This window comes from Siphateles boraxobius, unplaced genomic scaffold (genome assembly GCF_051911475.1).
Source record: "Siphateles boraxobius isolate OS27281-9 unplaced genomic scaffold, OSU_SipBor_1 22, whole genome shotgun sequence".
Taxonomy (NCBI): domain Eukaryota; kingdom Metazoa; phylum Chordata; class Actinopteri; order Cypriniformes; family Leuciscidae; genus Siphateles; species Siphateles boraxobius.
Window position 1 is genome coordinate 15,863,776 of NW_027508833.1, and position 61,157 is coordinate 15,924,932.

Consider the following 61,157-nt stretch of genomic DNA (forward strand, 5'->3'; position numbering starts at 1 on the left):
CTGTATATACTGCCATGAAGGATACCCGATTTAATGCAATCTCATCAATCAAGTTGAACGAAGTGACTAATTAAAAATAAGCCAATGCAAGTCTAATAAACTGCAAATAAATTTGGGAAAACACAGATTTTGACACATATGTTGTTTTCCTCACAGAGAATACTGTTTTTTTGGGGAAATAAAAGTGTTTTGGAGAAGGATTTCCATCTGAAGACAGATGATTGGGTGTTTGGTACGTTGATGCTTGGGATGTGAACGAGTCAACCCAGCCTTCATGACTGCAGGATATTTCATCCAGATAGGCGCAAAATTTAATGAAGCAATCAAGGAAGGAGCAAAGCGCATGTTTGACCGTTCCTTTGCCCCACTGCCCAAATAAAGACTGCAGACATAAATGCAGATGGTTTAAATTTGCAGTGAAAGAAATGTGTTGGACGGCTCGAAGATGGTGAAAGGGCTTTCTCAACAGGACGTAGGGTAATTAAAACCCATGAGGCCGAGCGGCCCTGGGCTACTAGAGAAAAACCTCTCCTGTTTCGGCATGTGTTCCAATCTGATCTCCAATGCTTGTTTAATACTGAAGCAATATTATACTGCTGTCAGCTAAACCTGACATACAGACATCGCATGTGCTGGAAATCAGATGGAATGACAGCTTTTTTCACACATATTTGATAGTTTGATAGATGGTGACCATTTGGTTTTCATTAAATATTATCTTAACCGTCTCATATTGTATCCAGTTGTTGGATCTCAGCAGATGTTCGGTTGTAACCACGCCAAGTTATTTATGCCATATGAATATGTTACCAACTGCAGAGTTATTCAAGGTAAGGTGTGTAAATGAATATTAATTAATATTAATCTTTATCTTGCTGGGGGAAAAAACCCAACAGCAACCACAAAAACCTTAAATCAACTTAACCTGTTTTAATGTGATTTACTTTTAACCTGGCAAGGCTGGTGTTCGGCTGGTTTAGCTATATGATCGCCCAGCCTGACAAGTGGCCAAAACACATCAAGACAGTCATCTTGACAGAACAACAGGGTTTAGGCTGGTTCAAAACAAAATAAACTCTACAGAACATGTAACATATCCATGCCATTGAAGATAAATGGTGACTAACTCAGATAAAACAAAAATCACGTTTTCTTACAATTAAAGTTTATGGGGCAATGCACAAAAATGGTTTTGAACGGAGAGCTACACAACTATTAAAAATGCACGTGTAATATGATTTACTAAGCTGTATTTCCTCGACGCGGTAACTGTCTCACAAAAAGGGGTAGGATACAAGGACAGGAGCTTCATTAAACGTAAAAATCCAACTAGAAAAGCAGTTCCGCAGCTACAAGGATGAGTACGGTTAACTTTACAGATCACATGATTCACATTTTTGTATTGAAAATAGAAGCTATTTTCTTATTTGAATTCCATCGTAGCTAAGGGACAAGTCAAATGTCTGGGTTTTTTCACCTTGAAATATTCATCTTGCAGTATAACACGTGTGACCAAACAAAAGAGGCATCACAAGCTTAATAAAAATATATATATATATTTCTTATAAGAGAGTTCAGAAAATTCCAGGCAGGGCTAGAGATACCTGACACCTAAACATGTGCCTATTTTGTGTGATGGCTTTAATTTGATAACAGAAACAGATTAATCTTAAATATTATGTCATTTTGTGTCAGTGTCTGTACACTACCTGGCCACAAAAAAAAAGGTGACTTGACTTGACTTAATGATAAATACTAAGGTTACATATAGTGATCTCAGATAAAGCACACATTTATAGCAGGCTACTGTTTCAAAAGCTAGCAAAAATAATTTATGCAACACAAAAACGCAAAGGGCTTTATAGCAAGAATTTGACTTTAAATTAATAGAATCACCATCCAACCCTGCAAAGTTGTAGAAACAGTGGCACAGTGTTTTTTCTAGACATAGATAGCGACACTAATAGAGCAGTTTATGTCGCTTACAGTCAGTAAACATAATGGCAATAGTATTGGAAGTACCAACCCAATCTCAAGGCAATTCATACGTATTACGACGAGGTGGCTAATTCGTACGAATTCATACGACCTCGTTCGTACGAATTTGTAAGAATTGGCCGTGAGATAGCATTGGAAGTACTCACAAGCATGACAAGGGCAAGTAACAGTTTAAAATATCACAGGATTGAGCCAATATGGCAAATTCTGCTCAAGAACTGCTGAAGGAAAATCATTTTCTCTTTCACCAGTTTTTCATATGATTATTAGAGTCATTGCTTGGTGCGTGTTCATTTTCCTGGCCGCTTGGCCACGTCCTGATAGGCCAGTTCAATCTCTTTGTCTGCCGCACAGGTGTTGGTGAATTCATCACGTGCATAGGCATTTTGCAGGTACCTCCAAATTCCACTCAACTCTGATGGAATCTCAAAGTTGCGGAATTTCTTAGAAACCACCTGCATGAGTGTGGGAAGAAATATAATGATGAAACCAATCAACTGACACTGCTAGTTTATATTCCCAAAAAAATCATCCTAAAATTATTTTATTTGGGCAAGTTGTCACGTGTGCTTAAGTTGTATGTTGTAATTTTATGGAAATCATCAATTGCTGTATATCTTTGCATGTTGCTTTGTTTCATGAATTGTTTTAATTTATCCATTAAATATAATTGTATATGTAGATATGATGTGCACTGCAAAAAATATATTAATAAAAATGTTCTACTCATTACTTTTGACTTGTTTTACAATACAAATATCTAAATATTCTTAAATCAAGATACATGTACTTGTGGTGCAAAATAACTTAAGATATTAAGTCTTGTTTTCTGAGAAAGTATGAAATTTAAGTGAGTTTATGCTTATAACAAGAAAACAATGTCTGTCAATGGTATCAGAAAAATAAAATTGTTTTCCCTTTGAATTAAGTTTTTTTTTCTTACTTCATTGGCAGATAGAAAACAACTTTATTTTGCTTCTATCTTGATTCAAGAATCTTTAGATATTTTATTGAAAAACAAGTAAAAAATACAGTGTGGAAGATGACTTTTTTTAATTTAGACAGTATTTCATATTTCAGAAAGGGTATTCTTCTCAAATCAGTGTTAATAAATTAACAGGATCCCATTGTGACAACTTACCCCATACAGTATACGAGGTGTGACAACTTGCCCCACTGTATCCTTTATTCCTGGCAATAGTTTTGGGAATGTTCAAAAGACTTTTAACTTTCAAAAAATAGGATTCAGTTCAATAAAAAGGCACTCCTAGTAACATTTCGGTTATCACCAGTATTTTATCTTGCACTAAGTGATCAATTACACCAGATCTCCCAGCGGTACATCACCTTCACTATGTGCAGTTTAGGGAGGAGGTTGCAGTCTGAGAGCGTTAATTCATTGCCGTCCAAGTACTTTCGGTTGGAGAACTTCTCCCCTGTACCATCGGCATCAATCTCATCCGGGAGAGGGGAGTTAAGGAAGTTGTCCAGTTTCTTCAGAGCTTTCAGTAGCGCCTTCTCCAGACCTACACAGACAGAAGTTTGATATGTGCTTGAGCTGAATGTTTTTATCTGAAGAAATATAGTGACTTTAAGTCAAGACAATCCCTGTAAAGGCCTAGCGGAATGTGAATGAGCTTTGGATAACATGTGGGTATATATTTTTCCGCTGACAGCAGAGCATGCATAAAGAGCTGTAGATATTCCTTCATCCTGTCTAATAAGTTACAGAGCAGACATTAAACTCACTTGCGTTGGCTTCTGGCTTTGTGTTCTTGATGTAGGCTGAAAACTTTGCAAAGATGTCATTTCCTGCTATATTTGACTCCTTGTTCTTTGCAACCAGTTTTGGATACCTTTGGAAGAGAAAGAACAAAAATAACAATACTGTTCACATTACATAAACAATCAATCCATCTATCAGCATCCTGTCAACCTACTTAGGAGGTGCTAGCATCTCTTCCAAGTATTCCTCGATTTTGTTGATGTCTGTTCGCACCTCTCCATTGAAGGTAAGGAATGGCGGGGGAGTTCCAGGAGCGAGATTATGAAGATCAGCTGGTTTCCTTGAAGAATAATGAAAAACTTTAGATTTTTCTGATTTTGATAATTACATAATGTAGAAGAGAATGTCATTTCTGCATGTCAATGTCAATTAAAAAAGCAGTTTTCTTCGCAATGTTAATTCATTTCTCATTAAAACATGATATTTTGGTGTGACAAACATGTAAAGCAAAGGTTCTCGCCAAGGGCCCACAAGGGTGCCTCAACAAACTTCCAAGGGGGTCTCAAGATGACTTATAATGATTTAAAATAAGCTAAAATAACTAAATTCAAGACATTGTACTGTGCTCAATAGGTTTACACATACAGAGCACAACAATGGTCTTTCATTAAAGAGACACTACTTCTTTAAATGATAAAATAGTTTTGGTTGATACAATATGCCACTTGGGTGTGGCCAAGGTGAAACAGAAAACCCTTTGACATAAGATTTTCATTTCTAACTTACATGGTTGCTCACTAAATGTAATCAAATATTACTGTGACAGTTTCTGTTTTTGTTTGTTGCTACAGTTAACAAGGAATGAAATGGAAAGAATAAAAAAAAAATTCTTGAAAGGTGTTTAGTTTACATAATGCTGGCCCTCTTTGGCTGAATGTGTTAGATAAAGTGGGGCAGTGTGATTCGGGTAAAGTGGGTGACCTTCAACCTTCAGTACTTATACTAAAATTCATCAAATAAATTGACATTCACTGGTTATTTTATAGTTAGTATAATTTATTTTTTATAAACAGAAATGAGTGTGTAGTCAGGAAATTAAAGTCAGAGATGGAAGGAAGAAAAGAAAGAGCAGAAAGGAAGGTATAAGACATATTAAATCTGTGGAGTGAGGAAAGGATGAAAGGAGCAATATTTAGACGCAGAGTATAAAGTTTTAAAATATGGACACAATCACTTGCTCGTTATTTGCCTGGGTTTTGACTTCTCACCTGCCTGATTCTCCTCCTTGCTTTCCCGTTGGACCAGACGCTTTACAGACTGATTATCTGGTTTTTGACTATTGCATGGCCTGTGATCTATTCTCTCTTCTATTGGGTTTAGCCCAGCCCTGAGCTCTACGGCTCTTCGCTAGCTATTTTAGCTTAATTAATAAAAAATTTTATTGAGCATGTCAGATGAATCTCTGCTCTGCGGAGCGGTCTTCAGTGGGTCTTGAGCTGCCTCTCTTCCTCATCATCGGCCGTATGACTGTGCTATTTACCTCCTTCCTGGCACCTCTCCTCCTCACGGACACCTTTTCTCCTTGTCTGCTCCTGAACGGGCATTAAGAACAGGTACCCCCCGCCTCTTATGTCTACAGCCTTCGAGGTCCGGCAGGGCGCAAGGTTCTTCACGAAATTGAACTTACACAATGCTTAGAATCTTGTTTCGTTTGAGGGAGGGGGACGAGTGGAAAACAGCTTTCAGTACCCCTACGGGGCATTTTGAATATTTGGTTCTACCAATATTTAGCCTGTCCAATGCCCCGGGCCCGGCCGTCTTCCAAGCACTCGTCAATTACATACTGAGAGACATGATCAATAAATTCGTCTTTGTGTACCTGGCTGACATCTTAATTTTTTCTCGCTTATTTAAGGTGCACATCAAACATATCAGGCGAGTGCTACAGCAGCTGTTAGAGAACCAGTTGTTTGTGAAGGTTGAGAACTGTACCTTTGTACCTCAGTTGGTTCCATACTTGGGGTCCATCATCTCAGTGGAGGGGATTGGACGCTGCAACAGTAAAAGCTGTCTCTGACTGGCCGGTGCCTGGCTCTCGTAAAACGCTTAAATTCTTTCCAGTAGGCTGTCCGTGGTGGAGGTGGACGCATCAGAGTTGGGTGGCAGAGCAGTTCTTTCTAAAAAATCCCCTTATGATAATAAGTTGCATCCGTGTGCTTATTATTCACACGTCGCTCTCCCACAGAACACAATTACGTCATCAGCAACAGAGAGCTGCTGGTGGTGCGTCAGGTTTTGGAGGAGTGATGTCACTGGCTGGAGGGATCTGAAATCGTACTTACAGGGGTGGAAATCAACCTGCGGGAAATCTTTTTAGTCGGCTACTTAACTTATAACTAGCCCAATTCTGGCAACACTGCTGATGATGTGGCTCTTCCACATACTACTTGATACTATTCTGCCTTCAGGGCGAGTGTTGGGGGCCATTGACTGGGGTGTCGAGGGCTGGGTCAGGTGAGCCCTAGCCAGAGTCAAGGTGCCTGAGGGGTGTCCAGCGGGTCTGTTTTTTTGTGCCTGAGATGGTCCGCACTGCCGTTTTGCAGTGGGGTCACTACTCCAAACTAATGTGCCACCCTGGTGTGAGGAGGTCGCTGGTAGCCATCCGTCAACGTTTTTGGTTGCAGGCCATGACTGAGGACATCCATCGGTTTGTGGGTGCTTGTAAAGTTTGTGCTCAAAACAAGTCTTCCCATCAACCTACCGTTGGTCTGCTGCTACCTTCCCATTCCTTCCGGCCCCGGTCACATATTGCCCTGGATATTGTTACTAGTCTCCATCCATCCAGCAGCAATACTTTTCCTAAACGGTCCACTTAATTCCCTTTCCCAAACTCCCCTCGGCTAGGGAGACAGCCCGGGTGGTCGCCGATCACGTCTTTCGGATTCACTGCCTTCCAGAGAATGTGGTGTCTGACGGGGGGCCCAGTTCGTGTCACACTTTTGGAGGGACTTCTGTCAGCAGCTGGGTGCCTACGCCAGTCTGTCCTCAGCATTCTATCCACAGACAAATGGCCAGACCAAACGTGCAAACCAGGATCTCAAGCAGATGTCTGGCCACCCAAAACCTCTCTACCTGGAGTCAGCAGCTTACTTGGGCTAAGTATGCCCATAACTCCTTGCCGGTGTCCTCGACTGGGTTTCCCCCATTCATGTGTTGTCTCAGTTATCAACTTCCTCTGTTTCCTTCCCAGGGTGCAGAGGCTGCCGTCCCCTTGATCCAGGGATTTATCCAGCACTGTGTCATACCTGGAGGAGGACCAGGGAGGCGTTGGTCCAGTCCAAGGGGCTACTAAAAGAGCTGCCGACCGCTGCTGAAACTGTAGCACTCAGGTATATCTGTGGGCAGAAGGTGTGGCTTTCCACCAAGCGCTTAAGCTGCCACCCAGGTTCATTGGGCCATACTCCATCTTTAAGGTCATGAGTCCAGTGACAGTGCAGCTTCAGATGCCCCACCCTCTCCGTCGTGTCCACCCTGTCTTTCATGTTTCTTGTGTAAAGACAATGTTTTTTCATTGTCAGGCGGATCCTCGATTCCAGATGCCGTGGACGGGGCTTCCAGTATCTAGTAGATTGTGAGGAATACAGCCCAAAAGAGAGATGATGGGTCCTAGCTCGAGACATTCTGAACCGCTCGCTCATCACAGAATTTTATCACCATCATTCTCCTCCGACCAGGGGTGCGCCTGGTGGCGTCCCTAGGAGGTGGGAACTGTCAGGACTCGGGTTTGATCAGTCCCTTTTCTCTGGCACTACTCTTTGTTTTTGTTTTCTTTCTGTATGTGGCGCCGTTCTCAGCTGAACGCGCTCTGCAATCAGTTCACTCTATCCTGCTCATGAGTTTCTTTTTTTCTCATTGAGCTTTCTCTTTTGTGTCTCTTGTCATGTGCCCAGTTGTTCCTTTTGGATTCTTGGACTGTTTGAACTCCTTGATCAGTAGACTGCCCATCCCAGTCTCGACTTTAAGAATCAATTAGTGACTTGTACTTCTGGAATTCTCAATTAGATGATGGGCCTCATCTTGATATGCCTGATATGCTTGATATGGATGGATTATCTCGGCAAAGGAAAAGTGCTCACTAACACAGATTTAGACAGATTTGTGAACAATATTTGAGAGAAATGGGCCTTTTGTGTACATAGAAAAAAGTCTTAGATCTTTCAGTTCAGCTCATGAAAAATGGGGGCAAAAACAAAAGTGTTGCGTTTATAGTTTTGTTCAGTGTATATATTTAATAAATTAACAGCAACCCTAGGGCTGGGTATTGATACAGATGTCCCGATTTGAGTAGAATCCAATTTGCAAGATCTCAATTCCTTTCTCAATTCAGTTCAATTCAATATTATTGAATTCAATTCAATAATATTTCAAATTTATATTAGTTAGATACAGTGGTGTAACATTGTTTTAAAAGTGTGGGGGGCAGTACAATAATAATGAAAAAAAAAATTATGGTGGGGAAAATTATTTATTGAACTGAATTGAGAAACAGTTCTTTTCAGGTTTTACTAGATCTAACAGTAGTTTTCAGGTAGGCCTACAGAAATTTTATAAAGTAATCAAATCTTAGATAACGCTGCATATTCTTTATAAATTAAATATAGATTAATCCTTTTTAAAGTTACAAAAGTTATTCAGTCAAGAGCAGTGAGTCATTTTTTCTTTTGTTGTTTGATCAACTTTAAAAACACAGATGGCAGCAGGAATATAAGGTTATTGTCACTTTGAGATTAATGCACGGATCCAATATACTGATTGGGGGTGTCAACTTCTAATGATACGATGCATCGATGCTACGCGTAAAATATCGATATTAGGTACCTTTCTTTTGACACACTCCACATCCTCACGTAACGTCCGTCTACGCATTTCTGCCAAAGCGCGCATTATTGTTTACTCACCACCATACTGTCTGCCGGTGTGTCTTTGTAACGTTAATCTCCTCATCTAAAATAAACGCCTGACAAGATTGACTGAACCCTAAACACGTTTTGTCACAAAAGCCAGTATTGTTCACTGTCAAGGCATCTCGAGTTCATGGTTACAGCAGAAACCGACAAGCACCCTTGGTGTTTGTGAACACATATCGATAAGTCCGTTTTAGCGAATCAGCGCGCAATATTCAGGTCAGGTAACAAGGCTGCTGGTCACTTCGAAAAAACGCGCTAGCTGAGAGGAGTTTCTTTGACTAAAAGTGATCGAGGATGGATCATTTCAACGAACTTGGACCCGTGATATCTAAAAGCTGAAACTTTTTCATGCAACCTTGCTAAGGTAGCACGTTAGTAGTGAGGCAAAAGCTCTCTGTATTGCGTGTACGTTAATCACAACAACAAAGTTTTTTAGGCGTCTATGTCATCTGAGGAGATTAACGTTACAAAGATTAACTGAGTGTTTTATTATATATCATAGCAATTACTTGGTTTTGTTTAACTCTGAAACATGAAATGTGGAGTTATCTGCTTTTGCCAAAAAATTACTGGTGGAGTTCCCTTTCGAGAGGTCTCTCCTATTGCGTAAGTAGCTTACGCTATGGGAAAACTTCTTTTCTCGAGAATATTGAAGTCTTTATGTAAAACGCATTGCAGCTGCACAGCTGACAGCAATGAACGAAGGCAGCTCGGTCATTGGCTGTGCTGCGGCAACTTGCTCGAACCAATGACGGGGCGACTCTGAATGCGCGACCAATGAGCGCGCTTCGCGCCCGCGCGCGTCAGAGCCCGCCAAGATGGGCGTGGCCAAGAGCTATATATTGGGCGCCCCGTCATGAGAGTTCTTTAGATTTAATCTCCTTCAGCGAACACCTTCTTCGCTGGATCCTCCGGATTATTGAAGCTTCGCCGTCGAAAAGCATACCAACGGGATTTGCTACGAGGACGTCGGCACCTTCAGCCGCCTTCTAACGCGATCCTACTGAGCCATCCGGCGTACTGCTCACACAAGTATTTACATCTGTTAGCTCTGCGACACTTGTAAAAGAGCAAATTTTCCAAGGCGTTGTTTCAAATGCCTTCCTGCGCGTCGTGCAGAGACCTTCTCCCGGACGGGGATCGTCACATCATCTGCGCTCGCTGCCTGGGCCGGGACCACGCAGAAGCTGCTTTGACCAAGGGCGGATGCCCCGAATGTGACGACCTGGGTCTCTCCGCACTGCGGGCTCGCCTCGCCGCTTTCGCCGTGAGCGAGCCCATCGCCGCCATCCCTCTGTTCGAGCCGCGCACTAAGAAAAAGCGCCGCTCACAGAGGCTTCCTGAACCTGAGCTCAGTGACGTCACGCCGAGCCAGTCTCCGCGTGCTTCACCGCCGCTCTTGCCTTCCCCACCGCCGGTTCAGTTCACCCAGCCGGACCCACACCCCTCTAGCAGAGCGGTGGGCCTTGTGACTTTCGGCGCGTCCGAGGACGACGGGGGAATGGATGACAGCTTGTCAATCGACGCTGCATCGGACGACTGGCCGGGCTCCACTCTCGACCCCGCCCCGTCGACGCTAGCTAGCGCGAGCGGGGGCTCCACCATGGATAGCAAGATTATCCACGTTCTCTCTAAGGCCGTGGAAGACCTCGGGCCCGATTGGTCTTCTCCCGAAGAACCAACCCGGAGCCGACTGGATGAGTGGTTTCTGCAGGGGCGCCAGCAGGCCCCTCGGCAAAGGCCTTCTCCCTTCTTCCCGGAAGTTCACGACGAACTCACCAAGTCGTGGAAAGCCCCCCACTCTGCGCGCCTAAAGCCTTCTTTTTCTTCCTCGCTCTCCTCTGTGGACGGCGCGAAGGAAAGAGGCTACGAGGGAACACCGCCCCTCGAGGAGGCCGTGGCCAATCATCTCTGCCCGCCCTCCACCACCGGATGGAAAGCCAAAGCTTCCCACCCCTCGAAGCCCTGCCGCACTACTTCAGCTCTCGCCGGTCGCGCCTACGCCGCCGCCGGCCAAGCTGCATCAGCGCTTCACTCTATGGCGGTACTTCAAGTGTTCCAAGCCAAGCTTCTCCGCTCTATGGACGAGTCTGGCCCCGAACCCGAAGCCTTTAAGGACCTACGCAGCGCGACTGACATAGCCCTGCGAGCCACGAAGGCCACCGCCCAGTCTATCGGCCGTGCCATGGCTAATTTGACTGTTCTCGAGCGCCATCTGTGGTTGACTCTGACTGAGATGAAGGACGCGGATAAGGCGCCATTTCTCGACGCGCCTATCTCCACCAGCGGGCTGTTTGGACCGGCGGTTAAGGGTTTCGCCGAACGCTTCACTGAGGCCCAGAATGCTTCACAAGCTATGCGGCATTTCCTGCCCAAGCGCTCCAGCTCATCGCAGAGCAGACAGAGGCCGCCGCAGCCGCAGCAGGCTAGAACAGCCCCCACCGCCTCTCAGCCCGCGCCTCAGGCTGACGCTCGACGCCGCTCGCGCTCTCATAACCGCAAGCCGCCTTCTGAGCGACGGGGTCCTCGGCCCAAGATTGTGCTGAACCCCGAGCCTCGAAAGCCGTCCTAGCCACAAGAATGAAAAGAGAGAGTGCGTGTCTCGCAAAAGCCGGACCACTCTCTCTGCAAAAGCTCAAGCATTACCCAGTGCCCTTACAGGCCGCTGGATATGTTCATACAGCAGTCAATGGGCCAGTAACAGAGCTCGCTCACCTGCAAACAAATGCCGTTTTTACGGCGACGCACAGAAAACACAAAAAGAGTCTTTTTCTGCCTGTGTCACTAAGGGTTCACATGTCCACAAAGTGTGCATTCCCAGATACTGTCAAAACAGTGCCAAATTCATTCCCAGCTCAAGCTGCGCACCCCATGAATGTAGATCACGTGCCTACGGTCATGTACGCACCACTACACACAAGCACTGTTCACACAGTTATAAATTCATCCCCAGTAAAAGCGGGAAACATTATAAAAGTGACGCGTGTGCCTACCACTGTTTATGCACCCCCACTTATAAACACTGTCCTTACAGTGTCAAACACAACCCCAGCCCAGGCTGCGAGTTTTACAGACACAGCGCGCGCTGCTGTAATCACACACGCGCCCATTCACTCAGCTGCTCAGCGCGCGCCCGCGCCTCTGAGAGCTATGAGCTCAGGCGATTCGCTGGCCGGGTCCCTGCGTCACAGCGGCCCGCCCCTAGCCTGTATTCAGCCCATATCTGTACACGCAGCGGCATGGGAAAATATTCCAGATATGCCGAAATGGGTATTGAATATAGTAAAGCACGGATACTCGCTCCAGTTCGCTCGCAGACCACCACGTTTTACGACTGTGGTCGAGACGAAAGTGAGAAAAGAGTGCTCACATGTTCTACGCACCGAGGTGCGCAAACTAATAGAAAAGGGCGCTGTGGAAACTGTTCCCCCCTCTCTGAGCGAGGCAGGTTTTTACAGCCGCTATTTTCTCGTCCCGAAAAAGGATGGCGGTCTCCGCCCCATCCTAGATCTCAGACACCTGAACAAAGCACTAATGATTCGCTCGTTCAGAATGTTAACAACCAAGCATATCCTCGCGCAAGTACGCCCAGGAGATTGGTTTCTCTCAGTGGATCTGAAAGATGCTTACTTTCACATTCCAATAGCGCCTCATCACAGGCCGTTTCTGAGATTCGCTTTCGAGGGACAGTCGTACCAGTACACAGTACTTCCGTTCGGCCTGTCCCTGGCTCCCCGTACATTCACGAAATGTATGGATGCAGCACTTTCCCCCCTAAGGCGAAGGGGAGTGCGAATACTGAATTATCTCGACGATTGGCTGATTCTAGCACAATCAGAGAGTCAGTTAATAACACACAGATCTTGGATTATCAGCCATTTAGAATGCCTGGGTCTAAGAATCAATTTTGCAAAAAGCATACTATCTCCAAGCCAGAGGATTTCTTTCCTGGGAATAGTTCTAGACTCGATGCAAATGACAGCGCGTCTCTCATCAGAGCGCGCGCTCACCATCCGGCGCCTTGCAACATCATTCAGGGCGGGCACGCTCGCCCCCGTCAAGCGGTTTCAGAGGATGCTCGGTCTCATGGCCTCAGCATCGGCCGTACTCCAGCTAGGATTGTTGCATATGCGCCCTCTCCAACGCTGGCTCAAGAGCCGCGTCCCTACTCACGCGTGGCGTTCGGGCCACCTTTTAATCAGAGCGAACCACGGCTGTATAAAAGCCCTGACGCACAGCTGAGAAACGAACACGTCTTGGTCCGAACGGACAACATGACGGTAGTATCGTACATAAATCGCCAGGGTGGACTCAGGTCGAGCTCCATGCATTCAATGGCCAGGAGACTCATTTTATGGTCCCAGCACAACTTGCGCTCGCTGAGAGCAGCGCATGTGCCAGGTGCCCTGAACCAGGGGGCGGACATGCTATCCAGAGACAAAATTCTCCCAGGAGAATGGGCTCTCAACCCGCGGACGATTCACTGGTTATGGAAAACCTTTGGCAAAGCGGAGATCGACCTCTTCGCCTCCAAGGAGAACGCGCACTGCCCTCTTTTCTTCACGAAAAGCATGGATGCGCTCGCCCAGAGCTGGCCGAGCCGTCCCTTATATGCCTTTCCCCCGATCGCGATGCTACCGCAGGTCATCAGTCGGGTCAGAGAGGAGAAAAACGCAGTGCTGCTGATAGCCCCACTCTGGAAGAACCAAACATGGTTTCCAGATCTGATGCAAATGCAATCTGCACCACGGCCGATTCCACTGAGGCCAGACCTCCTCAGTCAGGCCAACGGGATGATATTTCATCCCCGCCCCGATCTGTGGGCCCTTCATGCATGGCCCCTCAACGGGTTCCCAGGAACCTCACGAGCGGAGCACTAAAAACCATCGCTGAGGCGCTGGCGCCCTCCACAAGACGCTTATATGCCCAGAAATGGAAAGTGTTCAGTGTCTGGTGTAATGCCAAGGGCCTGAACCCTGAAACATGCGAGATTACGAACGTACTCGCTTTTCTACAAGGGCTTCTGGAGGCGGGCCGCGCCCCCTCCACGCTCAAAGTATATGTGGCGGCCATCACAGCATCACACGACCCTGTAATGGAACGTCCATTGGGAAGGAACGACCTAATTATTCGTTTCCTAAGGGGCGCTAGGAGGATGAACCCTTCACGCCCCCCCTCAGTGCCGATCTGGGACCTAGCTACTGTCCTAGACGCTCTTAAAGGGCCTCCGTTCGAACCACTCCGAACCGTGCACCTTAAACAGCTCTCGCTCAAGACTGCGCTCTTGCTGGCACTCGCCTCGGTCAAGAGAGTGGGCGACCTGCACGCGCTTTCGACAAGCGCTGCCTGCCTAGAATTCGGACCTAACGACTGCAGGGTCGTCCTTAGACCGAAACATGGGTATATTCCTAAAGTGCTCACCACTCCCTTCAGAGCACAGGTTATCTCCCTAACTGCGCTATCGTCCCCAGCAGACGAACACGACGCTAATTTACTCTGCCCCGTTAGGGCTCTCAGAGTGCATTTGTAGCGTTCTGCCCTATTCAGACAGACAGAACAACTGTTTGTATGCTTTGGCGGCCGTACGAAAGGTTCCGCCGTTTCAAAGCAGAGAATCTCTCACTGGATAGTTGAAGCTATAGCGCTGGCTTATGAAGCTAAGGGACTTCAATGCCCCTGGGGAGCCAAAGCACACTCCACCAGGAGTGTGGCTTCTTCCTGGGCATGGTCGAGCGGGATACCGATCGAGGATATTTGTGACCCGTCACAGAAACCAGGGACACAAGTCGGCAGCACAACTTTCGAGCAAAATGAGAAAGAAGAGTTTTTTTTCAAAATTGGTGATTTTCAATTTTTTGGAGAATCTGTTAATTGAAATCACGAAGAAGCCTCTCCATGTTTGAGATAGCAGTATTGGTATATTTAAAAGCTTACATTTTGAGGTTGAAATCGGCTTGTTTTCGGAGATTCTAGTATGCAGTAGGGGCGTGGCGTGTCATTGTCTGTGTGTATTTCCATACTGAATAACCCGGCGCTTTTGCCCCCGCCCTCCAAGTCAACCACATGGCTACTTATTATGCTGTGCTCTGGCCAGCTCTCTCTGATATCAAAATTCAATGAAGATGGATGCCGCAAAGATTGTCGCAGACGAGATGAACCGTCTGGCAGTTACACCGAAAATGTTTTCGCCGCACTTCGTGGGCTCGGGTAACGGAACCGGAGGTATGGGCGCAGCGCGCTCGCCCTCAGTGCTTCAATACCGCGGCTCGGCTCGCTGACAGCGGTGGCTGGCTGTTTCATATGTGACGGAGAATCGAAATAGAGGATGCAGTTAAGACCTTTGCTGCTGCGATGAAGGCCTGCCGTGCGTGTTTCTGAAATGTAAGTTAAGCTTCATTTGCTCTTTAGTCGTTATTTAAGATGCTGAACCTGCTGATGATATAATGTGCTTGCGGACATTTCATTTGTGTGTGTATACGCACATAAGAAAGTGGTGTAAAGAGATTTGCAACAGTAATTTGAGGAGGTGAAATGTGATTATTTGGAAAATTGCAGAAATGACTGCTTAAAGAAAAATGCCAGCAGGCATTTGCCTCCTACATAAACTTTAATATTGTTGACATTTTGGGCACACGAGCGTTGCGTACTATTTGCGCTATATGTAGGCCTATGGCTTATTGGTCTTTGTTTGTTGTTGTTGGTTTTGCGTTATATGTATATGGCATATTGGTCTTTGTGTGTTGTTGCTGGTTTTGCGTTATACTGTATGTATATGGCATATTGGCCTTTGTGTGTTGTTGCTGGTTTTGCGTTATATGCAGGCTATATGGCATATTGGTCTTTGTGTGTTGTTGCTGGTTTTGCGTTATATGTATATGGCATATTGGTCTTTATGTGTTGTTGCTGGTTTCGCGTTATATGCAGGCTATATGGCATTATTGGTCTTTGTGTGTTGTTGCTGGTACGTTGCAAATAGAGGGGCAGCACAATTGTTTTTCGCCTAGTGCGGCAGAAGTGCACTCATTCGAAGTGTAAAAAAAGCTGTAAAGCACATGGAGGAGCTTTACAGGGGGTATGGCTTATCTAAATGAGATGTAAATGAGCCCTATTGTCACCCCCAGCAGCAGAGACAGGTGAGAACTGCACAATCTTTAGCTCGTTTTCTCCTCTTTGAGCTTTTTTAAGTGCCTACTTTAAAATGGCCACAACTTCTCCAAATATTATCAGATTTCCACATGTTACACATCGTTGGAAAGCTTGGATATTACACTCTCAGAATCTATGAATAACTCAAAATGCCCCAGAACCGACTTGTGTCCCTAGTTTCCGTGACTGGTCACATTTGTGCGGCGGCAGGCTGGGCCTCACCGTCCACATTTATCAGGTTCTACAACCTACAGGTCCCGACACTGCATTCCAATGTACTATCAGCATGATGCTAGTTGAACTACGAGTTCGTATCTAGATTATGTATGTGCTTGTGTCACACTGAGCGCCTTCTAGCCGCTCTGTATTCTTTCCCACATATAAAGCTCGCCTCTGCCGGCTAGTTGGATGATAACTTTGCTTTTTTAGCTCAGGCACCTGCCTCTGGCTATCATAAGGCGAAGTTCAGCACGCACGGCGTTTTGCATGGTGTTCCCATAGCGTAAGCTACTTACGCAATAGGAGAGACCTCTCGAAAGGGAACGACTCGGTTACTAACGTAACCTCGGTTCCCTGAGAGGAGGGAACGAGTATTGCGTAAGCTGCCGTGCTTGTGCTTGGTTAGTTCTCTTCAGTCGTTTTAACCTAAAGAACTCTCATGACGGGGCGCCCAATATATAGCTCTTGGCCACGCCCATCTTGGCGGGCTCTGACGCGCGCGGGCGCGAAGCGCGCTCATTGGTCGCGCATTCAGAGTCGGCCCGTCATTGGTTCGAGCAAGTTGCCGCAGCACAGCCAATGACCGAGCTGCCTTCGTTCATTGCTGTCAGCTGTGCAGCTGCAATGCGTTTTACATAAAGACTTCAATATTCTCGAGAAAAGGAGTTTTCCCATAGCGTAAGCTACTTACGCAATACTCGTTCCCTCCTCTCAGGGAACCGAGGTTACGTCAGTAACCGAGTCGTTATCTGCTTTTGCAAAAAAAAACAAAAAAACTTTTAATATATAAAAAACCATACTTTCAATTAACTTTAATTTTGTGAGTTACTTGTATTTTTTAAAAGTTATTATTACTTATTTAAAACAACCCAGCTGCTGTTTGATTGATATTGCTTGGAATGCACAAAAATATGAAATATGAAAATGAACAAGAACAGAGCTATTTTTTTTTTGCAAATGGACTCTTCTGTTGTTAATGTCCTAATTGGGAGAGGGTGTGCAATTTTCAAAGAGTTTAATAAAAAGTTAATGTTTTATAATTTGGTTGCATTTGTGAGTTAATAAAAATGTAACTGGTTGTGTAAACTTGGCACATAATATCTAAATATAGATAAATCAACGGATGCCCTGAATCGAAATTTTCCAGGTATTGGCAAATATCGCATCATCGGCTGAGAGAATCGATATCATATCGTATCATGATGAACTGTCCGATTTACACCCCTAATACTGATACTGTCCACAAAAGTTGTCTTTCTCAACTGTTAACATTACTAAGGACATAACAGACTATGTTTACTAGAAGAACACTCGCCAAGATGGCATTTTGATATCATTTTGTATGAATTTGTCTGTTCAAGTGCAAGAAGACGAGAAAGACAACTCAATAGGTATTTTCACGCTGTCTGAGAAGGAAGCTGCTTTCTGGGTGCATTGTTCAGATTGGTAAGGCTTAAAACATGGTGCAAATGATAATCTTTCGTGATCATGCAGCACTGGCCTAATCGGGACAGTGACGGTTCCATCTGTCTGAAACGTCTGTCACACTGAAAGGCGCACCTGCAACTGTCATGTTAAGCACTGAATGAATAACAGACTCCCCATTGTAACATCGCACAAAGTAAATAAGAGGATGACATCTTGTGGAGAAGGCTAGTAATAAGATTCACATTAATCTGACATATTATGTTCAGTGTTTGCGCAATTAAATACAGAAAAAATATCTATTCGAGGCTTTTGAGGATAGATATCGAATCGACCGCATTTTAATTGAAATAATTGAAAAATCTTTTTTATTGCCCAGCACTAAAAAAAAATATTTTAAAAAACAATTGATATTTCATTACCTTTTCAGATCGACAGTGGTGACGTTAAACACGACTCCCTTTAGCCACAGGATCATGAAAAGCCTTTGAGAGAAAGGACAGTTTCCGATACTTTCACCATCACTGCCAGCCTGAGGAACACAAACCAGACTCAATACATTCACATCATATACAGTAAGATATATGTACATAACAAAGTACATATAGTACTGTACACATAGTACTGTACCAGTATTTTTCCAGGCAGGATACATTTTTGAAAGAAAAAAAGTTTTTTTGCAAATCAGCAATATAAAAATTCTTGCAATGATTTATGTATTAAAAATGTGTCTAAAATATAAATTTTAGATGTATATATTAGGGTTATAAGTTTTTTATTATTTTTTAAATAAAATATTTCCTTTAATGAAAAAGGACCTAATTCCTCTAAGTTTAAAAAAGGTCACCACAGATAAAAATTGGAACAACCATATAACTGTCACGGTCACCAGCTAATCTCCTCCTCCTCACAACATTCCCCATCATCCTTCCTGGCCCTCACCTGCATGCACTTCCCAATCACCCACACCTACACGTCATTTGAGCATCAGCATAAAAGCACTCTCCACTCTCATTCCCATTGTCTGATCTCTTTTTTGAGTATGAACTCACTTCCCGGTTTCCCTTATCTGCTTCCCGATGTCAAGCGTTATCGTCTACCTTCCAGTGTTTCCTACGTCTCCTTCATCTTCCTGGTTCCGGTCTTCATCCCTCAACTTACCTCTCTCCGTTCCACTCTGCACGTTCCAGCAATCTCTCACCATGGCTGCCATAATCTCATTCATCACCTGTAAGAGAACAATAACCTTCGATGTATCCATCGTCATTCACCAAAAACATTCTCCATTATCATCAACCACTGGTACTCACCGTCATTGATTTCAATAAACCTGTTCATCGATTAATACCTTTTATCTTGAGTCTCTGTCCCATAACAGAAGACCAGACCAACACAGCAGCACTATGGGCATCCTCCTCTACCCTCAAGATCCCACCGACCTACTCCACAACCTCACCCAGAATCAACACCCGATCGGAACCTACATCGAGGAATTCCTCCACCTCGCGCACCAGGTGTCCTGGAAGGAGGGAGCCCTCAAACACTACTTCTGGATAGGTCTGGACGATCCACTCTTTAGGCAATTTCCAGCTTCTGCCACCACGTGTTCCTTGAGGGAATACCTCGACAACATCCTGTGGGTGAGTGGATCGGCCTTCACCGTCAAAGTAGTCCCAGATCTCCCTTCTGTTCCTGTCTCCACACTGTGTCCAATGTCTCATCCCATCGAGACCACCACCCTTCCAGTGTTTCGTCCCGCCGAGACCATCCTTCCGGGGTCTCGTTCCACCGAGACCACACTTCCAGGGTCTCGTTCCGCCAAGACCGCCCTTCCAGGGTCTCGTTCCGCCGAGACCACCATTCCAGGGCCATATCCCAGGATGGCCGCAATTCCTGATTCTCTCCACGTCAGCCCTGCCGAGCCCGAGCTTCACGTCAGACCTGCCGAAGCCTGCGCTCCACGTCAGCCCTGCCGAGCCTGAGCTTCTTCACGTCGGTCCTGCAGAGCCTAAGCTTCTATACGTCTCCACTGTGGCCGCCTGAAGGGTCGTCTCCACCACCCGAAGGGTCCTCTCCACCATGGCCACCCGAAGGGTCCTCTCCGCCGTGGCCACCCGAAGGGTCATCTCCACCGTGGCCAACTGAAAGGTCGTATCCACCACGGCCACCCAAAGGGTCCTCTCCGCCGTGGCCACCCGAAGGGTCATCTCCGCCATGGCCGCCTGAAGGGTCGCCTCCACCACGGCCACCCGAAGGGTCCTCTCCGCCGTGGCCATCCAAAGGGTCCTCTCCGCCATGGCCATCCGAAGGGTCCTCTCCGCCATGGCCACCTGGAGGGTCATCTCCACCATGGCCGCCTGAAGGGTCTTCTTCGCCACGGCCACCCGAAGGGTCATCTCCACCATGGCCATCTGAAGGGTCGTCTCTGCTACGGCCATCCAAAGGGTCCTCTCCACCGTGGCCCCCCGAAGGGTCATCTCCACCATGTTCATCTGAAGGGTCATCTCCACCACGGCCACCCAAAGGGTTCTCTCCACCGTGGCCACCCGAAGGGTCAACTCTGCCATGGCCACCCGAAGGGTCATCTCCGCCATGGCCATCTGAAGGGTCGTCTCCACCACAGCCACCCGAAGGGTTCTCTCCACCGTGGCCACCTGAAGGGTCCTCTCCACCGTGGCCACCCGAAGGGTCATCTCCACCATGGCCATCTGAAGGGTCGTCTCCACCACGGCCACCCGAAGGGTTTTCTCCACCGTGGCCACCCGAAGGGTCATCTCCGCCATGGCCACCCGAAGGGTCATCTCCACCGTGGGCACCCGAATTGTCATCTCCACCATGGTCATCTGAAGGATCGTCTCCACCACGGCCACCCAAAGGGTTCTCTCCACCGTGGCCACCCGAAGGGTCATCTCCACCATGGCCACCTGAAGGCTTGTCTCCGCCACGGCCACCCGAAGGGTCCTGTCCACCGTGGCCACCCGAAGGGTCGTCTCCGCCACTGCCGTCTGAAGGGTCGTCTCCGTCACGGCCGCCCGAACTGCCTGCTCCTTCCTGGTCACCTGCACAGCCTCTGCTCCGTCCTGGAGTCGGCATACCCTCCAGATTAAGACTCCAGGATGCCCCCCCCCCCCTCCCCTTTCTGGTTGCACCATCTACGGCGCAAGGACGCATCTACTAGGAGGGGGGAGTACTGTCATGGTCACCAGCTAATCTCCTCCTCCTCCCTACATTTCCCATCATCCTTCCTGGCCCTCACCTGCATGCACTTTCCAATCACCCGCATCTGCACGTTATTTGTTCATCAGCACAGTCAGCATAAAAGCATTCTCGCGCAGTAGAGGTTTTCTTCTCCACTCATAGTCCCTTTGTCTGGTCTCGTTTTTGAGTATGAACTCACTTCCCAGTTTCCCTTACCTGCTTCCCGATGTCAAGCGTCATTGTCTACCTTCCTGTGTTTCCTACGTCTCCTTCATCTTCCTCGTTCCGGTCTTCATCCCTCAACTTACCTCTCTCCGTTCCACTCTGCACGTTCCAGCGATCTCTCACCACGGCATCCATAATCTCATTCATTACCTGTATGAGAACAATAACATTCGGTATATCCATCGTCATTCACTAAAGACATTCTCCATTATCATCAACCACTGGTACTCACCGTCATTTATTTAAATAAACCTGTTCATCGATTAATACCTTTTGTCTTGAGTCACTGTCCCATAACAATAACAAACGTTACTGCTTATATGTAGCACTTTCTAGAACTGTTTAGAACTTTCTGGAACTTTCTAGAACTGTTTTTCTAGAAGAATCCAAATCTTGGTATACATTTGAGGGACAGTGAGAGGGGGAAGCTTTTTGAGCAAACAACTCAACTTGATACTTTTTTATATTTGTTTCGGTAGCAATTTGTAGCACAAATGTAGCACAATATAAGTGATACTATAGAACAAGGCTATCTGGACCAATAACCTAGTGAGATTTCAGCAATCACTTACAAGGAGAGAAGGTGTGCCTTTAGAAGAATCTTCTGTAACGCTTTACATTACAGTATTAAAGTACTGCGTAATTAAGACAAATTTACAGTGTAACTTCTGGTATAGTCTATAAAGTTCTTGCATGTAAGTATAAGGGAACAATATGTAAAGTTTGGGGAATAAAGGGGTAACAATACTTTTTTTTTCAAATAAAGGTTTCCGAGTCATTGATTGTGATTGTGAGATTAGATTGTGTATGTGGTTTTATTGTACTTACCCTGTACCTACATGGAACAAGTGGGTAACAAGTACCACTACATGTAACAAGAGTATCTTTCCCCAATATTTAAGTAAAAGTTGCAATAATTTTAGTTTTCAGTGCACTTTTGTTAAAAAAAAATTAGTGTTTAAATGCATATATATGTACCTTGTATTCTTTACTTACTTACAGTATAAATTATTTTTTTAATTCTCCTGTTTGTTACCCCTTTATTCCTCAAACTATTACATATTGTTCCCTTATACTTACATGCAAGTACTTTATAGGAACACTATAATTAACGAAAGATATGCTTTAAAATCACTTTAATTACGCAGTACTTTCCAGGCTGTAATCTAAAGCATTACCGAATCTTCACTAAGAAAAGTGCAGAATGCCCCTCCAAATGCACATTTTTGGAAGGTTCCAGTTTCTTGTAACAGAAATCAAAGGAAGAATGGAGTTAATAATGGATATTTTCAAGTCACAAAAATATGGAAGAATATATTGAACTGGAAAATTCAATTTATCCTTAAATAATAGGGCAAATGTGAGATTATTAAACCCCTGAAAGTCATTCACCATTCAATACATGATTTGTAATCTTCAAAACAATAGTACACAATACAAAGAACCAATGGCATTCGGTGCCAATTTTCCATATCTGAAATTAGAAGATCAAGCTATCCAATAGCGTCCTTAAACTGGGCCAGTAACCTGAGCCGGATATCAGATCGGTGCTCGAGCTGAATTATACATGGAAATTCCATTACCTGCCCCATTAGCCCACAGCAAAGGGGTTTTGGGTCATACTGTACCTGTCAACAGAACTGGGTTAGACAGCGTCCTAGCCACCTAAATTAATCTGTTTATCACTTGCTAGGATAAAATGCAAAGAGGTTAGTCTTCAAACACCCGTCTGAGTTAAACGTTCAACGCTTGATTGGCTCAGATCGAATGTCCAACTTATTGCTGATGTTACACCTGTGGTTATGCTCACACACGGAGACATTTACTGTATGTGACTGGGAAGTTTTTTTTAATCTGCCAATACTCAATCCACCCAAATTTATACCTTCCCATGGGATAAAGGATCTTCAGTGGAAGGACTAAATATAATTGATATTAAATATTAATATTAAAAGAAGATATTGGATTTCTGAGTGGCCCTTGTCCTCTTAAAAATGAAGGTTCTTTATTGACATTTTAGTTCCATGAAGGACCGTTAACATCCATAGAACATTTCCATTACACAAAAGGTTCATTATAATGAAATTGGTTCTTTAGATTATTAAAATGTTCTCTACACTTAGAAAAAAGGGTTCTTTTAGGAACGGCTCTTCTGTTAACATTTTAAAGTGTCAGTAGTTAAAGCTGGTTACCAGGGCATTTCTATGTGTTGCTATGGTGTTTAGAGTGCTTTTTTGCATGTTGCTATATGTGGTTAAAAGAATGTTCTAGGTGGTTACCTACTGGCTCAGTTTAAAAAAGCACTTCTAAATCTCTGTGATCAGTAATATTTTTGTTAATTCACTAAGCAAATAAGCAACTTGGCAAACATCACAAATAAGGACAATATTCAGCAACCCTATCAAGCAGTAAACACATGCCAGTCAAAGTTTTTCTGTCACTATTCGCTCTATTTATAACTTTGACTCATGCAATAAGACGCCACATGGAATAAATACAGTATCTGACCTTATGCGTTTATGATGGTTCTTTGATTTATAAATGCTTTTAATAATGTCTTTCTCAACATTTTAATTATTTTCACTCTTTCAGCAATTTCAGATGTTCTCTAAATGTCACCACATCTGCAAAACGTAATGCAAAACAAACCACAGTAAGCAGCAGAAGTTCCCTTCAGCCCTTCAGAGGAATTAGAGCATGAGGTGTTGATAGAAAGAACGAAATAATTCAAGAAGAGCCCAGAGTTTCTGCTTTGAAATGTTACCTGTCCCCTTTTGAGCCAAACGCCCATCTTAACCTCAACCGTTGCCAAGAAACTTGTCAGATTGCTTACAACTGGTTTTCAAAGGTAACGCTGCCATTGATTCCTGACATCTGACTATTGATTAAGTGCACAAAACACAGTAAAAGAGCTCATTAAAGGTTATCTTCATGCTTACCTTCACAAAAAGCTCAATATCAGGATCTTTGTCCTCCTCATTTGAGGTCATATCGCTTAAGCTCACTCAGATTCAGAGGCTGAAAGAGAATGGTGAATATGAAACCTCCTTTTCCTTAGATGTGAGTTTGCTTTCAGCAAAGAGTCTTGTACAGTATGTGTCCAGCAGGGTGTTGTGATGGTCTCAGCGCTGTATAGGTTGGTGGCTGTGCTGTCGTTGTTTTGATTTGGCCCCTGTGGTCAGCTGTCAGTGAGAGACGCGGTCACAGGAGGGACAAAAATAGCCTCCACGCGGCGCAGGAGCAAAAGGGAGGAGTTCAGTGTCACCTACACCATCATCTGGTCTCCAACTCACTGTAGCTCGGGTCCTTTATAGAAATATGATGAATCATATTTCACACCTTCCTTTCACAACCTGAGTCAAGAAATACTGACCTCTCGCAGCACTGGTGTGAAAATCCAAACAGGGCTTAGGAATGACTCAAGGGTCATTCTGTCAAATCAACCACATTTCAGAAACTTTTAAAATGTTTGATTTTGTTGAGTTTTTTTCTGATGAAAGACAAATATAAATAGAGATTAAAAGACAATATATTAAATGCCATGGATGAATATTGACTTGGTAATAAACTATTGTGTAGAGGGGTCAAAATATAGGCCTATTTTCATTTGTCATTTGGAACCAAATTACAGTTGGAAGAAAATGAATTTAGAAAGATGGCAGCATCACTACTTTATTCACAGAGTAATGATTCACAGAGATTGGTAGGTTTGTTGGTAAAATCTGTTGACTTTAGCAATCCTTGTTACATTGTGTATGCATGGAGACAGTTAAAAAACAAAGTTTGTATGCCTGTAACTCAAGAAGTACCTTTTTAGATTTTCTTTTGGATTCTGCATTTTTATGACCCTGTTCAATTCCAGAGAAATGTGGATCTCAGTGTGGCTCCATGAATACATTTTTAAATTGTAATGTTAATTTTAGGGACCTCTGGTTAGGGTTGCCAGGTCTGTGTAACAAAACTAGCCCAATGGCCGATCCAAAATATCCCAAAAGTAGACCAATCGCCTTATCGCAAATATCAAAACTCAAAATATGCCTCTCCAATTCCTAAAATACATATTTTACAGTGACTATTATGCGCATTGAAAACCACTAAATAGCCAAGTAGTGATCAGCCCTCCCAGCGGCCCTCCTTCACAAAATTTCACAGTTTTATCACTGGTAGAATATAAAATATTTCAATACAAGCATTTTAGTGAAATATCATTTATGGAATGTCAAACCTTTAACTCGTGGGGGTAAAAATCAACCCTTAGCAAAGTAGCCCAATTCTGTGGGAAAACCCAGTACTTTTAAGTCATACAAAATGTTTTCTCCACACAATTTTTTTTTTCAATGTCTTTGAATCAGCTGGTGTTTATGTGAAATACACTGCAATGGCATTCTTACATTTTTAACTGTGGTATAAAAGTGTCCTAATAATTTTGAAGGGGTCAGTTACCGTCTCTCAGAGCCCAGTAATGCTCATAATCAACTGGCGGTTCTTAACGGATGGTTTTCAGTGTGGCTGGGTTATGGGTAAAACATTCCAGTAAGTTCTCTCTAAATATAGAGCTGTAACCTCCATGAACACTCATTTACACATGATTACTGACCTCAGGACTCTACAGTAACAGTCACACACTAAACTGTTGCTCTGTATTCAACACCAACTAACCAGATAAGTATTTGTGGTAGCCTACATCATATTAGACTATGCAGATTATACAATTCTAACAAGATTATATATACACACTATTACACACTACATACACTGCCTGGCCAGAAATAAAAAAAGTTGCTGTTTGGATTTAAATGCTTAAGAGTCTATGATTGGATAGTCATTGCAGTGGTTATTTTGTTTCTATCATGTTATGTTTGGGAACAATGTGTGAAAATAATTCTCCATGCTCCCTCACAACCATTCTTTCACAGTTTGAGTCTGATGGTCTATGCACATTACAAAATTTGGGGTCAGTAATTTTTTTAAAAGAAATTAATAGTTTTGTTGCATTCAATTGATTAAAAGTAAAGTATTGAAAGTAAAGACATTTATAATGTTACAAAAGATTGGTATTTCAAATAAATTTCGATCCCACTATATATTAAGTGGCTTTAAGTATTATGTACGCATATTTAAAAACATGTAGAATGTACTTTTTGTCTTCATGTTGAATTGTAAAACACTTTTGCTGCTATTGAGGTGTGATACTGGTAAGGTTAGGGGCTGGTGTGGTGGTATGGGTTGGTTTAAGATGTAAGGGAAGGGTCAACAGTGTAATTACAAATGTAATTACATACATTAATTGCAGCTGTAATTACATGCAGGTATTTTTTGAAATATAAGTACAATGTAAAAATATGTGTACACAATAAGTCCACTGTATCAAATTATTAGTTTCAATGTAAGTACATAGTACTTAAAGCCACTTAATATAAAGTGGGTCCTAAATTTCTCTTCTATTCATCAAGTAATCCTAAAAAAAAAAAAAAATAGTTCCCACAAACATATGCTGTTTTCAACATTGATAATAATAAGAAATGTTTCTTGAGCATCATATTGGAATGAAACTTCAGCTTTGCATCACAGGCATAAGTTCTTGTAAAAAACAGTTCTTTTAAACCGTAATAATATTTCACAATATTACTGTTTTTACTTTATTTTTAATTAAAAAAAATCAATGTAGCCTTGATGAGCATAACAGACTTCCTTCAAAAAAATTTTTTTTTTTAAAGACCCCAAAGTTATGAATGGTATTGTTTATATATACAGTTGTATATAGTGTGATAGTGCATTACTGATAATTATTGGTGATAATCTACCAATAGGCAAGTATCAGCAAATTTAATATCGTCAATTCTGTACATAAAAACCTTGAAACATCAGCTGATTTTCTTCACAATAGTGTCATGATATACAGTGAGTACAGTAACCTGTAGTTGTACAATAACATGAAGTGACACCTCTTGTGGCTGCTTGACATCTACAAAGAACTGCTTATACCTGATCACCATAACAGTCACACTAAAAAAACAAACACTCTTTAAATATCTCAGATAGATATTTTATTTGATGTTGATGACAAATGTCTTCATTTTAGAGTGAGAAAAGGTTCCATTTAGATTTTGCTTTGCATAGATTCACAACGATTCAGAAAGCTCTGAACATACGGCCACACATATTTGACAGCCGAATACAGCACAAGCAATGTTGATTTCCATTGTTTCAGTAACTTTCCTTTTCAGTAACTAAAAGACTGATGCAAAATAATATTTTGACCATTGCTAAATGTATAGACAAAACAGCACTAATTAGTTTTATGAAATGACGAGCCTTGGATAAAAAGTCAAAAAGAAAAACTCTGTCTTGATGTAATTTTAAGACAACAGTATTAAAACCAGCATTAAAAGTCAAAATCACAAATTAAAAAGCAATACCTATTGCTATTTTCCACTTAAATGAGCAACGCCATTTAAAAAGGAACAACTAATTAGACAGGAAAAATAAAATCTCTTAAACAAACTCACTCATTTTGAAGCATGAAATAATTTTTCATTTTTGAAGCAGCAGCGGATTCCCGTTCCCTCAAATCTGAACACACAGATTATAGTGCAACAAGCAAAACTAACTTTACAGTGCATTTACACATACTACAATCTCTGAGAAAGATTCAACAACACAAAAATTATTCTATTTTACAAGAAAACATTCGATCTTCAGGTAAAAAGCCCTCTTAAACCCTACAGAAATATTCCTCAGTAGGGATTTATAAAGAAATGTGACATTGATCATTCCTTTATAGACAGAACAACACTGAGATCTAGTTGCATTATAGTTCTCATCTAAATGTGTCTCTTATGCAAAGAAAAAAAGACAAAGCAACCTCTAAAAAAATTAATAAATATTCAAATTGAGCTGGTTGTGTATTCCCTGGCATGCGAAAACAGACGTAACCTGACTTAATAAATAAAGTTTCACTACAGGCAATATCAGTACGGGCATTTTCAAGTAACCTCAGTATCTTGTTTACAAACCTTAAAAGCATAGTTCAACCAAAAATGACAATTCTGTTATCATTTACTCACCCTTATGTTGTTCCAAACCTTTATGAGTTTCTTTCTTCTGTTGAACACAAAAGAAGATATTTTAAAGAACGTTGGTGACGGGACAGTTGATGGACTCCATTGACTTCCATAGTAAATGTTTTCATACTATGGCTACCGTCAACTGTCTGATTACCAACATTCTTCAAAATATCTTCTTTTGTGTTCAACAGAAGAAAGAAACTCGTACAGATTTTGAACATCTTGAGGCGGAGCATTTTTCAGGGAACTATCCCTTTAAATACACACAAAAAAACATAGGCAGACCATAGCTAGTTCCTATTTATTATTGCTTATGTTCTGCGTTTCTTAAAAGCATGGTAAGTCTAAGGAGATCACAGAAACCATTGCATTACACCCTATGATCTACTTGCTGTAGGCTTACGATGCTTTTGGGAAGTGCAGACCAGTGAGAGACTATAAACCATGGTGTACCTCAGTAACCTGACTGGTAAGATATAATATGCATAGTTATAAAGCAACAATTAAATGCTTAAGATAATGCAAAAAAGCATTATTGGAAGTTGCACAATTTAATCATTCCGAAATCTGTGTTAAATGTGACGACAGCATGCTTGTTCGTGTTAAGGTTAGGAAATTATCTAAAAAATTCGAAATACAGTTGTTGTTTTTTTGTAAATATTGGTGTTGTCCAGAGATCTCACAATCTGGTTAAGAACGAAGCACTAAACACTTTAAAACTAAAGTATTTCTAGCTCAAAAACTGATTTTGAAGACATGTTTTGTCATGTTGTTTAGTACTAATGATGACTAATTCTTATTGTGCCTACAGTGTATTTTACAGGTTCTACAAGAGTTATATTTCTCCCTCACAGTTTCGATATGATTGTCATCTCTGCATCATTTCAGCATTTAAAGGAACAGTTCACCTGAAAATAAAAAAGGCAGTCATCATTTAATCAACCTCATTTTTTCCCAAACCTGTCAGACTTTTTCCATGTGTGGGTGAACGGTTCCTTTAACATTTTGCATGTGTACAATAACACGTGTATAGCACTTCATTCAAGTAAAGGTTCATCATCAGCGTCGTCGTCATCTATCTCCAAGCGGGCGAATGGACGTGAAGACGAGGCATCTCTGTTCTTCATCAGCTTGAATAGGCAGGTGAAGGTGGTCAGAATTATTAAAACACCAATGACGATGCCCACCGCTAATGCAAGCTCTCCGCACTGCTCGTTGACTAGCGCACAGCGGACGTGAGCAAAGCTGCCGTTGTTGGGCTTTGGAGAGATGCCAACGAGGTGGCACATGAGGGGGTAGAGATCCACGCTGTTGAAGCTCGACATCTTGTAGCCTTTACGGAACGCAGGCCCATGGGCGGCCAGGAAGGGGTGCATGCTAGGAAGCGTATTGTCATATCCATGATCACCCACTGCAAAAGACAAGAAACAGATGAAAAACATTTAAAGCGCCCCTATTATGCTTTTTCAGAAATTAACTTTTATCTAGTGTGTAATATAGCAGTTTGTGAATTTAAAAGGTCTGCAAAGTTTCAAAGCTCAGAGTACACAATCCGAAATCGCCACTATACCCTTAAATACCGGCACTATTTTAGGGGATGGCCATTTGTAGTGGTGCCCGAAACCATAGTGGACATTATCGAGTGCATTCATTCAATCCCACAACGCACCACAAAAACAACTGTACAACTGATGTACGCGCAACGTCTAGAGAATACCCATAATGCACTGTGGATCTATCCATCCAATTTCCGGTAACACTTTACAATAAGATTCATTAGTTAACATTAGTTAATGCATTAACTAACATTAACTAACAATGAGCAAAAAACATTTGTAACAGTATTTATTAATCTTTGTTAATGTTAGTTGATAACAATACAGCCGTTCATTGTTTGTTCATGTTAGTTCACAGTGCATTAACTAATGTAAACATTAATATTAACTAAGATTAATAAATTATATAGATGTATTGTTAACTAAGGTAGTTAACTAATGAACCTTATTGTAAAGTGTTACCCAATTGCCAAACCGCAATGTGGCTACAGCGTAATATCGTTCAGGTAAAAATTCCTTTGAAATTGATTATGAAAGTTAAGTTTATAGTATTAAGTTATTACAGTATTAGATAGCACAAATTATGCAAAAGCGGCAGTCCTTCCGGCGCACTCAGTGTCCGAAATCGATCACTTGTTTTCATTCCCTCCTTCAAGTGGACTATATTAGTGGAGTAATGTAGGGAACAGTGATTAAGAACACAGCCATTGTCTCTCAAAAGAAAGAACCGATCCTGAACAGCCTAAAATGAGTCGTCAGTAGTTTACGGTCTTGCTTCCTGCTCGAACCGACATAGGTTTGTAACAAATTTCCATAATGCCAGCCTATGGTCTTCAATGGCTGCCCGCGAACAATGTCTATTTTAAACCTTTACGGTGTAGTTGTAGCTGAAACTGGAAGAGTTTGTTTTGTGTTGTCGACATGTCGAGAAGACGCTGTGTTCTGCGCTGCGAAAGCAAATCCACTTTGATGCACTTCCAAAGGATGAGGACTCGCGCTCAAATTTATACGTTAAAACCGACAGCATTGTTACTTTTCATAACATTGTGTAATTTCTGTATACAAGTGCTGAGGAAGAGCTCAAATTAAGTAATGTTTTTTCTTATCCGACACATGCTGTAAGCGGTAGACCAGTCACAACAGACTGGGCCATCTGACCATGAGAGCAGAGGAGGCTCTCGGAAAGGAGGGGTTTTTAGAGACGGGATCATTGATTGAACCGTTTCAGACACTGTGAGAAAAGAGGTGATGCCCAGCATTTTTTGCATATGAAAATGTTTTTTTACCTTGGAAACCTATTGTAGGAGACCTCCAAAACAAAATTAGAAACCTTTAAAATGGCATAATAGGGTGTCAACGCAATAGCAATGCAATAAGTGATGCTTGCCTTTGCATAAACCAATAATTCATTATTTTTAACATGGACTTATTAATCAAAATAATATTTCAAGGCAAATGTAACCTTAAAAATTACTAACTGCTTTGCTCACTAAAAAAGTACTAACACTTACGTCGTGGGAGTATGCCGTGTTTGACAATCGTCCAGCCTTCATCTGCCACCAAAATGATTGGCTGAATCCTTTCGTTGTTTTTATAGTGCAGCCTGTCAGGAACATCATCCTTTAGGTACACCTTCATGTGACTGTGACAAATGGACAGGTTTTTGTATACGGTGGAATTATCTGTAAATAAATGAAAAAATAAATAAGGTGTAAAATAATAAATCCAGGTGGAATTTGTAGACTCTTTCACATTTTCTGTGGTGATTTTGAAAGGGAAAATTTGTTCGAAAGAAAGAAAGAAAGAAAGAAAGAAAGAAAGAAAGAAAGAAAGATAGAAAGATAGAAAGATAGAAAGATAGAAAGATAGATAGATAGATAGATAGATAGATAGATAGATAGATAGATAGATAGATAGATAGATAGATAGATTTTTACACAAACTTTGGAAAAATAATATTTTTGGAACTCAGACTGGGGAGTTCTGTGCAATTGTTTTGACAAGGAAATGAGATACATTTCTAGTTTCAATATTATTTGTTCTTCAGGCATTCCCCTTTAAAAGAAAAAGTATCAGCTGTGTGCAAAGTGGCCCACATTTGGTTTTTGACCACTGAAAATGTGCACAATTTTTACTCTTACAGCCACATCGAGATAACCATATATCTGGGATTGAACCATATAGGGCCTTAGATACTGTACCAAAATAAATGTTTAGGAAGCAAAATCTAAAGTTATATTAAGATATCTTTAATTCTTCTTGGGTTAAAACTTTCGGGGGGGAAAACACAAAAAGTGTCATTGTCAACATTGGCATATAATGCAACAAGGATAGCTTAAGTCAACAGTTTTTACTAATAGACCTACCAATCTCTGTGTAAAAATAAAATAATGATGTTGAATAATGATGAATAAATGTTGCCTTTCTTCAGAAAAAAATATTAACAACGTCAAAAATTTTAGCCAGGGAAGTTTTCAAAATTTGGTTGATTTGACACAAATTGACCTCCATGTGGAAGGAAGGAAGGTTTTTTGTACACTTTTGTAGACAGTGTGATGGAGTGTGTCGCTTTTCATTTCTTAAACAACCATGTAGGAAGACACATCATGGCCATATTCCAGGATAACAATGTCAAAATTGATGAAGTGTGTAGCTGACAAAGTGAAGATTCATCAGGCTCAAACTGTGAAAGAATGGTTGTGAGGGAGCACGAAGAATCATTTTCACACATGAATTGGCACCTCCAGACCTTAAATTCATTGAAAGTCTTTGGGATGTGCCGGAGGAGACTTTACAGAGTGCTGGACTCTTGCATTCTCAATACAAGATCTTGACCAAATATCTTGATGGAAAAATATCAACTAAAGTCACTTTCATTTATATAGCGCTTTTAACAATAAAGATTGTTTCAAAGCAGCTTTACAGTGATAACAGGAAATTAAAGTAACAGAGATTCACAGCAGCTCTAGAATAAAGTTATTGTCCATCTAAAGTAAGTTTTGATTGATTCACTTCCGTTGCAAAGATCTTTAGTTGTTAACTCAGGGGCCGCTAACACGACACCGTTCTAACAGAAAACCCTTAATGCAATCCGTCCGCACATTCGCATAACAACAGTTCCTGGTGGCTCGAGAATGCAAACCTTGAAAAAAGAAGAAAGAAAAAAAGTTATCTCGCAAACTTCAAAAACGCAAATCTGTAAAAAACGCTGACGGCATTTGACCACAACAAATTACTTGTCTGGCATTAAATATGTATAATACAGAATTATTTATCGCTTCCGCGTAGCCATGTGAACTGGAATTATTTTGACAACGTAATTTTCACAACATTTATTTCCATCAAGAGGTTCCATCAACATTATTTCCACTTGTTGATGTGTGAAAATGATTCTTCATGCTTCTCCCAACCATTCTTTCACAGTTTGAGTCTGATATGAATGTTGACATTGTCATCCTGGAATATGGCCATCATGATGTGTCTTCCAACATGGTTGTTTAAGAAATTAAAATCTACAAACTCAATCAATTATTCATTAGCCATAGAAGAACTGCTGCCAAACATTTAACTTGATAGAAATATAATAATCACTGCAATGATGATCCGGTCATAGACTCTTAAGAAGCATTTGCCTATTTAAATCCAAACTTATTTTTTTGACCGGCAGTGTATATTTATATACATCACAGTTCATGGTGTCAGACTTTTTTAATTAAAAAATGATTTAAATGGAGTATCAATGACAAATATTACCTTCCAAGGGAATGATGGCAGCCACAGGAGTGAGATCCACTACTGTATAGCTGCTCGGACTGATGCATTTATCCAGTTCAATAAGACGCTCTTGAGAACACTGGGTCATACCATGATCGCTAGTGATGATAACATTTATTTTCCCCCATAATCCTGTTTTGTTGAGCTGCTCCATCAGAAAACCTATGTGACTATCCACCTCCTTCAAAGCCTTGGCCATCTCAATGGTGTTCTCCGGGCCATACTTGTGGCCACTCCAGTCGGGTTCTTCCCAGTACAGAGCGGCAAACTTAACAGATCTGTCCTCCGTCATCCACTGTGTGAGGTTTCCCAGCCTTGCTTGGAAGCTCACCTTTGAGTCGTATTTAAAGCTGTATTTTAATGTGTGGTTATGAATATTCACATCTGTTCCTGGCCACATAGCAGATGCTGCCTTGTAGCCATTCTCCTCCACCGACACCCAGATGGGAATGGCTTCGTTCCACCAGAAAGGGTCACTGTCATTTTGAATAGAGAAATGCTTTTTCGACACTGGGTCATACATAATACTGGCAAGCATCCCATGGCTCTCCGCGTACAGCCCTGTGACGAGACTGTAATGATTGGGAAAGGTTTTGGTCGTGAACACATTGGTTAGCTCACGTACAAGGACACCATCGGAGAAGAACTTTTCGAGATTGGGAAATGAGTATTTGTTTAGATAGTCTGCTCGAAAGCCATCAAAAGACACCAGGAGGAGCGCCGGCGCATCACTGCCATTCTCTAGTACTGAAAGGGTTAATCCACTACAGGCAATGAGAGCGTACATATAAATGCTGATCTGCATCCTGTGGCAGGGAATGTGGAAGTCACTTTCTGCACTGTGAATATACAAAAGCAAGTTATAACAGACCGACTATCTTTTGTTTAAGTCCCATAATTACATTATTTTTTACCCACAAGCCCTCCCTCCAAGAAATGCTCTTTTCAGCAGTTTACAATACTATTTAATTTGTGACTGTTACAAACCATTGCCAACCCACCCTGAACTTTACTGACTGCATACACAGTGCATCCAACACTTGCACATAATCTAAAAAACAAACCAAAAGCATGTTAGGGTTAGTAATAGTGCATAGATACATTCACTATATATGTGGCCTTTAAATTGGACACTGTTTGGAAGACAACAAAGGACAGGTTTTGATATAATTATGTGCATTTATTAAAATTCATTATTTAAAAAAATAATATTATATATATAAATATATTTTTTTAAATGCATCTGATTTATTGATTAATCAAAGAAATAACCAACAGATTAATCGATTAACTAAATAATCATAGTTAAACCATTTATATTTTTTATTTTTTTTTACATCCAAAGTTAATTGACTAGCCTAGACTTGTGTTAAAGTCTAGGTGTCAAACCATCACACAATCTATATTGAAATATTTATTTCTGAACATGTGATTTCACTTTTCACAATTTCCAGCAGTCAAAAGAGCTTTTAATTGAAAAATCATATTTCAAGAATCAGAAATCAAGATTTCTTTCAGCTCTAAACAAACATAAGGAACTACACTTGTTAGTCAATACTGGGTTGTTCAGTGGATTTTTCACCTAACAAATGTTATGTTAATAACACTTTCCATACTTTAACTTAAAGTTCCCCTGTTGTCAATCATTTTATCCCTTAAAACTCACATTTGATCACCAAAATGACATATTTAAATGTTTTTTCCTTCACAATTTTTTGTCATGCATTAAAATAGCTTGAATGTAACTCTAAACTAAACCCACCGCGTTTTTGAAATTGTCTTTGGTTCACTGCTGTTTTAAGGAGAAAATACTCAGCAATGGTGTTGACTTGTGCATTTGTACATGGTTTGTCTTAAAGCAAATTAAAAACACCACATAGACATATAAACAACATTAAAAACTTATTTTTCACCACAGGGGGACTTTAAAAAATTACATATTATACATTAATTTACATATAATGTTACATATATGATGTTACAGCTGTGCAAATATGTCAAAGTGCAGACGATTATGTAAACCACGAGAGTATGTAGTATATGTAGAACTTCTAAATAATTTCAGTGTTTAACTTTAATGTAATTTATGTGTTGTAAAAAGGAAGTGATACAGGAAGCGCCAGAGGACAAAACGTGGTTCTAAAAATGAATACTATTGTTGAGCAGGTGCATAACATACAGAGTCCTGGATCACACTTTCAGGAGCTGATCAATAATCAATACAGGATTAAAACACATTTATAATATAATGCAAATCTGTATAACGTCTATCGGTCCTTTCGATGGAAAATAGTACAAAAAATAAACTACAAAAAGAGCAAACAACAAGGGAAAAAAATGAGTCTAGCGCTGAATACTGCTGATCACATTGATTACTGATTTTGGCCACATTACGTTTTTTTGGCCAAACTTAGCCATCAAGGAATTCAGAAAAGACGAAACAATAACGTACCTTTCGACTCGGGGCGTTGGAAAGCGATTATATTAACTCCAGTCACATTAAACTTTTCGATGATGTCGAGGTGTTTTATAAAGTCAGATATATTCTGGACTTGATGCAGTTTCTTTCTTGCGCTTCCTCAAACACAATGCACACATGACGTCATCGCATGATTGACAGATCGATCAGCCAATGAAAGCGAGGGACGTCTTACTGCAGGTGTTCTTCGCTCTCAGATCTCAGCACCTTGGGTTTTTGGTTTTTTTATTTATTTTATTTTACATACGACACTGTTTTAAGCGCAAATAACGTGACAATTATGCATACATTTCAGAACGGTCTTAAATTGGAACAATTCATAATTTTTCTCCTTCAAAAGTAAAATTGTCATATTTTTAGCTTTTGGATTATGTTAACACAATAAAAATTACACTGACTGAACTCTTAAAAGTTTGCGTCTAAGTAACATTTTACTTTCAAAACAAATCTAGCACTTTAGTGGCAACTTGTGTTCTTTAGGTCTTAAAATTGCGACCTTTTTTAAAAAACGTGTCCTGTAAAAACATAAGCCGCGTTCGCTGACAGAAATACGTGTTGAACCGCTTTAAAGTGGTGATTGCGTTTACATTGTGTTTCAGGACGCAAAAACATAGGAACATTAATTTCTTGTCTGTATGGGCGCCCTGCGTTTGACGCACAAAACGTTTCTGTGTTACGCGACGCTCACACTGCAAGCGATGGAATCCCGACGTCGTCCAATCAGAGAGCTCGTATTATAATAAGCGAAGCGCGACGCATCTATCTGAATTACATCAGAACCCAGTCGACCAATGAAAGACCTCGTTTACGCGACGCGGCACGTTCGCGTTCATTTGCAGTAGATGGGGTTTGACTCACTCACTAAATGCGGTTTGGTGAAGGTAGGTTGTTATTCAAACATTTTTGTTCCTCATATCTCCATAATAACATAACGAGGGATCATTAGGTGGTCTTCACGAGCGCTGTTATTGAAACGCAGTTCTAATTTTGTCTTGTTATTTTTTTTTCTCCCTCAATATTTCCTCTGTTACTGGATTTTGTAGAAATGTCGTCTCGGCTGCATTCGAGCTTTTCCTCCTGTAAGTAAATATGGGTTAAAGTTTTTAGAGAGATCTGTGTATAAATTAAGGCTATTCTTTGAACAAAAATTATCTTTCATGAGATTTCTTCCTAAACTACACACATAGAGATCAGGTGCAGGTTAGTTCTTCTTTCCACCTGGTTTGGATCAAGGTGCCAGAGAGAGAGAGAAACAGCCTTCCATATTGTCACTGTCATATGCACTCTGTATTATTTGTATGTTTTTTTAAATAACAAAATATTATTAAAATGAAATGTTAATAATTAAACATAAATAATATTTACATAGCACAATTATGATATTTAAAATATTTGATAATTATTTAAAATATTTTTGCCATTTATAATGCCACTGTCATACTCTGGATGTAGCCTACATATTTTTTATGAAAAAATATTATTTAAATAAAATATGAGTAAATTAATTATTAAAATATTATAAAATAGTACTATTAAAAAAATATTTTACATTTTAAATATTCAAATTTACCTATAAAATAATTAACTGTTAGACTTTGTTTTAAGGTGTCTTTGTTACACTGAATTTATACATTCAGGTACTGAGTAATATTAAGTAATTAAATGCACTTACTATAGGGTTAGGATTTGGTTTAGTTTAGGGTTAGTTGCATGTAATTATGCACCATTTATAGTTATTTCTATAGTTACTAAATGTAACATGTTACAAGGACGCTGTAAAATAAAGAGTTACAGAATTAATAAGTTATTTATTGTATAAATATAGGCCTATGTAATATAATATTTTAAAATATTTTAATATTTATATGTTTTTTAAATTTGGTATGAATTGTGAACTAGACAAATATTCTTGGCAGTTTTCATGAGATTCCCTCATCTGAGTGGTTTTGGCATTATGTAAAGTGTCAACACAAAACAAAGATCTTCTTTTTGATGGACAGCATCCCGTTGCTCAGTGTAATGGTGACTTTTCTATGAATCAGGACATCGAAAAAACACTTAGCAAAGGGAAACGTTTTGTGTTTTTTAGTTAGCCAACTTTTTCACCAGTTGGTCCTCCAACCATCATGAATTCCTAATATAGTGAGTTCCATAAACTCACACAGCTTTGTGGAAAGTCTGTCACTATTAAAGGACCAGGACAGAACGTACACAGGGTGATACTATCATATGATAAAAGCTTAAGGGCCAGATTAGGAGTTTGTTTGGTGAAGTCTGCGTGCTCCGGTTAATGACGAGAACTAGAATCACACAGAGACGGTGGGACTCGAGGGGTTCCCAGTTTAGCAGGCATCAGCTGCTGTGTCCTAGTTCCACTGCTCAACCTCAACCAGAGGAATATGGAGTCCAGCAGAATGGGACTGATATCACATGTAAACAATCTGCTTATATATGACATACATGTGAAGTATTAGATATTTTATGATGTGATAATTAAAACTTCAGTCCCTAAATCTGGGACACACCGTTCTGCTTGTAAAAAAAAAAAAATCTAAAAGAATGCTAATTTAATTTGATAATTATTTGGAACCAATCCTAAAATGACCCCTAAGTGATACTGTCAATAGAGGTACACTGAATGAAAATGGTGTAGGATTTACTTTGAAACAATTTTCACTCAGAAATTACTAGTACATTTAAATAATTACAAAGAAAATTGTTAAAATACAGCAGCCGCACACTCAAACACTGTGCAAGATCAATTTATTAGCAAGCTTTCGGTCTTACAACCTTCTTCAGGCATACAAATAGAGTGAATGTGGCCATATAAAAAAGCCCTTGTCAAACACCTCTCCTGATTGCATAATGCCAGACACCTGTGTTAACATGGCTAAGGCTACAGGGATAGGAAACATGGGAAATGTAGTTCAACATAGCCTATATCAAATATAGCATTAGACACAGGGTCTACTGAAAACAAAACACATAAATTACTTCAAGATTTCAAAAAAAATTACAAAAATAATTACAAAGAAATGACAAGTAACATACAATTTTGGAGTAGAAAAACTGGAACAGTGTTTTCTTGTAAAATGTTCTCCAACACGGCAAAAATGATTATGTAGCCTATTTGAGTGTTTTTGTCTTGTTTTCCAATACAAATATCGAAACATTCTTAAATCAAGATACATTTTGAAGAAAAATGACTTGAGATATTTAATCTTGTTTTCTGAAAAAAGTATCAAAATGAAGCGAGTTTATTCTTAAATAAAGAAGAAATATCTGAAAAATTAAACTTAATTCAAAGGAAAAACAAGAATATTTTAGAAAACAAGACTTAATATGTCATTTTGCTTCTCAAGTTAGTTCACCCAAAAATGTAATTCTGAAAACAAGAGCGGTTGATTTGTGAGGAAAGCGATCACTTTTATTTTCTAAAGTCAAAATATAACTGAACACCTCAAAATTGCAGTGAATCAAGGTCGACACAACAGCCTCTTAAACGTCTACAAACACTCAAGTCTCAGTTAAGGTCAAGTGCTTAAAAAGGACTTAAATAAATTAATATAATTTAAAAAGGTATCTTCAGTAGAACGAATAAATAAAATAATGTTAGGAAAAATTATAGCCAAAGCCTTCTTGCGCTGTACATGCTGGTTTCGGCCTCATCAGCATCTGTGTTCATGTCCTCATCTCATATATGAAACACCTGTGATTCACAACTACTTGCTAATAATAATGCTCTCGCGTTAAGGCTACTGTACACTTAAAGTACAGTAGCCTTGTTGACAAGTTTGGGTGAGTGAGGGCAAAACTCACAAGATATAGTACCTTCAATGCCCTGAAGATGGCGATATTACTTCTTTTGTGGCAGAAATAAACTGCTGCAGAAGTTAAGTGCCATGCAAAATGACCAGTAATTGCTTTAATCTTCAGAAATGTATTGGAGTAAAGAGTACAGATACTTATTCAAAAATGTAGTCAACATAAGAGTACAAGTTGTTAATATCCTTGATACTCAGTCAAACTGCAAAGCAGCCAAACATATACTTAAGTATCTTCAAAGATTACATTTACTCAAATACTTTACCCAACTGTTTGTTTCTAAGATATATTGATCCCTTTTTGTTGGTTTCTGTTTGCTTTCTCTGATCCAGGATTAGTGCTTGTTATTTCTCAAGTCAATGATGAGTCAAGAACAAAGTTACAAGGAAGTAGATATTATGAAAGAAGACTAACTAGTAAAACAAGTGTTAGTGAACTTGTTGATAAATGTCCTCATTACAGAACTGCACAGGTATGTTTCTTTTACAAGACGATTTGTAGATTATAAGATAGTTTATCACATTTAAGCATACAGTAGATTTCAGTATTCACTTTTTGCATGGTATGATGAATTGTTTGGGGAGACTCTAGAAAGCTCCTAAAGAACATCGACACCATTTTTAAACATATCGTTTTTAATAATAAATCATAACTGTGTGTGTTATGAAAGTTCTCTGAAACAAAAGATATTTTCATTGTTGAACATTCATGAAATCTGTGCTTATTTTGGCTTTAAATCGGTGACAATTGCTGGAGCCATCCACGTCTCTTGAACAATTTCCAACAGTGATGTTGGTCTGCCAACTTATCCCACTTTTCCAGTGAATAATTTTTAGTGTACCTGCAGATGTATGAGGAAATGTCCCTAAAGCCAATGGCAGTGTCACATGCAGATAAGCCCTTAAAAAGCCCAGAAAGCCTTGCTGCAGCGCAGGACGACCACCTCTCCAGTTTGAAGGCTTTGACTGAGAAGCTGAAGCTCAAGACCAGAAAGCCGTCTTCCCTGGACTGGAGAGCTCAGCTGGAGGAGATGCTCGCCCAGAGCCACAGAGTCTCAGATACACCGGCTAACACGGACAAACAAAAATCATCAGGTCCTCTTCAGTGGGCCAAGCCGTCACTGGAAGCTGGGGTGATCCATGAAGGGAGGCAACCATCAGGGAAAAGACTGGGATTTGGAAGTATAGACCAAGCATTGGAGTGGCTCAAGAAAGAGCTGGTGAGTTTTTCACCTTGGTTTCTGTTTAAATTAATTTTAAACAGGTAAATAAAACTGTGTTGTTGTATTTGTGGGGGAAAAAAACATATTAAAAGTATAAACGTATAAAACAAATACATAAAAGTTTGTATACAGTACATTACCAGTCAAAAGTTAATTGAGAAGTCTCTTCTGCTCACCAATGTTACATATTTGATCAAAAATAAAGTGGAATAGTAATACTGTGAAATATTATTACAATTCAACAGAACTGTTTTCTATTTGAATATATTTTAAAAATTAATTTATTCTTGATGGCAAAGCTGAATTTTCAGCATCATTACTCCAGTCTTCAGTGTCACATGATCTCTCAGAAATCATTCTAATAGACTGATAATAGTAAAGAAATGTTTATTTAGCATCAATGTTGAAACCAGTTGTGCTGTGGAAAAGATGATAATTTTTTTCAGGATTCTTCAGAAAATTTCAAAGGAACGTCATTTATTTGAAATAGAAAGAAAATGTGAAATAGAAAATATACACTTTGTGTGTGTGTGTATATATATATATATATATATATACACACACACACAAAAATATCAAGCACCAATGTTTCTTGAGCACCAAATCAGCAATTCAAAGGACATTTTTAATTTATACATATCATAAATCTGAAGCATTCTTTTTGATTTACTGTTTTCACAAGTTTTAGTTTCATTGCTGTTAGTCCGATTAATCAGTTCGGTGAGGGAATCACTGATTTATAGACTTTTGATGCCACCAACTAGTGTAAACAATGTGAAGATCAACATAGATCTGCTGTACAGCAGAAACAAACTTTGTTGCATGATTTTCCTGTTATCTGTTAAGCTGCTTTACAACAATCTGTATTGTTAAAATCACTATATAAATAAAGGTGACTTGACTTAGAGTGCCAGGGAAAGTTTAAACAGTGTTTCTCTAATGTTATTCATGCATCAGTAACCATTTACCTTTTTTATTCATTTTATTGCAGGCAGAGATGCGTTTACAGGACCAGCAGCTCGCACGTCAGCTAATGCACCTGCGCACTGATATTAACAACCAGAGAATCGTGCAGACATGTAGCCAACATCGCAAGATGCTGAACGATGCCACATTTGAGCTGGAGGAGCGGGACGATATGTCTGATTTATGTGACGTTCCCATGTCTCCAGGATTAGGCCTGTCCTCGACACTCAAGGTCATCGGGGTCACCAAGATGAACATCAACTCTCGGCGGTTCTCCCTGTGCTAACAGCAGGACACAGGGACTGTCTTTTTATCTTAAAGGGGTCATGACATGGAATTGAGGTTCACTTATAATACATTTATAATTTTCAAGTTAAGTTAATTTTTAGGCACAAAAAATGATTATTTTCAACCTTCATTCTGACCTTTTAAGGGGCGGCTACTTTAAGGCTTCTCAGTAAACAGACACTGTTATGATTGGCTAACGTCATTGCATAGGAAACGGTATCAACACCCACTCGCTATTGCACGTGAGTAAGTGTTTTGAAAACATTATAAATTTACAGAAAAAGCATTATTAAATAATTTACTTACGCAGCTGCGGTCAGATCCAATACAGTTGGCTGCTTCATCTTTAAACAAAAGTTTCTTTGCAAACTCCATTATACTGTGCCTCGTTTACAAAACAATCTTCAGTCAGATGCTCCGAACAAACATATAATCAGGGCTTGACATTAACTTTTTTGCTCATCAGCCACTGTGGCTTGTGATTTTCCAGTTACTAGCCACTCAGCATTTTCACTGATTGCAATTTCGACATTGATAATGGGGGAAAAACTATAGATCTTTTTAATATTATTCTCGTATTAGCAGATAAATAAGGCTGCTGTCACTTTAAGACCTGACGCACAGATCCATTCTACTGATACACATGTGTTTTCTTTCTCAACTTTTACGTTCACTTAAAACATCTCATCAACTCGCGGTCGGAGAGATTAGAGAGCGAGAAAGAGACACTGGTATCGTAAAAAAGATCTCTTATATGTCAAAAGATCAACGCAAATTAGATTGTTCATGTTATGATAACTTTAAGTGAACAATTGTGATTGTTTTTATTGATTATAGAACATTATTAGGATAAAGGTATTTTTTAAATATGTCTGATGTTGTGCTTTTATTGCCTAACAGCCAACATGAAAAACTTTGATTTCATGTTGACTTAAAAAACATCTTAATCATGTGTATAGTCAGTGTAATTTGTGTTTGATATTATGACATACTTGTAGATTTTTAATCTACAAAAAAGTTTTTTTAAAAAAATAAATTTAGTGAGTTAATGCTTAAAAAAGAAAAATGTCAATGGGTCAGAAAAATAAACTTAATTCAAAGGGAAAAAAAGATTATTTTTCTTACCCCGTTTGATTTTTTTTTTCCAGAAAGCAAAATATGTCAGTTTGCTTCTCAAATAAAGATGTCTTGATTTAAGAATGTTTTGTAAGAAAATCTTTTTTTGCCATGTACATATCAAATTCTCTCACTGATATACTGTATCTTATTGTGCAACAGTATGAGATTTCATTTCAGTTTGGAATGCCACGTTTTCACAGGCCACAATTGTTGTGAAATAGGTGTGTATCTATTGTTATACTGCAAACCTGCTTGTTCAGTCACCAGAAGGTACGGCCTATAGTAAAGACCTTAGCTGAGTTTAAGCACTAGTTCTAACATTAACAGAGCTGCTTGTCATCGTAACATTCACAATGCAAGAAACAATACCGTGGAACTTCAGATTTGGGATAGTCATTCTTGGAGACTCAGCCGTAGGGAAATCGTCTCTTCTGCATCGCTTCACTGAAGGAACATTTGATGAATCCTCTCAGTCTCCTCTGGGAATTGATTTTAAAGTGCATAACATGAACTTTGACCCTGATGTTGTGATCAAACTCCTTCTGTGGGACACTGCGGGCCAGGAAAGATTTAGGTGAGTTTTTGTCAACTAAACGCACCTGATATTATACAGGAATAGTTTAAACTGATGGTACTCTGTGCTTTTTGTTCTTACTTAATGTTGATTTCTTCTCATTAAATCAATTTTCTTTTTTTAAGACATGTTTAAAGTTTATGTGAACTCAAAACCTGAAGGTAGAGTGGAAAATAAAGTGTGAACTCTGGACAAGTGTTGGGTCTCACATTATAGGTTATGCAATGCATTACTTTTAAATTTGCAACAAAATATCTGAGTTTTTCAAATAAGTAACGCAAGTTTCAGTACTTTGTTTTGCCATGTATTGACCGACAGCTCTCCTGTCCCAAAGTTGAGAGTAATCATGAGTAAGTGCAGTGGCATTGTGTGCGCTGTGTAAACATGACTATTGTAGTTCTAGACTACATGTGGACATGCATTTACTCCTCTCACTTGCACCAAAACCGATTAAGCATTCCTCAATATGAATAATATGAATTTATTATTTTGTTTATTGTTAAAGTAAGAGTGTTGAACTTTCTTCTCCTTCATTTATTTGAAAGGTTTGTTTGAGCTGCGACCTCTACTGCACCGGCATGACTTTGCATTTCCTTTAGTCTGAGGCTTATTCATTTCTTACTCAAACTGTCTTTTAATCCAAAAATCCATACACAGGAAAGCATGGGAAGCAAACACAACCAAAATAACGATGACACCAAACAATGTACTCTGGACATAAATAACAAGGACAACTAATAAGAATAATTAACAAAAAAGGTGAAGAGAATAAGTAGGTATGGGAACAAACTAGGAAACCAGATCAAATCATGACAGGGAGACAGAATCAAAACACACTGTACAAAACCATGAACCTGGCAGGCATTTCTCATGAATGTCAAGTTGGGCAAGTTTTAACACAAGTTTTAAATGTTGTCAATATATTTTATGCAGTTCTTAACTTTTCTATTTTCTATTGGCCACAATTAGTTAAATACTTTTGTTTCCTTTCAGGGTTTCCTTAAATAAAAACAAACTATATATATATACAGATATATATATATACCAGAAACAGTGGCAGAAGCGCCTGACCTGGGCTACAGAGAAGCAGCACTGGACTTTAGGCATTTTTGCATTTCCTTCTCCCCAGACTTCCTCCAGACTCTGGCACCCTGATTTCCGAATGTCATGCAAAATTTGCTTTCAACCGAAAAAAAGTACTTTGGGCCACTGAGCAACAGTTCAGTGCTGCTTCTCTGTAGCCCAGGTCAGGCGCTTCTGCCGCTGTTTCTGGTACAAAAGTGGCTTGACCTGGGGAATGCGGCACCTGTAGCCCATTTCCTGCACACGCCTGTGCACGTTGGCTCTGGATGTTTCTACTCCAGACTCAGTCCACTGCTTCCGCAGGTCCCCCAAGGTCTGGAATCGGTCCTTCTCCACAATCTTCCTCAGGGTCCGGTCACCTCTTCTCGTTGTGCAGCGTTTTTTGCCACACTTTTTCCTTCCCACAGACTTCCCACTGAGGTGCCTTGATACAGTACTCTGGGAACAGCCTATTTGTTCAGAAATTTCTTTGTGTCTTACCCTCTTGCTTGAGGGTGTCAATGATGGCCTTCTGGACAGCAGTCAGGTCGGCAGTCTTACCCATGATTGCGGTTTTGAGTAATGACACAGGCTGGGAGTTTTTAAAAGCCTCAGGAATCTTTTGCAGGTGTTTAGAGTTAATTAGTTGATTTAGATGATTATGTTAATAGTTCGTTTAGAGACCCTTTTCATGATATGCTAATTTTTTGAGATAGGAATTTTGGGTTTTCATGAGCTGTATGCCAAAATCATCAGTATTAAAACAATAAAAGACCTGAAATATTTCAGTTGGTGTGCAATGAATCTAAAATATTCGAAAGTTTAATTTTTATCATTACATTATGGAAAATAATGAACTTTATCACAATATGCACATTTTTTGAGAGGGATCTGTATATATATATATATATATATATATATATATATATATATATATATATATATATATATGCTACATTCATTTATTTTATTTATAAGTTATTACATGGCTCTCTCTGTGGAATACTTGATTCTGCTTGGTCAATCGCGCCATCTAGGTTATTCCCAGATAACAACCTCTGAAAACGACTCCTTACTGGAGTCAGCAGAGCTTTACGCTTGCTACAGTGTAAACCCAAATAAGTTGGCAAAGCTCAAAAAAATTAAGGCAATCAGTTGCCCACATTTTTTAGTTAAGAAATTCAAATTTTAAGTAAGCAGTACTGTATTTAAGTGTTGCCAATAGTTTTTGTGCTGATTTTTTTTAAAAAATAAATGGTTTCCTTAAAAAATAAAGTTTTTTTATAACTATTTTTACATAAGTCAGACTTTAAATGCATAAATTATCTATATATTTTTTTCCTACAAATAACTGAAAATGTTCAATAGTTTGTTGTAGTGAAGACTTTAAAGTTTGTGTCGATGTGGAAAAAAATAAACCCACCCTGAAAAATATTCTGAAGTGACAACAACAAAGTGTCTTCTGTACATTTTTGCTCAGCTGAAACAACTTTGACCATTTTTTGCTGCAGGTCCATCTGTAAGTCTTACATGAGGAATTCTGTGGGCTGCATTCTGATGTTTGATGTGTCACAGCGACAGACGTTTGATCGTGTTTGCAGCTGGCATCAGGAAGTCCTGGACTATGTGAAACCAAATCCCATGTTCTTCTTGCTTGTGGGTCATAAGTGTGACCTGGCAGTGGGACGACAGGTCAGGATGAGTGAAGGAGAAGCTCTGGCTAAAAAACTCAGCATGGTGGCTTACCTTGAAGTGTCTACAAAGGAGAATATAAACGTCAGCGAAGCGTTTGAGACCTTGGCCAGAGGGATATATAACCTTTTCCTAAAAGGAAAAATACACACCCGAAATGACTGGCATGGGTTAGTCGTTGGGGCCGCCATTAAAAAAGAGACACCTGAGACAAAAAAATCTGCCTGCTGCAACTTTGGATGAATTAAGTGCATTTAAGACTCATCTGAACTGAAGTATTTTATTTAAAAATAATGTTTTTTTTTTTTTTTTACAGTACTTAACATTGATACTAAAATAGCACTGAACTGCACAAAGGGCTCATATCATGGGGAATCAAATTTTTACTAAGAATTTGTCTCTTGTTTTCCAGAACAAATATCTAAACATGCTGAAATCAAGATACATTTACTAGAGAAGCAAAATGGCATAAGACTCCTTTTTTCAGATATGTTTCTTGTTTTAAGCATACATTTTTTTCAGAAAACAACACTTTATATTTTGCTTAAAGGGATAGTTCACCCAAAAATGAAAAATAAGCCAGTCTATATGACACTCTTCTTTCAAACGAATACAATCGGAGTTATATTAAAAAATGTCCTGGCTCTTCCAAGCTTTATAATGTGACTCAATGGATATATCTTTTAGGAAGTCCATCAAAGCGCATCTATCCATGATAAAAGTGCTCCACACGGCTCTGGCGAGTTAATAAAGGCCTTTTGAAGCGAAACGATGCGCTCATGCGGAAAATATCCATATTTAAAACTTTATCGACTAAAATAACTAGCTTCCGGCAGACGGCTTTACGCAAGTCGACTTATACGGCAAAAGAGTAACACTTGCTGACACTCCTAACTCCGATGACTTGAGGGTGAATAAATCATGGGCTAATTTTCATTTTTGGGTGAACAATCCCTTAAGTACTACAAAATATTTGCAATAAAACAAATTGCTAAACAGGAAAATCTTTTTTTTTTTTGCAGTAATATAATGTAGCAAAGTGCTGATATTAAATTCACATGCAAAAACAGTTATTTCATTTAAGTCTTAAGGAACGACAGAAAAAAAAACATGAAAAGCAAAATGAAAACTGTTCTTGGTGCAAAAAAATGTGCATAGTAAAAAATAAAACAATATACAATTCTTTTGAGCAATACCAATAGGGTCCTCACACCATTGCCACTCGGGCTCTAATAATATGATTTGAGCCCTTTAAGTTTCTGTGAATATGTTACAAGGCTATTTCTCTGTGCATGTGTGTGTTTGTGGTTCAGTTTGTGATTTAGAAAGAGGAAATGACAAATACAAATCTGTTCAGAGGAACTAAAACTGACTCCAATCAGATTTTTATAGTATTTCGGTTTGACAAAACAGCATCAGGTGCAGACAATATCAAGTGTTTTCAGCTTTCATTTGCACAGGCGAAAGCATGCTCATAAAACCCTGCACATTTATTATAAAATGCCTATGTTAATGCTTTGTACTGATGATGGCTTTTCACAAATACTGTTTCCATATAAAAAAGGTCTCAAATAATATAGCAACATATGGATGTCATAAGCAACTTTAAATTGTACACTGTATTTTCATGATTTATCACATTTGTTCTTTTTCAAATCAACTTCGATAATTTATGTGGTTCAGATAACAATTTTTTGAGTGTCTGTTGATTAAATCAATCTCCTTCATTGTTTTAACATTTTTTTTATTTCAATCAACTTAAAATATAAAGGCAACCAGGTTACTTAGTTTTTTAAGTTAAACCCAAAAATATTTTTTTACAGTGTAAAAGTTTGATTTCATACAGAACGATTTATCTTTTCACCCTAAGCAAAACAACAATTACGAATTTCCTTGAATAAAGTTTTTTGTATTTTATCACCACTATTAAGCAGTTCCCCCCTTTGAACTGTATTGCTGTTTTTAACTTGTATTAACTCTTTTTATGATGCATTTGGTGATAATAAAACTGATATAACTGACTAAATGACGATTGAATGACGGTTTCTCATAGCAAGGTAACTAGGGTCCTCTAGTGGTTGAAAAACAAAACTACATGCATTTTGCAGAAGAACATTGTTTTGGTTGTGCTTCGGCTGTGAGTCACTGTGCGGATGAATATGGTTCTTTCTTATTACTAAAGAGGGAGAGAGAGAGAGAGAAAGAGAGAGAGAGAGAGAGAGAGAGAGAGAGAGAGAGAGAGAGAGAGAGAGAGAGAGAGAGAGAGAGAGAGAGAGAGAGAGAGAGAGAGAGAGAGAGAGAGAGAGAGAGAGAGAGAGAGAGATTTCACTACTGCTCATAAAACATTCACTAAAAGATGGAAAAGGATCTCAGGTCGACTAGCTGAAGACGTTACTGTAACATTACCCATTAATAGAACACATGACACTCATACAATTATTTTGTTGAGGTTAATTAATTAAAATGTGCTAAATGTAATTCACTTCATTCATTTGGGTTAAAACTACATTAATCATTTTTGTTGACTACTGCTTGCGAGGGGACTTACAACAGGGGACAGTAAATGTAAGGAGTAAGTGTTATTTTATGTTGTTTTCAGTGAACTAAAAAATGTTGTAGATTATATTAGTGTTTTATGTGCAGTTATGTTGGACATTTAGAGGACTTTCTGTTTTTGAATGTTGTGGTTACCATTACGCAGAAGACTGGCACTCACTCAGTGATCAATACTTATGTCAATATTGATACCCACTCATCTTTTCTTATTTGAATGTATGAAAATAAAATCTCATTAAATTAATAAAAAATTTTGTTGGACCAACATTGAAAAAATTGAATAAATAAAAGTTAAGTTAAACATATTATAATAAAATAATATGACCTAAACCAACTAAATTGTGTTCACTCAACTAAACAGATTTTTTTTTGTTTGATAAAATAAATCAAATTGTGTAAAAACGTTCTTCAATTAAATTAAGGGTAATTCATTTTTTGAGTGTACTTTCTTGAAAATAAATTCCAGCACCGCGTTACAACCATAATGAAATGAGCTCTGTTAGACATCTACATATGGTAATTTATCTGTTCAATAAAATAACTTACTCACCTGTTGAGAAATAAAAACACCATCACTTTTACAACATTTCAAATCCCTCAGTTCTTGCCTTCTCCGAAAAGCCAAGCCGATGTTGATTCTTGTTTTATTACAAGCTCTGTCGTGTTCTCTTTTTGTCAGCAGAGGCTCCTATGAATTGTTTTTTTCTAAAAACGGTGATTCCCCTGTGGTTAGAGATTTAGCTCCTCCATGCCAACCTTTCTTGCTCGTTGTGACAACTAACCTGTACCACTCCCTCACTATAATTTGTGTTAAAGTTTCTCTATTTATTGATATGACGAGACACGCATGGGCGAGTGACGCAACTACTTAATTTCCAGCGAAAACCATCCTGCCAGGTCTAAAATATAAACACTTATATCAGGTTTAAGTCCCCCTGTAGTAAAAAAATATATCCCTTAAAACCCATCTTTGATCACAAAAATTACATATTTAAACAAAATTTCCTGTGAAAAAAAATGTGTTCATGCCTTAAAATAGCTTGTATGTAACTTGACCCTGCTTCATTTAGTATACGTGGAGCAAACAAATTTGCAAATTACCCCGCCTCCACTCACTCACACCAGCTCACAGATTCACTCGGTCAACTTACTGAGGTAACGCTGCACAATGGTATCGCTCTTAAAAACGTTGGAAACATAACGGTAATTAGTATGATTACCCTTTTGCTTGACTACATTATCAAACAGCTAATAATGTGTTACACAAACCTGTTCGCATCTCAGAGTCAAACAACTGCCCTCTAAAAATCATCAGAAACGCTTTGAACAACTCAGAACGTCAGTGGAGAAAGGCATATAGTTCATCATAACATCTTAATATATATAATACACCCGCTATATTGCTAAATCTACCTTATTTTTCATATCAACAGAAAAAAATTCTGGGATAATCTTGCTTCTCTTGAGACTCCCCTGCTTCACGGCATATTAATGTTATGCTAAAGCCCGTCGGCACGTTGACATGATTGGTTACAAGGTAGTTTGTGACGTCAAAAACACCAGCGACTTCAAACTGTGTTTTTGAGACTGTCTTGGGTTCACTGCAGTTTTAAGGAGAAAATCAGCAATGGTGTTGAGTTATGAATTTACATGGTTTTAAAAGCATATTAAAAACACCACATATAAACAACATTAAAAACTTAATTTTCACCAAAGGGGGACTTTAAGACAGACGATGGAAAAAGGATCGATGATGTACTGACTCAAAAAAGTTACAGTTCCATTAAGGCTAAATTCTGTGTTCAATTTAGAAAGCATATAAAGCAACTAAGCAAATAGAAAAATGAATAGTTGACAGTTTTCGTTTCGGTCAGATTTTATTGTATTAAAATGACAAAGATACAAAATTGAAGCATCTGTCCATGTGTACATTTGTATCTTGTTCATCAGTGGAATCTGTACAATACATATAAGATTTGTATCATTTTCATAACAAAACTTTAGATGTTGCATAACATTTTAAACAACAGAACAGCGATAAAGAGATTTGAACTCATAATGGCATGTATCTTAAAAAAAGCAAAAAGAAAAAGCAATGCTTGAAAATCTGGCACATTCCCAAACACGGTGTAAAAAATAAATATCTGTACATCTCACTGCAGGACACATTTGCCCTCTGAGACAACTGTACTCTATTTTATGTGAGTTACAAAATAAAACACATGAACTTATGATGTTATTTACCCTGATCTGCCTTGTACACACAATGAACACGGTGTGTATCGGCCAGCTGATGTTAGTCCATTAAAATACAGTTTGAGGTTAAGACTGAGATGTAGGAATATTGCAAAACAAAACAAAAACAGTTATCTTTGAACTCTATTTCAATTTCAGTATCAGTATCATAAGACCTGCGTCAAATTGAAAACAAAAAAATTACATCGATTTTTGTTTGCTGGTGATTATTGAAGAGCAGCCATGAAACCAGATACTTTCATCATATGAGACGACGAGGAGTCGATAACACAAAAAATAATTCACAATCTGAACAAAAACAAAACAATAAATCATCTAAATTACAAATAACACCTGATAACAAAAAAGGATGGATAACAAAACAAAATATACCCGAATCTTCATAATACCCTTTATGCTGTTAAATCATCAACTATGGCAAACCCATGCAAAATTACACAGACAATTTTTGTTTTTTTAATATCCTTTTTGGGCTTCTCTCTCTTTTTTGAAATACAAAATCGTAAAAGCTACTGAAACACAGACGATTTTTCATATCAAAGATACAGCCAAATGAAACAGTCAGATATCTAAAGCGTAATATACCTTTTCAGATTCCATACGTTTAGACAACACATCACAAAATTAAAAAATAAATTATACCTAGATTCTTGAATCCATTTTAACATTCGAATAAATGATGACATTAATACAATCCATAGATCCAATCAAAAATAAACTATAATCAGTTTGACAAGTAAAAAACAGCCTTTTCTCTAAAAACATAAACTACAAAACTTTTCAAACACATACTTTGGAATAAAAACCCCGACCAGACAACTATTTTCTAAACTACCTTTCAAGTAAGAGAATATTCTTACAAACATTTATGGGTAAATATAAATCACCCCTTACTGACAAATCAAATGTGGTCAAATGTCTTCTGTACGTACACATACTTTTGCTTGGGGTCTCCCTGCACAGCTTTGTTAATACATGGTTTAAAAAATATATATATTAAAATGTCTCATATTTGGTCTCACAAAAGTGATAAACTGTTTGTCCTTAGAAGGTATTTATAATTTCAGTGATGACAAATTGATTAACAAACTGGAAATCATATTATGAACAAAACCAAACCAACTACATCACATTTTCGAGGAATGTTCCATGTTCAAAACAAGTTGAAGTCCTACTGACAGCATCAGAAACTCATTAGAAAATTATCTGAATTCACAACAAAAATCATGTGTACAGTAATGCACTTAGAATGGACGTCAATGAGATGAGACATTGCTCTGAATAAATTACACATTGTTTGGAAAGCACAAGACTACCTGTGTCTGAGAAAACTGCTTACTAATCTTGTCTGTGCGTATAAGTTTATTTTATTGCTTGGTTATATCTCAACATTTACTCTTTTCTCACAATTAATTGTTTATATCTCACAATTCTGACTTTATAACTTGCAATAAAGTCCAATTCTGAGGGAAAAAAGACTTTTATTTCTCAGAATTGCGTGATATAAACTCGCAAATGCGAGTTATAAAGTCAGAATTGTGAGATAAAAAGCACAATTCTGTGCCGGAAACAAGCTTCCATACATTATTGATGCCAGTGTTGGGGGAAGTTACTTTGTAACGTGTTACAGTATTGCGTTACTCCCTAAAAAGTAACTAATTGCATTACTTTGTTACTTTTTATAGAAAGTAATACGTTACGTTACTTTTGTGTTAATATTTCTCACCTGGGATTGTTTGCTTGTTTTTTAATAATACAACAAAAAAGTTTTGGCAAATACCTTTCATACCAAAAGTTAAATGAATAAGCCTCAGAATGAAGGTAATGCAAATTCAAATCCGTGTCGCTTTCAATGAAGCCCCTCCTTCAAAATACAAATGTGCTGTGATTGGTTAGTTGGCCCAGTGTGTTGTGATTGTCAGCACTTAAGCGGGAAATGTCACGCCCCTTCATAACCGCAAGCTCAACTCAGATGTAAATATTAAAGATGGCGTCAAACCAATTTCAAACCATTCCGAGCCCGATTCAGACCCTGACAATGTTAACGAACAAGAGGATTGTGCTGAACGGATTTCAACCACGGACTTTGGAAGCTCAGATTTCACAGGACGTTTCAGAGTGCATTTTTTTCACCATTTAATTGATCACAAAATCATAGATAATTTTCCTAAGGGGTGTTGAATAGTATTATAAAAGCTAAAATAAACACTACATCAATTATGTAATGTTAGTTAGCAGGCTAGCAGAGGCAAAGCTTTGCCCTTCAATTACATCATATCTACCACTGCATAAAGCTTATAATTGGAACTGTTAATAGATAACACAACTACAAATAATAAGATATACTTACAAGTTGTGATCTATAAACAACGGATTGTCCCCGACAAAATGGGAATGGCTACGTCTTTCAGTAGAAGCTTTTGTGCGTATAGCCTGCCTTGTACTCTCTTCTGGAAGCTGTTCTCTGTAAAATGTGTAGCGCACAGACAAACGTTGAGGTTATGATGTTCAGGATCAGTGTTAAAAATTAATTTTAACCTCTCTAAGTTTGTCCGACTTAGGACAAATGAAAAAGTTTTTAAGAGGTTAAAGAGAAGAGGTTTTTACACGGAGTGTAAAAAACAGAAACAACAACTCTTCTTTAAAGCAGCCCAACATGGCCTCAACCCCTTTGTTGCGTGTTACGAGGGGTGGGTTTTATGTACATTTTAGGGTTTGTGATGTCACCAACCCAGGAAGAAGCTCGTTGTAATCCCTACCAGCCGTTTGTTGTAGTCCTTAAAAAGCTATTTCTGTAAAATAAAATATCTCCCTTTACATTGAACTTTGAGCGTCGTAACTGGGCAGATGTTGTTTATGCTCAAATAGTAACATTACACACTAATTAAAGTTACAAAAGTGAAATAATCAAGGACCCTTTAACATTTAATTATTGCAGGTTTGCATAATATTCTGAGTTTGCCTTTCACTGTTTTTATTCATTCTGAGCAATACTGAATCTGTTTTTGTGCAGGTGCGATGAGTACATGCCTGCCCACATTTAGAACTACAATAATCATCATGTTCACACAACGCCTCTACATCTTATTTACGATTTCTATGATCGTAAGAAGAAGTGTCAGGCAGAAGAAGTGTCAGGCGATAAATGGGAAAATAAAGTAACTCATCTGAAAAAGTAACTCAGATATGTTGTTGAAATTTAAAAGTAATTTGTTACTTTACTCGAAAAAAGTAATCTGATGACGTAACTTTATGACTGATTTTAAAGTCTCCAGAATGTCTTGCCCCTTTGACTTCCATTGTAAATGCATTGTCATTTTTTACAAACTGAGATGAGTTTCAATCATTTTCTTTAACTGACAACATACCACACTTCCTCTCCATAGAGCTTAAATTGTTTTGAACGTGTAATTTCTCTTAACATATTTCTCTCTTTTAAAACATATTTAACTAAGTTTCTTGGCTTTTAATGCAAAATAAAGATGCAACAAGAAAGAGATGCAAATTTATCAAGTGGCATTCCCTGCATGTGTCAACAGCCGGGAGTTTAGATGTGCTTCACTTTCAATAGAGACGATTGATAAACACACAAAACATTCAATTTCACATTCCACAAGGATGCAAATAGCAAAACCTAGGATTCATTAATACATACATCAGAGAAGTCTTTAACACACCACACTTTTGACAACAGACAATTCAGACTCCTTCTTGGAACGACTACACTGTCCGATTTACACGTGTTGCATGAAGTAAAAATCTTATATATTACATTGTGATGTATGTTGAGATTTTACTGAGTGAAAACGTGAAAACAAAAATCCACGTTTTACCAAATAACCTGAATAGTTGTTTGAGGCCATAAGAGAGCTAAAACACTATATATTCAATATCCAAACATAACCTGTAGTTCTGCTCGACGTTATTTAGATATTACAAACACAATTTATTATCTATGCAAGTCCCAATATAATTCAAAGGCTACCATGAAATCGCAATGTTCATGCACTACAGTATATCACACTTATGCTTGTCGAGGGCAATCAACAATTTAAATAAAGAAATAAACATTTATCATGACACATTTCAGCAAATCTTTATGTGGGAATGAACTCAACATGCAGTTCGCCTGCTGTATTTTCAAATCTATAGCAGGAACCTGCTATTATTGTGCTGTTCTTTTGACCCATCAATTTCTAACTTTTTAAGCAAGCGAATCAGTTTTATGACAAACATAATATTCAGTTTATGCATTTTCATTATATACTCAAAACTGAAATGGAATTACTTTCAGATGTACAGTACATAACTAAAAGTGTATCATGAACGAGACATTCCGAATGTACAAATTTGCGTTCATAAGAAATGTTCAGTATTGGTAAAATATATTGCACTGTGCTATATATAATTATACTATATTGTATAACAAGTTTTTATACTTTACGTGAATAAATCATACTGTGTGGAATAAAAATAAAAGTGAATTTTTTTCTCACAGCAACTTCACTCTTTGTATTCTTTGGATACAAAAAAATATGTTCTTGTGTTTGACATGATTATTAGAAAAGCATTTCCACAGGTGAATTCATCACCACAACAAGGGTAATATTTATCATCTGACACTTTGGTTTGTCATCAGATGTGACAACTGAGGTCTTTATAACACTATAGGAGGAGTTTCGTATCTGGATCAATGTTCAAATGTATACTGAAGCTGACTATATACCGAACAGCTTAGCTTGCTTTGCATTCTACATTGAATAGTTTTACAAATAGGAAAACAATATATGTCAGTTTGCTAGTAACTATAAAGCTTAACTAATCTAATAAAAATGGATCAAATAAAAACTACACTATAGCTTCTGTGCTTGAGTTAAACTGTTACTGTTCCACCTGCTGCACTCATAAAAACTTTTAAGAAACTTTTCAAAATGCACTATAATTGTCCAACATATTGTGTTAATGTTTAAAGAAAATGAAATAATCATAACCCGGAAATATCCAAAACTCAAAAATATACAAGAAACTTAAATCACCCGCCAAACAAGATTTTCATGCCTTGGCCTAACAAGAACAAAATGTTCGTAAATCAAACTTAAAATAGTTCAGCTCCTTTTGAAATTGCATAGTCTGGAATTGAGGAATTTGTACCAATTTACTATATATATATATATATATATATATATATATATATATATATATATATATATATATGTATGTATATATATATATATATATATATATATATATATATATATATATATTGATTTGACCGCATTTGTGCTTTCAAATGCTGTTTTGCATGTTTGTAAAACACACTTTCAAATTGAGAAAGAAAATATCAAATTAATAAAACGTCTTGCATGAGGTGAACAACAAATCCTCTAATATTTCAGTGCCAAGGAGAGTTTAAAACGAAAGGGAAAAAAAATACATTTTGATGCCTATTCTAACTGCTAATGTAGCATTACAGGGTTACCAGACACATTCTATACAACAGCAACACTGTAATATCTATGTCATATTCATCAATCAGTTCCCTCCGGATCACGAAAACAAACCGATACAGATAAAACCATTTTTGACTGTACATAACAAAAAGGTATTTCTACTGTACATTACATATAAGTCATTTCTGTTCTGTAATTTTTTTGGATGAACAGCCTGATGCGCTGATCAGTACAAGGTAAGGCTTTACAAGAACAAATCTATACATTTAAAACATAATATACAAAATATGGTTCAGTTTTAGCACCTTGAAGATATTGTTCTCAACAATGGTGAAGCAGTACTGGACATCACATTCAGAAATCAACTTTAGCCCTAACATTTGCCTCTCACAATGGACCAACAAACATGTTTATTCTGTCGTTTTTTCATAAGACAGATGTCTAGTATTGTTTCACCGCGATCTGTGAACTGTCAATTCCAATGCAGTCACACCCCAGAACCAGAAGCCCTCGCGCTGGAATGTTTACATCATCATTCTGTCATGTTGCTATGTTACATGTGTTTATGTACAGTTCCATTTACTGCATTGGCACATTTGAAAGAAAATAAAAATATACTGGCATTGTTGTTTGCTGAACTGGTTGCCTTGGCGGTTAGATAAGGCACCACAGGGTAAAATAAATGGGTGAAAAATGAAATAATGGCAAATGCACATTTCTATTCCTAACAACATCACATCCTAATGATGACATCATTATGGATGCCATCTTTAAGATGTCTGTGAAAATCCCATAGGCTATAGTTTAACATGGTGGTATTAACCGAATGCTTCATTGTAATAATTCAATGTATAATAATGAATCTTTCATTATCTATATTATTAACTGAACGCTGCAATGCTGTTCATTTTCTGTCCATATCAAGGAAGCCCTTGCATTTTCTGACGACAGATGATGAATATTTCAGTCTGTCAGAGGAAGAAAAAAAATCCTGAGTAAACAAAAAGTTGATTTTGACTTCATATCATTGCATGTACTGTTTAACAGGACAACAGTAATATTTGAGGTGTTTTCAGCGTGGTTATAATTCAAAAGTTAGTCCTAAGCAGTGGAAGCTTGTTTCTAAACCGTGGCCTCAACAATAACAAGCTGAATGCATTTGAATGTTTACTGCTTGGTTAGAAGGAGAACTAATCACAGTGTATTAGCGCTCAGAGGAGGCCAATAGGTGACTAATACTTACAGCACAGATGTGCATGAGTGAAGCTGCACCAATGGACATACACCACATCAAAAACGTAAAAAAAAATAAAAACACACACGAAAAGATCATGAAAAGATGCAGGTTTCTCCAGCAAACAACAGTGGTCCAGAATGCTGAGGATGAGTGAAATCATAGCAAAATATGCACGCACACAATCATGAAATGAACGCTGGAGGAGGACTGTCCTAGAATACCTCAGAATGACCTATTACTATAGATTTATACTTGAAAAGAAATAAAACATAAATATCTGCACCAGAATACACCTGAGCCACACGTTAATGTGAGGGAAGGGCTAGCAGCAACCAGGGAGGAAGCCGAGTCTAGAGAAGCAGCGTAAAAAAGAGTTTTCAGCAATCCAATGACAACTTTAGAGGAAAAAGCACGCCAATTAGTGATTATTCTCAAGCTCTTTTTCCAACCTGGCAAGAACCCTTTTCACCTGCTGGATGCACCTGTATGGCATCTGGTTGTTGAGATCCAAGCAGGCACAGTGGAGTCAAGGACATAAGTGGTCTCCTGTGCATGTATGTGGTGCACCGAGCCAGCGCTGCTTTAGGTTTGCACTTATTTGGAAACTCAAAATTGCAATGGATTAGTGTGAAAAGCAAGTGCCATGACATTGGAGACCATTCACAGTTGCACCAAATAATTTTTTGTTTATGTTTCACTGGCCAATGCAGCCAAAAAATAGATGTCGATCTACTATAATACAATATATTGTTTTGAAATTTAAATGCTGCATTGACAAAAAAAAATCGTCAAAATGCAAGTCACTTGAATATAAATCTTTGTGCATTCTAAGATAATAGCTGCGTCCCAATTCGGAGTCTGGAAATTTTGATTTTTTGAGAGAGAAAATTCCAAATTACACTTTTATATGCAAGTATTGTTGGGTTTCAACCTACTCAAATATCTAATAATACAAATGTTTTTTGTTTTTGTTTTTTTAACACACTTTAAAGCTGTTAAAATGTTGACTTATCTTATCAATGATCAATGAATGTGATTTTATAAATAGTTTATACTCTTTATTATGTACATAAATGGACCAAGGATGAGCATTTTGTTTTCAGACAGCTGAATATAACTTTCAAAACTTTAAAACTTTGAAGTCTGCATCCTTCGAAGGATGCAGCCTCTGAATTGGGACACAGCTAATGTCTTTTTTGGTCAAATTAAACAAATTCAAAGGCGGTATTTGATGCACTGCACAGCAACGCATAAGCTCAGTGAAAACATCCATTCAAGACGGCAAATGTTGATTGTAAATATACTTCAAGTGAATTCAATACCAAAATGCATTGTTTAAAAAGTTCAGCCTCATTAAAAGACTATTTTACCCAATATTTGTGAGAGCTATTTATTTTTATACTTATATTAGACTATTACATATGGAAGCTTGTTTTTGCCACAGAATAAAAAATAAAATAAAAATGTTAATTGCGACTTTTTATCTCCTAATTTTGACTTTTTATCTTCCAATTGCAAGTTTACATCTCGCAATTATGACTTTTTATCTCTGAGTGATATAAAGTCGCAATTGAGAGTTATAAAGTCAGAATTGCCAGTATATTTCTCGCAATTGTGAGTTTATATCTCGCAATTCTGACTTCATAACACGCAATTGCGACTTAATATCTCGCAATTCTGAGAGATGTAAACTCGCAATTGTGAGATAAAAAGTCACAATTATCTTTTAAAATGTTTTATTCTGTGGCCGAAACAAGCTTCCACAATTACAACATGTAACAATCTCAAGCTCTAGTTAAATCAATTGACATCCCATGCATTTTGCAACAGGAGTACTGTTTCTTTGCATCATTTTAAACATTTTTTTAGAAGTGCAGTTTAATAATTTAGGGGTAAAAGGTTTCTACAGTAAAAAAAAAAAAAAAATTAGTGCAACTTAAGTAATTCCACATTTCTGTTTTCACAAGGCAAAAAAAAGGGGAAAAAAAGATAAATGTAGCACCAAAAAACAAAGCAAATTTAGTAAGTAAGAAAGAAATGCTTCCCTATAAGCACCAATCAGCAAGAAGGATGACCGTGACAGGCGGCTGGGTGCACCAATAGTAGATAGAGATTGTTACAGTAGAGGATGTGATTTGGCTTTGTTTCGCGCTGCAGGCAGCAGCAAGCCCTGTGTGTTGAGGCCATTATTATCCTCTTCTCATACGATCGCAAAATCCTCTTATGGTGAGACTCTGCCACGGTTACTTGTGTAAATACACTCAGGTATATTCAGGCAAAGATAACTTCAAATGCCATTAGCTTAGCATCTTTTTGTACCTTAGAATAAAATAAAGGTTAAAAAACTGTCAATTAAGTCATTACACATAGGAAAAATATGTAGGCCAGGGTTCCTCAGAGAACCACAGCCACATTTCTGCACCTCACAAGTTTATTACTTGAAATTTTAGATGACGACACTAGACAAACAGATGAGAGCAGTAACCATATACACTATGCAGTCTAAATGCTAGAAAAGAGGTTGAAATAATGGAGAGGACCGTTCATACAACGCCACCTTGTCGAGGGTTTTCTGTGCTTATTTCTGCGCTTATAACAGAAGGAGCATGGGCTACGTTCACACCGCAGATTAATCTAGACCAAATCTGATTTGTCCGACCAATCGAATAAAAAATGTGTCATAATTGCACACTTTCATCCTGGGAGTGAAGATGGGGTACAGCACAAAATGGTCAGTGCCACAATGCTAAACCTAAATACTAATACACATATAACTTCTAGAAATGTAAGTTATAAAACATATTATTTATATATCATAATTATAAATTAATGAACATAAATTTTTATATAATAATATAAAATTGGAATAAATAAATGAATTAGAATAAACAAATAATTCTGAATATCAATAAAAAAAAATATTTTTTTAAAGAGCTTCAGCAGAAAATCAGAATATGGTATTTTGGCTTGCGGTGTGAACATAGCCAGAAAACAAAAACATCCCAAAAACCAAGAACAAATATTTTACAAATCACCAATTCAATGTGCTACTCGCTGTAGAGAACTGTTCCTTCAAAACCACGAGTTATGTGCTTTAATTATTATTTTAAATTCTCACTAAACTATATAG

The 61,157-nt window shown here is 38.7% G+C and overlaps 4 protein-coding genes across 8 annotated transcripts; 2 read left to right on the forward strand and 2 right to left on the reverse strand.

The window, feature by feature from the left end:
* Positions 1-1,148: 1,148 nt before the first annotated feature.
* Positions 1,149-24,187, reverse strand: clic5a (chloride intracellular channel 5a). The gene is made up of 6 exons (XM_077238704.1): positions 23,844-24,187; positions 17,904-18,013; positions 3,939-4,064; positions 3,748-3,854; positions 3,346-3,524; positions 1,149-2,453 (listed from the first exon to the last, which is right to left on the reverse strand). Exons 1-6 carry the CDS (start codon positions 23,892-23,894, stop codon positions 2,289-2,291), a joined length of 738 nt encoding a protein of 245 aa, XP_077094819.1. The 5' UTR covers positions 23,895-24,187; the 3' UTR covers positions 1,149-2,288.
* A 2,741-nt stretch (positions 24,188-26,928) lies between these two features.
* Positions 26,929-35,964, reverse strand: enpp4 (ectonucleotide pyrophosphatase/phosphodiesterase 4). 3 transcript variants are annotated; one of them, XM_077238738.1, is made up of 5 exons: positions 35,754-35,964; positions 34,303-34,352; positions 33,281-34,140; positions 31,039-31,209; positions 26,929-29,382 (listed from the first exon to the last, which is right to left on the reverse strand). In XM_077238738.1, the coding sequence occupies exons 3-5, from the start codon at positions 34,104-34,106 to the stop codon at positions 29,009-29,011; spliced, it is 1,371 nt and encodes a 456-aa protein (XP_077094853.1). In that variant the 5' UTR covers positions 34,107-34,140; positions 34,303-34,352; positions 35,754-35,964; the 3' UTR covers positions 26,929-29,008. The 3 variants fall into 3 exon arrangements, with proteins under 3 accessions (XP_077094853.1, XP_077094852.1, XP_077094854.1); XM_077238737.1 differs by having other exon boundaries at positions 34,289-34,352; positions 35,754-35,963; XM_077238739.1 differs by lacking the exon at positions 34,303-34,352 and having other exon boundaries at positions 35,754-35,961.
* Positions 35,965-36,607: 643 nt separating this feature from the next.
* fam167aa (family with sequence similarity 167 member Aa) lies at positions 36,608-43,278 on the forward strand. 3 transcript variants are annotated; one of them, XM_077238762.1, is made up of 5 exons: positions 36,612-36,661; positions 36,824-36,859; positions 39,938-40,077; positions 40,453-40,824; positions 41,819-43,278. In XM_077238762.1, the coding sequence occupies exons 4-5, from the start codon at positions 40,453-40,455 to the stop codon at positions 42,077-42,079; spliced, it is 633 nt and encodes a 210-aa protein (XP_077094877.1). In that variant the 5' UTR covers positions 36,612-36,661; positions 36,824-36,859; positions 39,938-40,077; the 3' UTR covers positions 42,080-43,278. The 3 variants fall into 3 exon arrangements, with proteins under 3 accessions (XP_077094876.1, XP_077094877.1, XP_077094878.1); XM_077238761.1 differs by lacking the exon at positions 36,824-36,859 and having other exon boundaries at positions 36,608-36,661; XM_077238763.1 differs by lacking the exon at positions 36,612-36,661 and having other exon boundaries at positions 36,695-36,859.
* A 175-nt stretch (positions 43,279-43,453) lies between these two features.
* On the forward strand, positions 43,454-48,554 carry LOC143746736 (ras-related protein Rab-39B). Its single transcript, XM_077238766.1, has 2 exons — positions 43,454-43,774; positions 46,348-48,554. The coding sequence occupies exons 1-2, from the start codon at positions 43,554-43,556 to the stop codon at positions 46,769-46,771; spliced, it is 645 nt and encodes a 214-aa protein (XP_077094881.1). The 5' UTR covers positions 43,454-43,553; the 3' UTR covers positions 46,772-48,554.
* The last annotated feature ends 12,603 nt before the right edge of the window (positions 48,555-61,157 follow it).

Coding starts and splice junctions, on each gene's coding strand:
- LOC143746736 (XM_077238766.1), top strand. CDS start 43,554: ATGCAAGAAACAATACCGTGGAACTTCAGATTTGGGATAGTCATTCTT. Junction 43,775..46,347: donor GCGGGCCAGGAAAGATTTAG/GTGAGTTTTTGT, acceptor TTTTTGCTGCAG/GTCCATCTGTAAGTCTTACA.
- enpp4 (XM_077238737.1), bottom strand. CDS start 34,323: ATGCAGTCAGTAAAGTTCAGGGTGGGTTGGCAATG. Junction 34,141..34,288: donor TTCAGGGTGGGTTGGCAATG/GTTTGTAACAGT, acceptor GTATATTCACAG/TGCAGAAAGTGACTTCCACA. Junction 29,383..31,038: donor ACACGGCATACTCCCACGAC/GTAAGTGTTAGT, acceptor TGTCTTTTGCAG/TGGGTGATCATGGATATGAC.
- fam167aa (XM_077238761.1), top strand. Junction 40,078..40,452: donor CTCATTACAGAACTGCACAG/GTATGTTTCTTT, acceptor GTGTACCTGCAG/ATGTATGAGGAAATGTCCCT. Junction 40,825..41,818: donor AGTGGCTCAAGAAAGAGCTG/GTGAGTTTTTCA, acceptor ATTTTATTGCAG/GCAGAGATGCGTTTACAGGA.
- clic5a (XM_077238704.1), bottom strand. CDS start 23,894: ATGACCTCAAATGAGGAGGACAAAGATCCTGATATTGAGCTTTTTGTG. Junction 4,065..17,903: donor ACCACTGTCGATCTGAAAAG/GTAATGAAATAT, acceptor TTATTCTTCAAG/GAAACCAGCTGATCTTCATA. Junction 3,525..3,747: donor AAAGCCAGAAGCCAACGCAA/GTGAGTTTAATG, acceptor CTGTCTGTGTAG/GTCTGGAGAAGGCGCTACTG.